Here is a 61,644-nt window from a genome sequence, read left to right on the forward strand (position 1 = left end):
CGACGGTTTGTCAAATTACATATTAAAAAAAATGCATGCAATAAATATTTTTTTTTGATGAAAAATTCAGTATTTATTATGATTTTTTTTGCATTTTTCTTTTTTTAATAAAAAGTTCCACTGAAAAGAATAAAAGAAATAAGAAACAGTAAACAAGATTCAGATAGTAAAAAAAAAACATAAACGTCATAACTGGTCACGCGACGAAGTTGAAAAAAGTGACGAGCTACAGCATTCTGTTGCCAATGGGTGACTTCCGTACAAATTTCACGACGCATTCTGTACAGCTGTTTACCACTAATCTACAAAAAGACAATACTTTTCGTGGACCCAATTAAATGACATAAGGTGCACCAACCAGCGCACCTTTTGGTCCACAATTCTACCTCACTCTATGCATAGGAAAAATAGATTGTACGCCTGAAATAGATCTTCTAATGCCATAGACAAATCACACAAAAGATGTTCTACTAAAATGTGTACCCACGCACCCTTTTATTTTTTAAGGAAAAAAAGAGATAAACTGCTTACATCAACTGGAAACCTGCGTACGTTTCACCCCCAAAACCCTATTGTTGACAGTGTTGTTATTGTAATTTTGACATGAAGTCCGTATGTGAATTGCGTTAAATAGTTAACCCCGTGTAAAATTTTTGACACTATTCAGGTGAATAAAAAATTTTCAGATGTTAAAAATTTAATGGGCTCTGGGACCTGGTTAAATTTAGGTTAATTTTTTTTTTTGCAGATGGTTTTGTTTTTTTCACCTCAATAGCGTCAAAAATTGAACACGGATTTAAAACTATTTAACGCAATTCACACACGGCCTAAGTGTGCAAAACAACAACAAATTTAACTGACAAATTTAGCCACCACTGCGGTGAATGACCCACGTTGTTAAATGACGTTAACACGCACACATTAATAGATTCACGACATTCACCACACATCCAACACGAACACAACGATAGATTGACGACATTCACTACACCTCGCAGCTTGTAGGCAAACGTCATTAGACTGCTCAGTTTCCAGTCTTGGTATTTTTTGTTTAAGACCACACCTCGTAGCTTGTGGGCAAAAGTGATTTGACTACTGTGGGCATCCACCCTTCAAGCAAACGAGTCCGACCTCGGTCCGAATCGGCTCCGAAGTGAGTCCGACCTCGACTACGAAACGGGTCCCACGGCGGCGGCTCAAATTAGTATGGAAATCATAATCACCGCGAAGTCGATTGCATATGTATTGGTATTTTCACCACGATTTCTCCTTCGACTTTGTGTTCATACACAAAAAGTTGCAAGTGTGTGAGTGCAACCTCATTTTTCGCGTTTTGAGGTCGGAGTGTCTTTTCTGAACTCAGTTTCCTTGCTTGAAGGGCACTAGAAATAAATTATTGCAATAAAAATGTCATGTAGCCAATATATTTCTTGTGGAGTCCCATTTTGTCTAGATTTTTTTTATTTTCAGACATAAATTTCTCTATTTATTTCTTCTCATCGATAGGCTCAGAATAAAATAACTGAGCAAGCACAAGCAGACCTCTCCGAGCTCTCTTCTAAGCTAAAAAAGAAATACTCATTTTATATGTATTTTTGATGTTTCCCTAAATTGATGTCAACTTTCTTTTAAAAAGCCTTTTTTTTTTAGTTGATAGAATTTGGCGAACTTATTCGAAGCGTCAAAATCAAAATTTTTGATACTTGAAATCTAATAGCCTGTTTTCACTAGAGCTCAGATGAGATAGTTTCGCAAATTAGGACAGTTCAAATTTCAAATTAAATAATTTCCTATACGATTTGACATTCGAAATGGGAATTTACGAAATTATCTAATTTGAGCTCATGTTAAAACCGACTAAAAGGCACATTTTATTCACATTCCACTAAATTTAAAGTCACCATTTACAAGGAAATTTTAAAATTTGTATGAAATTTGACAGTTTTCTTATTTTTAATGGAGACTTTAAACATAATGAAAAGTGAATAAATTGGTTTTATAAACTGACCATCTTAGTTAGTGTCTGACGTTCTATAACTCTTATTAAGGGTTCTTAAAATACGTCTTCAAATAAAAATTGAACTCATTTTCTTAAATAAATCCATAGATTTCTATTAATACTGATTATGTTTCTTTTTTATGACATTTGAATACAAAAAATACGGCTTACGATTAATTAAGTAGAGAGCGTTATACATAAAAGCAAATTTCAATTAAAGAAAATAACACAAATGTCCAATTTAACTCTTTGGCACAGTTGCTTATGTTTTTTTTTTTTATCTTCAATCAAAGGCAACTTTACGAGAAAATGATGTTAAAGATGATATTTCGCTTGGATTTGAATCCGATGGCAAATTATTGAACTCAATTTCTTCGCTTATTATATTTTCTGGAAGAAAAAAAAAAAGATAAGATTGTTAACCATTTCGTTAGCAGCTGGTAAAAATATAAATTTACCATTAGATGCACGATTTTCATTTGGCCATTGCTTATGACTTGGAGCATATAGAATCAATAAAGTGATTATATAAATATTCCACATTCCATAAACCCCAGTCAAGAATGCTGAAGTCATTTGAATTTCAATATTATCGTCCCATTTCCAATGACCTTCTGCCACTTGACCCATTATGAATCCAGCAACAGTTAAAGCTGCACATATTAATGTCGCTAACATAAGAAACTTAAATCGATAAATTAATCCTTCGTAATGAAGACGTCGTGCCGAGGACATTGATGGTAGAGATGTTTGTTTAATACTGATATTCACAAAAACCTTCCATACCATATAGCAGAGGAAAAAGAAATATATTCCCACAGATATTGCCGCTAAAATTATAAATCCAAACTGGAAATAGGAAACAAAAATTAATCACAAATAAGCATTACAATATCATAACAGATATATATCTCTTACAGCTAAATTAGCACCAATCGGTTTTGTCCAAATTGAATAAAATGGATTCCTTAGTTGAATGCCTCTTTCACAAATATCAAACACAAATAACGATATGCAACCAACAACAACAGCACTCAGATGCTTCCAATAAATTCGCAGTGAATTCTTTTCACCAGAGTCTTGAATCTAAAAAAAAGTGAAAAAAAATTGTTTGAACCGCCTTTTTAATATCAATTAAAAATTTTACTTGGAACTATGACTTTGATATCACAGGTTTCATAAATACATTTCAAGCTCTTTGGAGCAACCAAAAAAAAAGGTAATTTTTTTGAAATTTGTAATCAAAGTTGATATATAACCCAATCCTCAATTCGTATGTGATTAATACAGGGCCGTAGCCAAGTGTAGATGTACATTGAGGGGTAATGCTCTACCTTAACATCAAAGGTACTGGTTTGAAAAATGCCTTCACTTGAAAATGCCTATCCTATATTAAAAAGTGATTTATCTTCAAACATAACTTACCTTAACCCATAAATACATGATTTTTCAAATTTTTAAAAAAAGTTACTCAAATAATTAAACTTGACCCCAATAACACGGAAAAAATATTTAAAAAATTTTTTTCGCAAAATTTTTTTAAAAAATAAGAAAATAAGCATTTGTTTTCCTTTTTCTATGACCTTCAATAATTCTATTGCATATTTAAAATTTTTCGTTTCCGTATTTAATAGCTTATATATTTCCGATTCTTTTTCATATTTTTTAATTACAAAATTACGGCTTAAATTACTCTTTTTCTAATTAACAAAAAAAGGTTTGGTTCGCAAAATCAAAGCGGTTTTAACCAAAACATCGGTTTCGGTTTTAAATATTCTTAAAAATGAATACAATGTTTGAAAAAAAAATTAATAAATGTTTTTTATTAACAATATATACCCAAAAGAATAAGTTGATTCACAAATAAATGCTATATTTAATCAATTTCATTTTAAATTACATAAAATGATGTGCGTATCAAAAATGATACAATATGCATTTAAAGGTTAAAGCCATACTTAAATGGTCGGTAAGCAGGGAAACTCCTAACTGCACATTAAAATGATTTAAAAAATTGATAAAAAAAGAGCTCTCAAATTGTATAACATTTTTTTTTCTACAAGTAGTATGGAGTCTAAAGAATACTTTTATATTATTTTGGATTAATTCAAAAATATTTAATTTTTTGTCAGCTAGCACCCTAAGCCCACGAAATGTATGTTCTTCACATACGCCTTTGATTTAATCAATGGCTGATAGTATTTGATTTGTAGATATAACTATAAATTATTGATGAGACAGAAAGGCAAAGGCTTTTGTTTGTTAAAGAAAATTTAATAACTTACCAACATATGTTCTCCAGCAAAAACAAGCCAAAAGGATAAAAGCATAGCATAGAATATTCCTTGTCGAATATCACTCAAAAGTAGCATATATGGCATTTCAAAAATGAGAGTTAAATATTCAAGTGGCACTGTAAAAAAATTTATGTTATACTTTTTAATATTTATTAACAAATAAAAACTTACAATTCAAAAAGGTTAATGTTCCTCCCAAATATATAAGCATATATTCAAGCAGAGCTGGTGATCTTTGGAGTATATGCACTCGACGCCAAAACCATATCATGATTCCCATCACAACAGGAAAGAAAATTGTTTTCAATGAAACCCAAACTTTAGTGAAACCTCCATTTTGATAAATTGCAGTTAATTGAAGTTCATGCGAGTGTCCAATATTGAGATTAAGTTTCATATCAGTATCAACTGGTAGACGAATGTTGAGTAAATAGTAATCATGATGAAGGGCACCCAGTTCGAATAAGGGAATCATTTCGCATGAGAAGAGAGTTTCGTGAATTGAAACCTGTAGTTTATTGTAAAAAAAAAAAAAAAGAAAAAAAAAAACAATTACATGAGGGGAACTGTTTGTTTCATAATTTGTTTATGAATAGAGCTTTCGAATGTAAGGGAAAAAAATATTTCGATTGTAAATAATTCAGCAACCAGGAGTCCAAGAAACTTTTGGTTTTCGGTTATGAATAGAGCTTAAAGAGACCTTTCTTTTGATGTATCACTCGATGGATTTGGAGAACTTTTTTGAAAATACAAATTTTTTAGGCAAGGGGTTAACCTTGATTTTTTCTCGAAAATTCTAAAAAAATAAATTTGTAATTTGTATACAAAAATGGATAGGCCTATTCATTGTGAGCTTATATCTGCTAACCAAAACATTTTTGGAGACCTTGATCCGAAAATATCTGCTTCCAAATGTAAGAAAAAAAAAATATTTCGATTGCAAATAATTCAGCAACCAGACGTCCAAGAATCTTTTGGTTTTCGGTTATAAATGGAGTTTAAAGAGGCCTTTCTTTTGATGTATCACTCGATGGATTTGGAGAACTTTTTTGAAAATACAAATTTTTTAGGCAAGGGGTTAACCTTGATTTTTTCTCGAAAATCCTTAAAAAATAAATTTGTAATTTTTTTACATAAATGGATAGGCCTATTCATTGCGAGCTTATATCTGCTAACCAAAACATTTTTGGAGACCTTGATCCGAAAATATCTGCTCTCGAATGTAAGAAAAAATAATGTTTCGATTGCAAATAATTCAGCAACCAGACGTCGAAGAATTTTGAAAATACATTTTTGCCTAAAGCAACAAACCTTCAATTTTTCTCGAAAATCCTAAAAAACTAAATTTGTAATTTTTTTTACATAAATGGATTCGAATAAGAAAACTATCGTTTAAGAAAACTATTCGAATGAAAAAACCAGAACACATTTCTACTTTTTAGAGGAACGATTACACTGGTCAACAAGGTTTTTGCCACAACAACCAAAATATACTTTTCTAGTAGTTTTTGATGTGCTGAACTCGAATCTGAAGTCAGAAAATTGTTATTGGCCTCCGTTTTTTAAATATTATATAGCGGTCTTTGAATCAGAAACAACACTGGCCAACCAAATTAAACTTTTTTTGCCACAAGAACCAAAATATACTTTTCTGAAGGTTTTTGGGTTGCTGAGCTCGAATCCGCAATCAGAAAAATTTTATTAGCCTTAGTTCTTGAAATATTACCGTTATAAAATGCAAAATAAAGGTTTTTTTTATAACGGTTATATTTCAAGAACGGACGCTAATAGAATTTTTCTAATTGCGGATTCGAGCTCAGCAACCCAAAAACCTTCAGAAAAGTATATTTTGGTTCTTGTGGCAAAAATGCTGGGACCAGTGACTTAATCTTTAAATTAAGTTTAGTTTCTCTTTGGCTTATTAACTGAAACTTAAGATATCTCGAGCAATAAAGAGATATCGGGAAAATTTAAACAGTTTTTGAAAGTAGAATATCAGTTCTTATAATAACCGTTACAAATTTGTTTATAATGAACTACCCCACATAAAAACAGAACCTCGAAAACAGCCAAAATGACGTTTTTTAGCATTTTATAACGGTAATATTTCAAAAACGGAGGCCAATCAAATTTTTCTGACTTCAAATTCGGATTCAGCACCCTAAAAACTACTAAAAAAGTATATTTTGGTTCTTGTGGCAAAAAAAAAGTCAAATTTTGTTGACCAGTGTTATCAGCAAAAACTCGATTTTGAATACAATGTGACTTTAGTGGTTTTTGCAATGACCAATTCAATTCGATTAGATCTTTCGATTTATTTAATTTCTGAAAAAAATCTTTATTTTTGTTATATATTTATTTTAAAAATTTTAATTTTGAATCAGAAACCAGAATAGAGTTGATAGATTTGATGTTTTTAAAATAAAATTAAAACTTACTGGCAAAGGAGTACATTCAAGGAAACGTTTTTCCAATGAATGTGCATACAATTTCCATGCATTGTCTGCATCGCCTTTGTTTCTATAAGCTAAACGGGCATCTATTGTTAATTCGGTTCGAGGATCTTTAACAAAAAAAATTATATATAAAATAAAAAAAAATATTATTATTTTAATGAAATAACCTTTACCTATTAAAATATCTTTCTCATAGGCAATATCTACTTGAAGAACGCCAATAAGATTTTGTTGCCATCTGGAATAATCAAGTACTTGACCCTCTCGTGGTATCGGCATCTATTTGATATTACCATTAAATTAAATTTAAATTTTTATTTAAAAAAAAAAAAAAAAAATCATTCATACTTGGAAAACATAAACAATTTGATTGGCCATTTTTGTATAATGCCGGTCGATTTCTTCTTGAGGGATTTCATTACATTTATCAGCTCCTCGTGAATATATCCAAAAATTTGTATCATTTTGGCGAGAGGGATTATCTTTGCAAGTCATACCGAGAATATTCTGATGACTTGCCGGTACAGGAGCTTAAATAATGATTATTTATTTTTTAATTTAGTTTTTTTTTGTTTAAAATAAAACACAAACCTATGAATCCACCGATAAGGAAGCAAACAACTTGACATATCAACAAAATAGCAACTAAAACTGATAGTTTACTGCCACTTAAGTTTTCTAAAATAGTTCCAGGCATTTTTTTAGCTGGTTTTGCTTGTGGCGGATTTTTTTTTTTAAACTCCACACAATATTTGATTGTTTGTTTTATAGCAGAAGGAAGGACAAAGGAAATAAACTTAAAACAATTGTTTCAAAGCATATAAAGCATAGACATATCTATATATAATGCAATTTAACTCATGTGTTCTACTATAAAGTATAAACAAAACCCATAGCCATAGATAATTTAGTATATAGATACTCAAGAATCATATACGTATGCGATTTCTTTATACAGGGTGTCTCGTAAAGAGATACGATAAATCGTGAGCAACATCCGAGCTTTTTCATTCCAAAACATCATCAAAATTCCTAACCAAATTTTGATTTATGACATTTTTTTAAAATACTCCAGTTTTGTTATAATAAATTTTAGAGGACATATTTTTTCTTCGTTTTTCTTGACTTTATTTATCTCGTCCGCTAAATTTTGACGTATAAAAAACATACAGTTCGTAATTAATGTGCGATTTTCTTGCTGAATCTGCGCACAACACGGCTGAATTTTTTTAATTAATTTTAGCTCAGCTAAATTTTGGAGAGAATTTTGTATGGCAGATAAAATTATGTCAATCTGCGTACTAGGTTTTATCCTACAACCCATACGGCCATATTATTCACTAGTTTAAAAAATACATCTGGATGTAAAGAAATTGAAATGTCAAAAATAAATCCAAATCCATGATATTCACTATCACACAGAGAAAAAAATAGTCATTTTTAACTATTTTCATAGTTAAAATTGGGATAACTATTTTGGATTTGGATTTATTTTTAACATTTGACAATTTTACATCCAGATGTATTTTTTAAACTTGTGAATAATATGGCCGATAGAGATAACAAATGTGTCCTTAAACAATTATATGCTTAAGCCTGGTACGCATTTCGCGCTCAATTTTATCTCCCATACAAATTATCGAAAAATTTTGGTCGAGCTAAAATGCATACTATCGATAACTTGTATGGGAATTTTATCTCGGCTAAAATTTAGGTAAAAATATATTTTTTCTCCCTAGCGAATTTGTTTGTAATTTGTTTGTAAAAAGAAGTATTCAAATTGATTTTTAGACCAAAAAATAAGTTAATTGCATCTATTGATTAAATTTTTCAGCCTGAAAAACTATACAAAAATCCGTTTGATATTTTCACTTTTGTACTTTTTCACATTTTGAGCCAATGTAGTTCAGGCTGTAATACAATTATTTACAAAATTTTATCTGTGAATTTAACTAAACTTCTACAGTATAGATACGTAAAGTGGGACACCGACAAAAAAAATAACACCAACACAGTGACAAAAAAAATTCGTCATAGTGTCCAGATTGAACTTACAGCCCTATTCGAACAAACGTCACAAGTTACAAGACGCAAAGCGAGGAAGAAAGAACTTTCGATAAGATGAAAAGGAAGACAGTGGTGAAACCTTCTTTTTTATATAACAGTATAACAGTTTATAAATGGTTTTAGAGGTTCATACACTGATATCTTAAGGCGGTTCACATTAAGCAAAAAAATAAAGAATTAAAAATGCCGAGATAAATTAACTTTGAAAATTTACAATTCAACTCAAGTTTCTGTAAGAACTAGTTGTAGAAATAAGTGGAAACAGCGGTCACTAGAACATTTTTTGCATTGAAAACAAAAACAACAAGTGTTTGTTAAGCTTTTCTCCAAACTTGAACAACTGACATAAGGGCATACAGGCAATACTTATACTTTTGGTCGATATTTCTGCGAAAAATATAATTAAAAATTGTTTTTAGTTATAAAAACAACGAACACACGAGAAATATTCGCACAATTAAATCAAAACAAAAACAAAAAATGACAGCTTTGATTTTGACACTTCTCACGAATCTGTTCTAACCTGTTCTTACTCAAAAGCAAGAACAGAAAATTCTGTTCTAGAACAGTTCATAACAGAAAAACCTCAATGAACAGCAAAAAGCTGTACTTTTCTGCCTAGAACAGTCCAGCACAGCGTCAGTGAGCACAACTCATGTAAAGTATGTCAATGGCATGGTATAAAAAGAGAAGGTATGATCATTAGAAAAAACTCAGTATCGTGAACTGTCAAAACTTATGGCTACTTAAGGTTTTGACAGCCCAGCCCATTGAAATTGTTGTTGTAAGCAAATTTGTCTTGGAAGTTGTTGTTGCTTTTGACTTTGCCAAATGCCAAACGTCAAAACCTTATTACCCCATTTTGTAAGATGGCGGTTCTTATGATCATACCTTGTCTTTTTATACCATGTGTCAATGGTATAGGGAATCCACTATCCATTTGTGTTATAAAGATCAGTGTGTAAGCCATGACATATCTGTTATAATATTTCTCAAAGAGGCAAGTGGTACTACAAACACCTGTTTACAATGTCTTCTATCTCTGAATTGATACTCTGTGGCCTTAATCTAGCCTCCCCACAAATAAATGTATTTTTTTATCGTTCCGTTGGTAGAACGTAAAATTGTGTTTTTTTTTTTGTTTTAACGTAGGGACGTTGCGCGTCGCCGTCCAAATTGTGTTTTTTTTTCATAAATATTTTCTTTTATTTATTTTTAATTTTGTGACATTTCTATATAAAAATAAAAACGTCTATACATGTAAAATATTTTTTTTTTATATATTTTATATTGTATTTAATTCGCAAAAGTTTATATATATAAAAAAAAAAAGAAAAACAACTAAAATAAGTGCCCCTTTTGTGCCTGCCTCCGCGTCGCATTCGTGTTTTTGTCATCATCGTCATCAAAATCTCTTCAAATACACAAAAGTTATGCTAAACAATCTCCAAGTAAACGAAGCAAACGCCTTGTAAGAATTTTCTTTTTTCTTATAAAAAAAAAAAAATAATTCTTTTAATTGTTTTTTTCTTCTCTTTTTCAATGTAATTTTTAGATGATTTTGTGCTTGAGTTAAAAAACAAACAAAAAAAAAAGTGGAAAATAAACCTTTTGTGTTTTATATAATACAATTTTTTTAATTGACAAAAAAAAGGAGCTAAATAGAAAACATTTTTAAGACAACATATTTTTTTATATCTCTGTTCTGTTACAACTAACTACTACCAGTTTCCTGCTCGCCGCCTCCGCGCTCCACCCTTGTAGAAATCCAAATCATGATTTCCAAGAAAAATTACAGCAACAGTCGCTACCAAAAAGTGGTAAGACCGGATTTTTCCTTTTAACTTGAATCGAATCATTTGTGCCATTCATTTTGTCATTTTCTTTTCTCTTTATATTATATTCTTTTTATTTTATTTTGTGTATTTTTTTTTTTAATTGCAATCGATATACATAAATTTATATTATATTGATTTGTTGTATTTTGTTTTTTTCTTTTTATATAAAAAAAACAAAAATGAAATAGAAAAAGAAATAAGGAAGTTATAATTAGTAGCAGGTGTGTTGAGGTGTAACTTGTCTCTTTTTTTTTTGTTGTTGTTTCTCGTTCAAATATACTGGGAATAAATTTGACACGGACGGAAACAAGATGCATAATTAAGCAAAAGTTGGTTGACTCAATTAAAAAATTTAGCTGAAAAGAAGTAGTCATAAATTAGGGCGTTTATTATTATTATTATTTGTATGTGGGTCAGAAACCCATCGAGTGGGACGGAAAATGAAAAAATATTTTTAATTATATTTATAAAAGGTATTCCAACTAAAAGACAAAAATATTTTGGCAAGGCTTGGGTTTTTATCAAAATAATGCTTTTTTAATGCTCATAATGAATCTTTAATTGAATCGTCAGTTTTAATAAAGGAATAAGTCCTTTTTGACTTTTTGATAAGACTTTTTGATGCAAATGGCATCTTTAGGCGTAGACAAATCTTCTAAAATGAAAAAAAAAAACAAAAAAATATATTTTGGGTGTCGAAGTTACAGGGCTTGAAAAATTTTATAAGTTTGAAAAACAGAATGGGTCATATTCATATAATTATGTCTACTAAGCTCTTTCTTAGCTATTACTCTGGAAGGCCAGAGTTTAGCCTATTCATAAACAATTTTAGACCTATTTTTAGGACTAAACCTGTGGTCTTACTATGGTCTTAACGTCTATGAATAGCAGCTATTTAGCTTAAACTGTGGACTTAGAAGTTTTAACTTAGTAAATCTTTATAAATATGGCCCAATACATCCAGGATTTCAGACTACTGACTATGTCTTAACTCAGACGTTCACGGATTTTAATTGCATAAAACGTTGAATGGGTTATAAGTACGGTGACCATCCGTCCTGTTTTACCCGGGACAATCCTGTATTTCAATAGGCTTGTCCTGGGATATTATTTAAGAAACCCGACACGTATGCACTGCCGCACAGTGTGGCCAATGGTTTCAAAAGCTGGCAAAAATAGCTATTTTCAAATTGTACCGAACTGCCAAATACAAATTTACTTTAATAAAGGGATTAATAAGCTACACAAAACCGGTTTTTATTCCACGGTTTAAGTAACGCGACACTTTAAAATGTCGCCATTGACGAAATTATTCGTTATTTACCTTTTTCTAGCTCCCGTCTGTGTTTCAAGTTTTAAGTGCTATTTCGTTTAATCAAAAGATAAAAATTTGAAATAAATATGGAATTACAAGCAAAAGGGAAGCTTTCGATTCTCATTCCTCTTTTGAATTATGAGTGTCTAGTTTGTTTGAAAAAAATATTCGAATTCGGTGTCTTTAAAATCATTCGTTTTTTGTGTGCGTCATACAAACTCGTTAAGAAAAAGTTCACAAAGGTGTGAAGTGGCGCTTTGTTTTTGGTGTCCCTTTATTGTTGAGAGTGTCGTCTTTCGTGTCAATTAAAAAAGTGGTGCCCATGTTTGCCCCTTTTTGAGTAAACACTATGTGAAATTATCTAAAAATAACGATTTTTTTGTATATATTTCTCAGATTCCGGAAGTACTGACAATACAGTTTAACAGAATTTTACTTTTCTGAAGGTGTTAGAAATTCTGAACTCGTATCCATTGTCAGAATTATTCTATTAGCCAAAACTGAAAGTGTGTACGGTTAGCATTGTGGCTAAAAATTTAAGGAAATAGTGTTGATCTACACAATGGAGACGCAGGCGCAGCTTGAGATATCTCATACATGAAAAAAGATCGGAAAATTTGAAACGGTTCTCTGAAGAAGATGTCCGCGTCAAACTATGCTTAAAGAAATTACCACACTTTTTTACCCATAACCTCATAAACATTCAAAATAACGTGTTTTTTTTTGCATTTTATAACGGTAATATTTCAAAAAACGGAAGCTAATAGAATATTTCTTTCGTGGATTCGAGTTCAGCATCCCTAAATCTTTCAGAAACGTATGTTTTGGTTCTTCGGACAAAAAAAGTTGAATTTTGTTGACCAGTGTATTTTTTCATTAAGAAGATTTTGTTATGACTAAACCGTTGAGTCAGGTCTAAAATCTATTTTTAAGAATAATCTTATTTAAAAAAAAAAAAAAAACAGTAAAATCTAAGTATTGAACAAATAAATAACAATTTTCTTTCTCAAACAACTTCAAAGTTAAAGGTAACAGATACTTCTGTCCTTATAATGTGCGTTTTTGATAATTTTTCATAGAATCACAAACACAAAAGTTGTCGCAGTTTTGTGCTTTAATATAGTATTTTTACCCATAACAAACTTAGAAACGAAGAAAAATAATTTTTGCCAACTTTTCCTACCATCGGCCACACTGTGTGCCGGTCAATAGAATAGGTTCACCTTGTAAACGGCAAGGAAGAGCTTTTTTCGCTTAAAAAAACCTTTTCGAGAAAGCAGTTTCAAAGCATGTCTTATTTCCTAACTTTAAATCAGAAAAAATAGTTGAAAAACTATTTTAACGGTTAATGTATGTGTATCCTGTTTAGGAATGTTACTAAAAAAAGGCTTATTTTAATTGGTCAATAGAATAGGTTCACCCACTTTAAAGTAAGTTTGGGTTCAAAATAACTTTATTTATTTAAATACCTATGTTTTAATTAAAATCAAGTTGTAGACCGAATAAAGAAAATTACAAAAAAACTATAAAGAAAAGAGCCTAAAAATGAAAAGAAATACGCACTATCCTTTGGTTGGTATTCGACTTTTCCGTATTTCACTGCAAATTTATGCAAGCTAACTCCCAAAATGACTTTTTCAAAGTTTAGTAATTTATTCGGACCCTTTTCCGCAGTATAAAGAGGTATTCACACCGTCAGAACAGTTTTACTGTAGAAAAACGAGTAAAATCTAGCACTTTTGTAATAGTCTTTCTACTCTTCAGACCTTTAACTTGTTGGAAAAGGTCGGAAATGTTTTGTTCGTGAATTCTATGAGTGTAGAAAATAATTTTCAAATAAAATATAATCAAAAAAAGAAATTACATAAAAAAAAGTTATACTTTCCGAAACCTAATGGAGTTTTTGAGATAGTTGTTAATTAAAAGGGTTTTTTTTTATTATAAATTCAGTAAAATTAAATCAATATTATCGATAAAAACTATTTTACATTAACAGTTTAGTCGTTTTCGTCTAATTTTCCCAAATAAGACAAGTGAACCTATTCTATTGACCGATGAAAAAACGTCTTTTTTTGGAGCTTTGCAATAAATTGTATTAATTTTTTGTTTTGATAGTTTTGAGTTAGTTTTTTTTTTATAAATAAGTTGGAAAAAGGGATATCTTTGAATATGAATCCTTCGGTTTTTGTAGGCGCAAAATTCAAATCTTTATCGTTTATAGGGTGAACCTATTCTATTGACCGGCAGTGTAAGTGTACCGTATTTTGTAATTTGTCCCATGACTGTCCATTATGTAGTTCCAGCTTGTGTTTGTCAGTTTTTTTTTCAAATAAGGAACAACAACATACAAAGGAACAACTTTTGAAATTAAGCTGGATTCTTTCTTCTTTCATATTTAAGGAAATATTAAATGTTGAATTAAATATTACAACATTTCAAAATCATTTAAAATAAAATTAAAATGTTAAAAAATAGCTCTCACTATTTTGATTTCAAAATATTTTTTTTTAGAAGTTATTAACAGATATTATAAGAGAAGATAAAATCGCGGAGTGCTATTAAATAAGAGGTCGAAATTGAAGATAGAGGTGCAAAATCCCCCTTTTTTGTTTTCTTCCAATACTCATTCGACTCAAATCCACATAATCTTTATTTTATCTGAAGGTCAAACATTTGAAAACAGTAAAATATAGAAGCTATTCAGTTCTTTGCGTTTTCTCAATAATTTAGCAACATCAATTAATGATGTTCATGATGAATCTTTAATTGACATTTATACACTCTCTGGAAGTTAGTAGATTTTCAGCCCTATTTTGAATGAAAACTCACGAGGAATTGTTTTCGGGAGAAAGTCTCCGAATTGAAAAGCTTAGAAAAAATTTGCTCCATTTTTATTTTGTCATCATAAGTACCGAAAAGAGAAGGACAAGATTAGATATAAATCGAAAAAGGAACGATATTCTAACACAATTAGCCGGAAGGAGTTTTCATTCAAAATAGGGCTGTTTAGTGTTTATGTCAAACTCCATTGCAAATGATTGACAATCAAATAATGTTCATATAGATGTTTTATCAATTCCATAATATCTTCAAGTATAAGACATGCATGGTCAAAGGGATAATTAATATGCTTTGGTAAACAGAGCCTCATATTACCTATCTTGTATAAAATTATAAACCGCCAAACGGCAATTATATTTTTGTGTTTAAATAGGTACCTACCTAATCGAAAGGGGTGAATTGAGATAGCTAATAATTAAAAAAAAAGAAAATTGTCTATAGTTTGTATAGTGCGACTAGTCATACTTTACAAGCCAATCCCCCGCTTTCCCCATACAAATACTATACACAATTTCAACCCCAAACAGCAATTATAAAATTAAGACATTTTCAATTACTGCATTGCATGCTCAAATACTCATGTATAAATGAGAATATGCTAAAATGCTGTTTAAACAGTTTTATATTTACAAGTGTATTTAACTGTCTTGTTATAATAAACATGCATAATTAATGATTGTTTACAGTAGTTTTTTTTTTTTTTTTTTGCAAAATAGAATAGAAAGAATTAAACTTTGAGGAGAACAAGAACATTTTGTCATTTATATTTTATTTAGCCTTCAAAACTCATAAAAAAGAAACCTAGTAAGTTAAGACTACTAAGCAAGATAACACTAATCGTTTTTTGTTGCAAGTTATAAAAATGAGTCACCACACAGTTGTTCGTGTTTCAATTCATTTAAGGGAAGAAGAGAAGTGCAAAAAAGGCAAAAATGCATAAATGCAAATGTTAATTAGACCGAAACTTGATAAATTTTTTTTTTGTAATAGCTTCAACATCAGTAGCGTAGCTAGGCCTTTGAGGGCCCGGTATCCAAATTGTTTGAGGGCCAATCCCCCCTTCTAGACTGGGTAATGTTTAGTTAAGTTTATTGGTTTAGCATTTCGACTTTTATTTACATGGTTCATTTAGACTTTCTTGTTATTTTTTTCTGACGTGTTTAGAGTACAAAGCAATTAATAAATAATAATAATTTAACAATTAAAATATATTGAATAATTTAATTGTAATAATGGCCTTTTAAGCTAAAATTGATACATTTGCAGGGTTTTTATTTAATAATTTATTTACTTAAAAACACACACATTGCATCGTGTGCTAAAAAAAAATAGCTTCCGCTATAGACATTCCAAACTCAAAAACACAACCTTTCCCATGTAAATCATATGGGAAATAGAAATTTGCGATGCGGCAATACTCTTAATATTAATATTAAGGGCTGTAACTTTTACAGTATTTTTTTTCGTCATTTCCAACAATATTTTCGATGTAACTATAAAAGAAAAAAAATATTTTTTTTTTGAATCAGTCTATTATATATGTATGTATATCTCGGGAGCCCTGTTACATGATACAACTGATAGAGCATAGATACGCCCCTGATCAACACTCAGTCGAAAAAAAAAAACGAAAAAAGTTCTCAAGCATCCGCTTCACTGCGATATACAAATACATACTAAATAATTATAAAGTACAATTTTTTCTTTACTGAAATTCATTTAATTTGTACTAGGTATTTTTTGTTTAGAAAATTAAATTTTTTTGGTTTAGTTAACATCTGTGAACGTCCAAATAAAGTGTGCTACTACAAATTTTTTATTAAGGTAGAAATTTAAAAATATTTAAAAATAATCTTTCAAAACTAGGAACTTCAGTAGCACTAATAATAATAATAATAATAATAATAATAATGTTAACTATATGCCTGTAAGACCTAAGGTCTTTTTAATGCATACTGCACGGCACTAGTTAGAAGGGATAGAAAGATAAAAAAGAGTTTTTGTTGGCACAGTGAATTGAGAATTGAAATGATTATTATCTCATAATTATCCCACGGGTGGCGTCCAAGCTGAGGGATAAATAATAAAAGAATACTGCCTACGGTAGGGCTCGAACCCACACCTCCAGGCTAGCAGTCAAGCACTACATCCACTGCACCAATGCCACCCACCATTGCAAACTTATACTTTGGTCTGCTAACACTGGACAACATAAATTAACCCACAGCACGAAACAAAGTATTTTAAGGAAAAATTTTATACGTAGTGCTGTATTTTGGACCTGGCCAAAATTTGATCACGTCAAATAAGTTCCAAATAACTTAGGATACATTTTCATTTTATTGGTTCAGGGTATTTCTATTGAAACGGTAGCGACACAGTTACATCATTTTTTGTTCCTGGGTTGTGTACTATTCAGCAAAAAAAAAAAATGGAACTTGAAACAAAACCACGCTTTCAGAAGCAAATATATCGAAAAAAGCATTTTTTTGTGGTGCCTAATACTTTTTTTCAAGACTGTATATCAAGTTATGCATTCGTACAGAAAAAAAGTAAGGATAACAATTTTCCATGATATTCCGATGATAGAGAATACAAAAAAAAGGGCCCGGAAGTCCGTCTTTCTCTATAAGGAGCTACAACCTAAACGGATGAACCGATTGACTTCAAACTTGGTATGTAGCAGTTTTTGGAGACTCTACAGAGAGGTTTTTGGAGTTAATTTTGTTGGACCAAAAATAACGGTACCTGTCATATACTTATTTCGGAATAGTTAAAACAAAAAATGGCTCCAACGATTTTGTTAAAAATATTCAAATGTTAGTTTTTAAAGAAGGGTTATCTTTTGATGAAAAATTTTTTTTTTTTTTAATCATTATTAACGGTACACGTGAAATGTTATTTATAATGTATTCTTTTATTGTGCCCCTTTTTTAACAATTACAGTTCGTAACTACGCGCTCTTTGAAGGATATGAAAAATAGAGCCTTTTTTTTTCGTTCGAAAAGTTATGTTGGCCAGTGTTATATTTCTGGTAATTCGTTCAATCGTAGCAAACAAATATGAATTTTTTTCTCCAAAAACCATCCTCGGAACTTGCTATGATGATGCTTAGTTTCAAATTAGAAAAGTGTTTTTTTTTTTTCATGCAAAATAAAGTATTACATTACATTTTCAGTCAGATTGTCTTGGTTTTAGTTCCAAGAGATGAAGCTTCGAAAAATAAAGTAAAAAAATTAATTTCAAAAACCCTTTCAGTAGAGTTTCCAGAAAATGTTATACACGAAGTTTGAAGCTAATCGACCCATCCTTTTAAGTTGCAGTTATTTATACAAACAAACAAACAGACAGACGGACTTGCAGGGCCAACTTTTTCGCATTCTGTATCACAATAATGTCATGTTTGATTGTTATATCAACTCTTTTTCATGAATTCATAATTTGTATACACATAGTACCTATATCACATTCAAAGCTCTTAATGGTTATACCTGTAGAAAGATTCTATATATTCTTGTGGTATCACATTGGCCCATTCTCTGGACTAAGTGTGACCACCTTACAGTCGGCAGCCATTTATACTTAATCTGACTTTGGTTATTAGAAACAAATTTAATTAAAATGCAAACATACATTCTTTCTAGTCATTAAAACATACATACCTACATGCATATACACACATACATATATTCATTGACATAAACATAAATACAAAACATAAAATGAAATAAAATCTCAACACAAAACTATCAATCTTTGTGCATAGTCTAACCAGTCAGACTATACAAACCATTCATGCATATGCATGTATATGTATATAAAAAAAAAATAAATAGATATACGAGTACATAGCACATCTTGTATTTTAAGCTAAAATGATTCAAACAAAAAAAAAAAACTTGTTTTGTCCACTTTACGCCTAGGCTTGACTCCGAGATAAAAAAAAATTATATAGGTAGGTATATTATTATGAAAATGTTTCCATAACTGGCTATTTTCGATGTAATCAACCATAAGAAAAAAAAAGAAAAAAAAATACGTAGGTTGTAGACTGTTATACCAGTGAAACTTGCCCATACAACTAACAGAATCAAGTAATAGGTAAAAAATAGAGATAAAATAATAGGTACAACAACAAAAAACAATGGGAAAAATAAACAAAGAATGAACGCAATATAAAAGAAAAAGAAATCTTACCTAACGAAAGATGCATGTGCGTTTTTTTTTTTAAATTTTTTCTTACAGTAAACTATTAAATTGTAACGTTCTAACTATGCGAAAATGAATAAAAATGTTACATATAAACTAATTAATATACATGTGTAGGATTGCATATAGTACATTTAAAATATAAAAAAAAAATATTGTGAAAACTTGGTAACAATAACAAGAAAACTAGAAACAGGGTGTTCCAAAAATCAACATCCAAACGAAAACGGGTTATCAGAACGGGTTATCAGAATAATTAATAATGAAATGCACGGCTAGATTTTATTCCAGAAAATTCATTGATCCTTTTTATAAAGAAATTTGGTAAATGAATATGCCCTGACTATACCCCTGGTCATAGAAAAATGATTTATACCTTTTTGAAAACGTTGTTTAATGTAGACAAGAACCTCATCAAAAAATTTGATTTAAGTCTGATTATGATTATTTAGAAACAGTTTTTCCACTAAGGAACTTGATTCTCGAAAAAAAAACCTAAATAACGAACGCTCTGATGTACATACCTATGAGTTTCTTTCATTATACAGGGTGGTTCAGGAGTAATGTGTCAAAAATCTAGAGTGTGTAGGTTGGGTCGAGACAAGAAAAAAATCGTATAGGGGTCTATTCCCCCTCGTTTAGCGAACAAAATTGACTTAATTTGGAAAAAAAAATTAATAAAAATCACCGGTTGCACATGCTATACCCTTTTTTAAAGCTGAAGAAAATTAAATAAAGCCATTTTATGGCATAGTTTTTGAAAAATCAAAATTTTGAAAAAAAAAATTGGAAAAATAAATTTCGAACTAATTTTTTTTCAAAATTTTATGTAATTAAGTACTGATTTAATTTTTAAAATTCGATGCTTTTATTTGTTTTTAAAGAAAAACAGAAAACCGGTTCCAAAAATATCTTGTCATTTTCGAGAAATGACCAACTTTTTTCTAAGAAACCTCTTTTTTTTATTAATTTTAACGTTGCTGGACTTGTTGATAAATTAACTTATGAAACATTAACCATATTTCTTCTACTTGGATGCATTAACTAATATAATATATGTATATACATACTTTTTTATTTCGAAAACAAAATTCAATTTGAAAAAAAAATTTCAATAAATATACTAAAAATGTATTTTCTTTTTTGTTTAAGAAAATGTAAGCGATGACGTTCCTATAATCTCTAATCCGTCGGATAATGAATATTGATTTCTTCTCACAAACAAAAAAGGAAAAATGTGTCAGCCTGACATCTAAAACGCATTAAACTACCTGTCTGAAACAGATAGAGCAAGCAGAATATTTTATTCTACGAAAAACAACAAAACGCGGGACTACACTACACCATCGCATATATATATAACCAATTAAAAGCGAAAATGAATTTTTTAGAAAGAATAACCTGCACAAAATGTGACGTACTAAGCATGTTGTTAAGATATTCGTTCTTAGTTATAATACTTTCTACAAGTCTGTCAGCATGGGCACCAGATTTACGTCCAAAATTAACACCAAGTAAGTTGATTATATTAACTATCACATTTAATCAGATACTATTTCATCTTTTTTTTTTTTAATTATATTGTTGCCATTTGAAGAACAAGATGTTGTTTTTCGATATTTTGGAAATCATACAGATTTTTTTAAAATTCTTGACTATGATCAGACAACCCTTTTACTTGGGGCACGAAATGCCATTTTCAACATCACCTTTGATGGTCTGCGTGAAAATTACAAACTCGAATGGGAATCATCGGCTGCCGATCGAGAGTTGTGTGCTCTTAAAGGCAAACGCGAACAAGATTGTCAAAATTATATTCGAGTTTTTGCTCGAACAAACGATGGTCAAATAATGATTTGTGGTACAAATTCGTATAAACCACGATGTCGTCATTATGCAATAACTGGTGACCAGACATTCGATTTGGTGAAGGATGTGGAAGCTCAAGGTCTATGTCCATACAGTCCCACACACAATAGCACATATGTTTATACAGGAAGTCAACTTTACTCAGCAACTGTTGCCGATTTTTCTGGCAGTGATCCCTTGATATATCGAGAAAATCTTCGAACGGAGCAATATGATTTAAAGCAATTAAATCAACCGGATTTTGTTGGAGCTGTCGAAAGGAATGGCTATGTATTTTTCTTTTTTAGAGAAATCTCAATGGAATATATGAATTGTGGAAAGGTTCGTTATTTTAATTTGTTTAAATTTAAACAGGGCAACACTTATTTTATATATTTTTGTTTTCAACAGGCAATTTACTCAAGGGTTGGAAGAGTTTGTAAGAATGACCGAGGTGGACCTTACACACTATCGAAAAGTTGGACATCGTTTTTAAAAACAAGACTAAATTGCTCTGTTCCAGGGGAGTATCCATTTTATTTTGATGAAATACGTGAGTTAACTATTGAAAATATGTAATTTTATTTATTTAACCGAACTGACGATTACATTGTCCTGCGTGCACCACCGATCATCATCCAAAACCAAGTAAATTCCTTCTTTGATTTCAATAGGATCTTTAAGTGATAAACTTACTAGATCGACACCGTTTGCTTACTGCCATTCTGATTCTTGAACTCTGTATTGTATCTTTAGTTGATTTACCCGAAACAAGCCGGCATTGGTTATCAGATAGCCGTGTTATTTTTCGCTCAACTATCATCAAAGTTTAATGTGAAGAAGAAGGTACTTTCCACCCACTGATAATGCATTTGGATACGGGCCATTTTACACATAGCCGGAAACCGGGTAAACGGCCCGGATAAGAAGAATAGTGGCACAACTAAAATATCTTCTTCATTCCATATATTTTACATATCGACGGTTAAACTTCATAACGTCGTAAGTCGTTTTTGCAAGTTTTTCAGAAATCAAAAAACAATATGTTATGTTTCTTGTTTTTGTATGGGATGTATCAATACGAGCTTTTGAATTTCGTCATTCCTGAAAAATGTTCAAAAGAACATTATTGAACTGAATATACCAAAAGATAGCTCTGAATTTTCTGAATTGTTTGCATTAATAATTTTTTTTTCGAATTTTTTGACTTACGAGGTTATGAAGTTTAACCGTCGATATGTTGTGCCACTTCTTCGTTATAAAAAAAGTTATTTTTCTTCATAACAAAGCAATAATCTCAACAATAATAAAATGGGGTTTACTCCACTCCTGCTTCATATCATCTTTAGTACATGTAGAAGCAGGTTTTTCAGAACATAACCATATGTGTGAGTTTAATATGCTCACAACTAACTAAAGTCTGATCTGTTATCAACTCCCTAATTTATTCTAAATTTTCTTCTAGTAATACAAACCAATAATTTTTTTTTTTAGAAGCAACAAGTAACATCATAGAAGCACAGGAAGGTACCGAAAATGGTAGCGATCTGATCTATGCAGTATTTACAACATCAATAAATGCAATTCCTGGTTCAGCAATTTGTGCGTTTTCACTCGATGACATATTGGCAGCTTTTGAAGGACGTTTTAAATCACAAAAAGATAGTAATTCAAATTGGCTACCCATACAATTGGAAGATGTACCAGATCCACGACCTGGTTTGTGTGTGGATGATTCAAGAACTTTATCAACTCAGTCGGTGAATTTTGTCAAAAATCATCCTCTAATGGAGACAGCTGTACCAGCGCTACATGGACGCCCATTATTAACTAAAGTTACAATGGATCATCGTTTGACTTCGATAGTTATCGATGCAAATGTATCAGCTTTAGATAAAACTGTTTATAACATTATATACGCCGGAACAGGTAATATCAATTAAATTATTCCAACAAATCAAGTGCTTTTTATCAATATATAAGCAATTCATTATTTTTTACATCAGATAATGGCAGAATTATAAAATTCATCAATATTTCACCATCTGTTGACAATCATGGACGTTTGCAAACTGTTATTATTTTCGAAACTCAAGCCCTACCCCTGGGTACACCAGTTCGAGAACTAATTATAGCTCATAAAACTGAAACACTCATTGTCGTTTCTGATGGTGATGTTACATCGGTTCGATTGCATCATTGTGCAAATGTGCAACGTTGTGAGGACTGCATTAGTTTACAAGATCCGAGTTGTGTATGGGATGTTCATAATCACGAATGCAAAGCCCTTACAAACAGTCGTAACTTAACTCCAATGATGATGGATAGTTATATTCAAAGCCTGAATACAACTGCCAAAAATACATTGAGATTATGTTCGAAATATGGTGATGTTGGGAATCGTGTTGATCAAAAAAATGGTCCATTTGTTTCACAATCGACAAGAGGAACAGTTTCAGGTGTTGGTAAGTCACTTCCGACGTTTGAAGATGATGGTTACGATGTTAATAAAGGCGTAAAACCGGAGATAGGTGGAAGTGATGATGGTTTTATCATTGGAACGTTTAACAATGAAAATAAAATCACTCTTACCTCAGTTGACTCTAAGGATTTGCTAAATTCTGTTCCAGGTTGGGAATGATGATATTTAATTGCATTCAAAAATATTTATGTTTATGGTTTCCTATTTTATTTTTTTTTTTAGATTCTCTGAATATGGATGAGAGTTTGAGTGATGAGAAACGTTTGCAGTTAGCTGGAAAAAGTTTTTATTGGATTCTTATCCTCATAGCACTAACATCAGTTTTTGTATTTGGGATTGTGGTCGGTTTTGCATCACGTCGAATTTGCAAAGCATCTGCATTTCACGCTGAACACAGAAATCAATTAAATCCGTAAGTATAAAATTATTTAAAATAAAAATCATAAAAAATTTTTTTAAATAATAAGTTCACTTTCAAGTTAGTTTTTATGTTACAAAGAGTCGTAATGCCTAATGTATTGTAATTAAAATAAACATTGGACTACTCAAGGAGTAATCTTATTCTGTTAATCGCCAATATGGTCTAGAATTTTACAGACTATTTTGAACTGCACAATTATCAATGTTTTTTATTGGAAAATATGATTTTTTTCTTATTTTCTTGATGACTTGGATCAGGAAATATTTTTACAAATAATAGTTTTTCAATTGGGCCCTCTTTCGTTTTTGGGCCCTTTTTCAAGATTGCTCAACAGTGATGAATGAAAGCTTTGGAAGATTACTTTATTTTATTATATTCATTTTGTAAAAAAGTATTCAAAATAAAAAAAAGGGTGGTAACACTCACAAAAATGTGCAAAGGGTGATGTCGAATGTTGAGAAAACAGAAAATTATCTAAAGCAAACTAAAAAAATAGATTATCGTTGATTGTTTACCCTTATTTTAGTTAATGTAACTGTTGCTTTAACAAATACTATAAATGTAAAAAATATACATATTTTTAAAACTCATTTTCTTTTCTTTTTTTTTATTTCAGAAAACCTCGATCATTTACCAATCGAAATAGTGGAAAAGATGTAAACCTTTTAGTAAATTCAAATGCATTTTCCACAGTGCCTTGTAATAACAAAAAGGATAATATTGACCAGGACTTTGTTGGTGAGAAGGATCGCAGTCATGAATGTAAAAATTCAACAGAAAATCTAGAAAAGGAAATTCCATGTAAGACCTCAACGTTAACTAAAGTTAAACGAACATATATTTAGTTAAAATTGTGTGATATTCTTTATTGTTAATTTTGTTTGGGATTTATACTAATATCTAATTTGATTTATAAAACAAAACAAAAAAAATTATCGAAATATTCGAGGCATTAATTAGTTAGATTTTCTGAAAATCTATTGATAATAATATAAAATTTGGAGAAGAAGTAAAAAAAAAAAAAAATGTGATAGGAATTAACAAGATTTTTGTTCAAAATATTTAAATTATATGTATAGTCTTTTTTTAAGAAAGCAAAGCTAGCAAATATGTCTGAGGTACGATTTCTCTGTAAAATATTTTCACAAAAGAGCTGATGTTAGTATGATATTAATGTTTTTTAATAAGACTGGACGAAAGAAAAAAAAAATTCCGATCAAATCATTCATTTAAAGTTTTTTTTTTTTTTTTTTGATGCCGGTTTGAAATGGTGGCTAACTGTTTAGGTTAACATCAAGAATTTTGATATTATATATAATAGACTGATTCAAAAAAAAATTTTTTTTTTTGTTCAAAGCATTGTTGAAAATATTATTGGAAATGACGAAAAAAAAAATACTGTAAAAGTTTCAGCCCTTAATGTTAACATTTAGTACCGCCGCATCGCAAATTTCTATTTCACATACGATTTGTATGGGAAAGATTGTGTATTTATGTAGAATTTTTTTATCTTTTTAATGGTTCATCAAAAAGGCTAGATTTAATCATTTTCTTGCATAAAATTGAACGCTGTACAAAATTGTATTAATAAAATATAAAAAAAATGGACGCGAAAAATTAATTAAAATAATTTTTAGTTGAAAAAATTAATAATTCGAATTTATTGAAGAAATCTAATATGATAGTATTAGGGGTTTGAGAGTTATATAAAAGGATCTGTGAAACCAAAACACAACATAGAATACAAATATTCGAAAAGTTTGCCAATTTTTTTGAAAAAACCTAAAAATTTCGTCAAAAAATGAGAAAAAATTACTTTTTATATTTTAAAGCTGAATAACTTCGAAACGCGGGAGTAAATCAAAAAAATTAATAAGAGCTTTTTTGTAGAGCGGACAATTTTATAAAAGAAAATGATCTTGTCAAGCCTTTTGAATAAATCATTCAAAAGATAAAAAATTCTAAACACAAATACACAATCTTTCCCATACAAATCGTATGGGAAATAGAAATCTGCGATGCGGCCGTAATAAATGTTAACATTAAGGGCTGAAACTTTTACAGTATTTTTTTTTCGTCATTTCCAACAATATTTTCAACAATGCTTTGAACAAAAAAAAAAATTTTTTTGAATCAGTCTAATATATAACCTCATATAATTTAATTTGTTTTCTGCGCTGATTTAAGTGCCATTCATATGGGCTGCGACCTCGTCTACGAATAATTCTTTTAAAGCTTTTTCTAAAGCAAATATCAACTTGTTCTAAAATATTTAAATAAAGTGAACATATTTGCATATTTGCGTAAAACTAATAAAAATTACAAAAAAAACGCACTTTAATATTTTCTATGCGACCAACAACTGCGATTCCCAATCCACAAATACGAAACGCATTCCACAAAGCTACGAACAAATAATTCGCTCGAATTTAACCTCAAAAATAAAATATCATTTCTGTTTTTCTGCTTTTGTGGTGTCTTGTCTAGAAAAAAGGAAAAAATTATTTGCAAATAATACTGGCAACTTTTGAGATAGGGATATTGCGGATGTAGATATTTTCAAATCCAGGGATGTGAAAAAACTCATCACTTGAAAAATCTAACAAATCTTTAAGAAGGTCCTTCAGATGTAGGTAGCATCTTCATATGAATGGCATATTACAACTGCTTTCTTTGCAAAAATACTTTATTGGAAAAAATCTCGTCCTTGAAAAAAAAAATAAATAAATATGAAAAAAAGTAAGAATATAAAGAAAAGTAAAGATAAATTAAGTATTGAAAATGAGTAGATAAATGCTGCCTAACGAGTCCACAATCATTTTTATGTGATTAAAGTTACAAAAATATCATTTGTATTATTGTCTGACTGATAAAAAAAAACAAAAAAAAAAAATAGAAACGAATTTAAAATAAAATAAAAAAAGTAACGAATTAACAAATAAACGTATTACACGTAATAAAAAAATATATATTCGATTTTCATCATAGACGTTTGACCTTATTAGTGGCGCAAGTGCGCATGATATTCTCTTCATTGATACAGAATAATTTCTCAAAAAGTAGAGATAGAGATATATACGACGGAGGAAAAAAATATACATATTTCTTATTGCGTGTCTTATCAAACATTTAGAAATTGTTATTTATGTTTTCTTATTTTATTTATATTATTACTGACGGGTATAAGCAAGAAAAAAAAACTTTGTTTCTGTAGAAAATATTAAAAATTTTATGCATGAGATGTGAAATTCTTGCTGGCATTGATTGGGAGAGCTTTTAGTGAGAGTGCAAAATAAATGTCTCTCTTCACCAATACCAAAACTTTAAATTTCACTCAATTCTCTAGTTTCCTTCTGACTCAAAATGCACTCAAAAGCGTACAGATTGAGTGCATAATTTGGAGAGATATCCTTGAAATTGTCGAGAGAAATTCGCGAGATACACCATAGATACGATTGTACTGACCATGCGCGTTAAAAGTCAAATTATAACAGTTTTACGAGCAAAAGCTTTCATTACCCCTATTATGTAAGTCGTTTGTACTAAAACGACTTTCTGGGAACGCCTAAATTAGATAAAATGAATATACCTATCTGTCTATAGCCATGTTTGCCAGTTCAAAAGCTAAAAGCTTAAAACTGTACATGATGAATATTAAAACAGAACAAAAATTAAGTGAAGTATTTTATGGTGGTGTTTTTGAAACGGTTTTTCAAGATTGACAATCTTCTTAGATGCTGATAGATTTTGATAAGTTACTTTTAGGACTTGAATTTATAATGGACTTAGTCGAAATTGGTGCTAAAAATAGAAAACAAAATCAAGTTTTGTTTCAACACCATCATCATAAAAAAAAACACCACCTCGTTATAACATCTGCCTAACTTAGACGTGTTCATAAAGTCAGATCTGCAGATAGCTTCTTATATTTTGTTCTGCCACTTCCATTGATTGATTTCATTTACACAATATTTTTAATATACCAGCATCGCTTCAATGATAATGATAAAGTCTTCCTTTCAGATAATGTATTCGTTCTTTTCTAAATGATTACTTGTTCTCATACACCTTATTAACGCAATTTGTTAAGTTCTTGATTTTCTTGTTATCTTGTGACTTTCCTTGCCGGCAATACCCATGAAAGTATTAACATTCATCGAACTGTGTGACTGTTAAAGTCTACTCTATATAATAATGTCTTAAGTATTCTCATTACCACTTACCACTCTTTTCCTGAATTTATCAATCCTAGAACTTTTTTTTTTTTCAAATTGAACATTCTCAAATGCAGAAAAGTATTAAGTGAAAAGTGTATTAATCAAAATGTATAGAAGATGCACTAATATTTTTGATCGACTCTCGAATTTATATTTAAATAAACATGAAAATAAGCGAATTCGTATTACTATATTATATAGAATTCAAAGTTAAGACTAACAAATTGTGTATTGTACAAATTTACATTGTAAGAATAAATTAAAAATAGAAAAAAAAAAATAAATAACTTCAACAAATTTTAAAATTAAGCTCGAAATGACTCTTAGTCTGTTAAATATGCCTTAAGTTTTAAACAAAAAAAAAAAAATAAAAATTAATTACACATAAATGTATTTACAAAATGAAAAACAAAACTAAATTTTATATTTTTATAAATTAGATGTATGAAATAGTGTTAGTGTAGTTTTATATACATACATAAGTAAGCAAGTTTAAGCTTCCTCGAAGTAATTTAAATGTACGTACATGTATTTAGTATAAAAGAATAAATATAAATTAAAATTATAGTTAATTCATAATCAACTTTAAGAATGAATTGTATATATTTTTCTACTCGAAATACGATAGGCTTTTTTAGGTTTTTTTTTTTTTTAACTAATTATTATTTTTTCATATATTATATATCGAATTTGCAAAACAAAAATATACATTATAAAACAATTTTTTCGATTAATAAAATTAATTTTTTAAAATGTGATAACATAATATTACAAATGAAAAAATAAATATTAAAACAATAAGAAAAAATAGCTTAATTATTTTGATATGAATATGCGTCGTAATGGATTTTTATTGGTAAAGGAAGAGTAATGCAGCGAAAGAAAGGTTTGTATTTGTATATCTCAAAAGAAGAATGCTTTAATAAAATATACCAAGGAGTCTATAATAACACTGGTCGGCAAAAACAAAAAACTCGGGGGTAAGAACTTTGTTTGTAATTTTTATTGATTTTAAAGTGCTGAATTCACAACTATTTACAGATTTATTCTATCACGTCTAGTTTTTTTAGCTATACTAATCACTATTTTCGCTATTTAGTCTCAAAAACTAATTTTTAATGAAATTCTTTTTGACGTTAAATGCTGTTTTTTTTTTTAAATCCAAATCAGAAGTCCAAATACGGTGATGTAATTCGACGTCAAGAGTACCAAAGGGACGTGTTTTTGACCTCTTAAGTATCTAATCCTTCACCAAAATATGGTGTGGTTCAACCTCTATTTTCTTTGCCGACCAGTGTAATTTATCGTTAATTGAATAAAATCGATGAAATCGGCTTGCTATCGTTTTAGAGTTGCTTCGTAAAACGAAAATCGTTTAATTAGACGATTGATATTTTGCTGTCGTTTAATTTTGGTTTTTTGTTTGGTTTAAACAATATTTTGTGTTTGATATTCGTCTTTGAAGCTGAAAAAAATCAAAGTAATTCTATTGTTGCAATTTTGTATTGCCTCCAAAACTTTTTTGTTTTTTTTGCGATTAATATATTTCGGCAACAATTATCTATCTATTAAAACAATAAAGTTAACATAATCATTACAATAAATATTAAAAATATAAAATTATAAATAAAAGAATATCACAAATTTACTTTTTTTACAATTTATTTTGATTTGCAATACAAAATTGCAACAATAACATTAACTCATTTTCCGGCAAAACAAAAAATCCAAAATTAAAGCAATTCTGTTCGTGTGGGTTGGTGGTTTTAAAACAGAAATTATGAAATATATAATTTTTTTTATCTGGTATAGGGATTTTTTGTTTTTTAAGTATATGTACTAAAAGGGGCATTTTTGCAGCGAGGAAAACGAAATAAGAGAACAGTTGATGTATAAGAGCATACTGTTCATTCCTCACGCCTCACCTCTCTGACAGGGACAGCATCAATACAAACAAAACAAAAAAGAGAGTAGTTTTTAAGTCAGTTAACTCTCTGAAAATCCACCAACACCAAGAACAAATTCGTCGAAGGGATGGGTAAACATGGAATGCAGGAAAAGTTGAAAAAGCACAAATCTAATGTAAGCAACAGGACTGCACAAAAGAAAGCTTTTTTTCTCCATTGTATCTAAAAGAATGATGCAACAGATTTCGAAAATGTGAAATTAAAAAACACTGAACAACACTACTCAAAAACATTGTTGCTTGAAATGTTGCATTTATACAACAAGGATTATGTAAATAGAAAATCTGACTGCAAATCTCAGCAACAACTATTGACAGCTAATAAAGAAGCACAGAATGAAATATAAATAATTGTGTTGCAAGAAGTAATTTTGTAATACATTTTTAAAAAATTTTAAAATTAAATTGTTTAATAATTTTTGTATAGATTTATTATTATTTTTTTTTTTAAATATTTTACAGTGTTTTTAATTTTTGTTTTATTTTTTATAAAAGCTTAAAAAATTATTAATTCGGCGTATTTCTTTTACTTTTTCTGTAAGTCTTAGTGACGTCTTTCTTAGTATTTTTTCCTTATTTATGTTGGTTTATTTTTCCTAATAATGGCCTGAAAATGATCATGCTCGAAATATCGCAAAGCGAATAAAAACATTAAATCTGACCTAAAGCCCACTGAATATCTAACTGTTTTAATTAAAATCTTAAGGTCACTTAACATACTACATGGATAATCTCGAAGACGTGAATTTTGGTATGAAAAGGGTGTCAGCACTTTTGACTAGACACAGCATAATATATATAAAAGGTAATCACCCGAATCACAGATTCATAGAGGTAGTGTATTCTTTCCATATAAAAAGTTGTAATGCAAAATCAAAGATGCGTTTATGAATTCAGCCTTTTTATTTATGTGGATCTGGACTAATTTTACAGGTAAAACAAAAACACATTGTAATCCTGCTTTCTATTGGAATTATTATTTTTAATTGAACAAATATGAGCGCAAAAGGAGATGCGAATAAGAACCTGTTTCTATTTTGATCAAAATCCTCATCTATATGGATCATTTATCATTATAAAATTATTTATAATTAAGGCAGATGAAGAACTAGATGATGTACAAACAAAACAACATTACCGACATTTTTGAAATTGTGGTTTGTGGATGAACTAAGTACTTTAGATGACACAGGTCGACAAGAATAAAAATATTTTTTGTGCTTGGGTTTAATTTGCACTTTTTGGGTTCATAGTTAACCAAAACAATAGATAATCACACTTTCCCCTCCTAAGATTTGCTTTTGTAGTGTTGGGAGCAAAAATACAATTTTCATACCCTGTGAGCCTAACTCGAGACTTATGAGCTATAGTGCAAAACCGTGCATTGTACAAAAAAAATTTGAGGTATAAAATAAAGCTCTACATTTTTGCCAAAGCTCTTTATTCGACTTAAATTATAAGAGAAAAGTTATGATGAATACAAGTGTTTTTTGCTCCGAAAACCCCTGTTTTGTTGAGTTCAAACTGGAATATTTTTTTTGTCTAACTTCAACTTTGGAAACTTTTATACTTTTTTGAAAACTGCAATACCGGGACAAGTTTTAAAAATAATAAACCTAAGTCACACAATATAACAAAAATCAGTTAAGACAAAACCAAATTAGTTTCATTGTAATATGCCCTTAGTTTTATAACTTGCATCAGTAACAACTCAATTGTTTTTTCATGGTAAACAAAAGTTGCAGATGTAGACTGAAGTGGTTATTAATATGTGGCTGATTTTAACTTATTTTTACTGGAATTACTGACGTTATTTGCAGCAGGTAAGTATTTTGTTGTTTGACTCGGTGTTAGGTTTTGACTGACTTCGAAGTCTCACGTAAAAACGGCCATTATAAAACGTCGCACATAGGGGTTCTAAAAACCTAAAGCTAAATCCTTTTAGACTTTAAAATTTGCTTAGAGTCTGAGTCTGAATAAGAACACCTTTTTCTCAAATTTCATTCGAACATCAATTTAACATTTTTACAAGAAAACGCAGCAATTTATTAGGTACCATTTATTTTTAGATTTCAGAAAGTCACTACGATTTTTAAGCCTGAGACTTAACTATGCTTTTCGATATAGTCGACAGCTCTTTTCTTTTTTTTAATTTTGGTGGTGAATAGAAAACTAGTTTAAATTTCTTTCGGGCGAAACTCACAATAAAATTCCAGGTGAACAAAAATATTTCGGGTGGAAAAATTTTTATGTGAAAGTGAAGATTAATTTTTTTTTTTAACCAGATACAATTATTTTAAAGTTAAAGATAGATGGAGTTGTTTTATCGTAATAAAAAGAACTAACTTTCCGTTTTTAGTATATACTTATTTGGACACAAACCTATATAAAGACAAAAAACTATAAAGGCTAAGAATTAAGTTGTTTAAAAATAAAATCTGCTAGAATACAGGGCAACTAGAGCGACTCCGGTGGTTAAGACTGAAAACACAAAATCATGAGTGGTAATAGTACTATGGAATTGATATACAATGGAAAATGTTTAAAAAAAAGGAAATAAAGGCAACGTTTATCTAATTTCCACCTTTTCTTTCCGTTCAACTTAACACACATTGTTTCAACTCAATTTACTTTAATTTTAACTCAAATAAACATACTTAATTTTTATTCACTACTCACAATATGCAACAATCAACCTTACAACGAACTGCATTCTTATTTTAATTAATTTCAAACCTTATGTTTCGGAAAGAAATACATATATGCCCCCGAAAAATATTGTATGTTCCACTAAAAAGATGTAATTATGGTTTAAATTAAGCATTCCCCAAATCCCTAAATGTTTTCAACTATTTAATACTGTTAACTTTAAGGAAAATTCGACGATTTTTGCAATGATTTTTTAAAATTTTTACCGTTACGCTCTGTTTTGTCCTCACATAATAACAGGAGGTACAACGTGTCGTATACCGGTATATACAAAGGTGTTGTCATGGACACAGTTACCATAGCAAAAATCTATCAAACAAAAGATCTGAGACCCAAACCTTTAAACTATTTGTAAAGAAAAAAGCAACAAATTTACATCCAAAATCCAGTTAGCGAAAGTTTGAACCTTAATCGGAACCGGAAACCGGCGGCGCTGCGCGCTGTGGTGAAATTTGGATTTATTTTCAATTTCAGTTTTTTATTAGTTTAGCTATTAAAGTAATTAACTAATATTTTTAATTGTTTTTAAATTTTATTTAACTTATTTTACTATTTTACTACTACTTAACTTGCTCAAGTGGGCCAATAGACCATTATGGACTTTCGGCCCGTGGACTTTGATGATGACCCTGCACATGGGAAAACCGTAAACCAGGTCAACTCTTCTACAAATGTGTTTTTTTTTTTTTTTTTGCTTAAGCTTTTAAAGGCTAAGAATACACAATTTATTCTTGTTTTTTAAAAAAATTTGTATTTAAAGTTTAGTTATAAGAAATATGGAATATTTAAAATATTGTTTGCATTATAGTACAATACATACCTATGTATATTGTTAAGCAAAAATTACAAAGTTATTATTTTTGATAAAAAAGATTCTGTGTCAATCTCATGAAAAGCATGTTCAAATTGACCCCAAAAACATGTTCCACACAAAATTAAATTTTAAGCCATCATAATGAGATTGACACAATCCTTGGCAAACATTTTTTTTTTCCTTAAGGAATTAATTACTCTTTGGTCTCATCTCCCTTATGAACAACACCATTAATATTAATAAAAAAGCCAAAAGACCATAATATTGCCACTGAAATACTTTACATTCACAATAATTGATATTTTGACTTGAGCCTGGCGTTGGACGATGTCGAAGTGGAACTTCCTCTTCGATTCTTGGTAGATTTTTTTTTACTTCACCAATTCTCGGCATCTTTTTCTTTTGTTGATGTACTCTTACTATTTCAATTGATTCATCATAACTTGAAGTCGATTTGTCATTGTGGTCAATTAAAATCTGGCAACTGCTATTGGAACCTGAAGAAGTGCGCTCATTGACAAATGTTATACAAGTTGTTGAACGATTCGTAGCTTTTCCAGTTGGAAAAGTTTGTTTTGTATCCCAAAATGGCATCATTATAATAGGTTTTTTTCTGGTACGAAAAAAATTAGTAGATGAAATAAAATATGTGCATTTAACTTAAAACTATACCTTTATTGAAGTCAGGCAAATTATTATAAGACAGCAACCAGGTACAAATATCCTTGATTCAAAATATCTAAGTCCTCCTTGATCTCGGCTTCTGTAAGAATATTATATGTAAGTATGTACTCTTTGATAATGGTTTCGAAATTAGAGACCACACCCTGAAAAAATACTTTTTTTTCAAGAATTTATTGCTAACCGATAGAAACGAGGGTTATTAATTTTAAGATAGAGTTAAGAGTATTTTCTGTTGAAACGATGAAATATAATACAAGAACATGAAATCACATTTTTGTTTAAATTTCAAAATATGAATTTTTTGGGACACACTTTTTTACCAGAAGAGGCCCAAAAATTACATATATATGTACCGATATGTAAATGTAGAATCCCTATATTTTTTTTTAGATCAGATGTGAATTTAAGCAAATAATATAAATATAATAATTTATTTTATATGAAAATTCAAGTAAATAAGTGACTATTTACCAAATAAAAGTCTTGAAACTATATTTAAACACCAGATATACTCGTACGCCCTTTTGCTACTAATTTTTTAAAAATTCAATAGCCAATAATTCGAATGACCATTTTATCTCTTAATTCTCACAAAAAAAATATTTGCCATAAACAATCTTCTCTTAATTACCTATATCCGGAATATAAATCTGATCGATACTTAACAAAAGGAGATCTTTTTTTTTCGATGTATGTGTTTAGAAAGAACCAATTTTTTAGTTTGGTTTGGAATACGTGAGTATTCGTGGCTTATTTTTTTATACAGAAGATCGATTTTAAGAGATATAATTACAGTGGCGTAGATTGTAGATAGGATGGGTTACACCAAAGGGGTTAATTGAATTCATAAAAAAAATATTTAATATACATATATAAAAAATTAGGTACTTTTTTGTATTCAAAGAATTTATGATAATGTTTAAAATTATGTCATTTATGTAATTGCACAAAGCTTCAGGTTTATTTTTGATGGCAGGTTATTGGCTATGTGAAGTTGGCAGTGGTAAATTTTTTTTTTCAAACCTGCCTGGTTCGATTGCCAAGATTTCTAAAATTATAAACGATTTATTTTTTTCACTTCAAAAATCACAAAAAATATTTTTTTTATTCAGTTTAAAAATTGTTGGTTTTGCCCTGTGGTTTGTTTGTCCAACGTTAGCCCAGGAGCGATGATAGCCCAACTTTTATTTTCTCTACCCTACTCTTAATTAAAAAAATGATAGAAGCATTAATTCACCTCAAAAAAACAAAAAAAAAGTACGCATTCGTCACAGTGACCTTTTTAATTAAAAATCTAGAAAAAGTAAATCCACTGGTGTGGGCATTGCGCCTCAAATGTTATTTATTGGAGTTGAGTAGATTATTGTTCGTTGTTCCTTTCCATATTAACTAAAACGTCGAGTTTTTTTTTACCATTAAAATTAAACCAATTATTTTCGTAATGGGAAAATACATAGATAAAGCCAAACGAAGTTTTTGATCCTACATAGGATCATATGGCATCAGACCTTGATTTGATCAAAAAGAGAACGAAAAACTGACTCACGAAGAACCACAATTTTTGAAAATACTGATGCATGTCATTTTATAAAAAAAAAACCAAAAATTCACTCCGTATCAATCAGGAAAATATTTTATCGATTGATATTTTGTAATTCAGACAATAAGCTGTGAGATGTGCAGCAGAATTTTTAGATACCTTTGTATTTACAGAAATTCTAACTCATAGCAAGCTTCATAGAAAACATTTCATAAGTTTGTAAGTACAAACATTCTGCTTACATTTCATTCAGATACACGTACACATATGTCAACGTATTTTGTTGTTGTTAGATAAATGAGATAGCCCTATATAGGATCAATGGACGATGTGTTGAAAATTGAAATTGTATGGCATGTTATGGCACGAAGAAAATAGTCTTGACACTTCTTGTAAAGGGTGTTTTCTGTTCTGCTTTCTTATTGAAACCAATTTATAATAATTTAATGAAGTCAACGTTTATACAAATTACTCTATACTTAACGTTGCACAGAGATTGAAAAAGCTTTGAAGGTTGTTTTTAAGCATCTTGTCCCTTAAAAAATGATATGAGAATGGTATTTGTTTTTCTTTTCGCAAATTCAAGTTAGAAAAATAGAACACCCTTCACTTCTAGATATAGGTATTCTTCTAAGATATCTTGTTTTTGCAAGGGAAACACGCATTTTTTCTGGCGTCAACAATACCATCTCTCACAAAAGACCCAACAACTATTATGTTGATGGACCTAATGGATCCATGAATCAGTTTGAGTCGAAGTTTTCGTTTGACCAGATCGTTTGAAATATCGTGTCAGTTCAAAAAACTGTTAGATTTCAAAGTAATTTCCTTCTTAAGTGTTATTTATATAAAGAATTTGTTTGTCTAAATTTACTAAACTCAAAAATGGTATTTAACTGGGACTGGCTTTATGGAATGAGAAGAAATGAAGAGGTGCCCCCGGTCTATGATGAATGTGTTTTTTTTAATCGGCATGTTCTCGCCCTCTCTAATGACGGTAATGACAACGCTGCCATTGAAATAGAGGAAATTGGAATAGCGAACCCAATTCCACCGTCCCCGCGGTCGATAACACCACCAGCATCAAATGAATCGTCAACAGCTATGCAAACAATTCCCTCGGATGGAGGCAGTCCAAGCGATCAGGATCAACCAAGAATTGCTGAAGTAGCACTACCAGTTGCTGCGCCACAACCATCAATGAGACCACGAGCTCCATTACCACTACCTAGAACACCAATTCTAATTCCGTGTTCTGGATTGGAATGCATCGCTTATATTATGGGTGTCGTTATGCTGTTGATATTGATTCTTTTGGATTGGCCAGCAATGGTCCGATCCATGAAGGATTTTTGAATCCATTTTTTTTTTACTTTGATTCTATGGAATACAAGTTTGAAATTTAAATAAATTATGAATACAAATATCCTGAGTAATTTGAGTTTGAGTGCATTTTTTGTTTGTTTGTTATTCTTCTTCAAAAATATGAGAACATTCTATGATAAAGGTAGGTATGGATGGACAGAGGAGTGGCAGAAACCAAGCGAAAAACTAAAATTAGTTACCTATAATGGAACACACATTCTTTAAAGATACTTTTATAACAAAAATGACACAGCCAACATGCGATCTTTTCAAGTCCTTACTTCCACTCCGAGACTTTAAAATAGCTATAGAAAAAGTTCAACCACAATTTGATAGATAGTAGGTTTTTTAAAATTATTTTTCGTGGTACTCTGAATCTGTAATAGAAAAAAAAAACACACTTCGATACATTCGAGACATGGAAAATCCATGACATAACTTCAATCAAGTCAATTATATACAAATTAACAAAGTTTTGAAGAAGTCCCAACATCAAAAATATCTGCTTTCGAACTTAAGAAAAAAATAAATTGCACGACTGGGGTCGCACGTACTTGCTCTTATGCTTAAAGTAACTATAATGTTAAAGCTTTTTATTCAAGAAATTTAAAATTTGATATTTTGAACAAATTTCATAAGTAGTATAAAAAAATTAAATCTGTTTTTATAATTAATTAAACTCCGTTTTAAATTATCTTAAAATAAAAAACAAATATGCCATTTTATTTCTCGTATAAAAAGGTATTTTTAGAAAAAAATTTTCGAAAATTGTAGGAGCGGTTTTTTAAAAAAATAATTTTTTGTATATAAAATTTTTTTAACATTTTTCAAAAAAAAAAGTTGGTATGCCATTGTGAAGAAATAATTAATTAACACATAAAAATTAAATTTCAAAATTTTTCATTGATCCGTTTTCAAAAAATTGATTTTTCAAAAAAAAATTTTGAAATATTTTTTAAAAAACCAAAAATGCGTTTTTTGAAAATTTTCTAAAATTTTAATATTATCTTTACTTACACACTTTTGTATAAAAATTTTCATTTAAATCGGGTTAATGTTGTACGAGATATTCAGAAACGAAAAAAACCGTTCTATGACAGGTACCGTTAATAACGGTACAAAATATATTTTTTTTATTTAAAAAGTTGGCCCTTATGTGTAGTACTACACACAAAAATTTTAATCAAAATCGTTAGAGCCGTTTTTGAAAAAAATTAACTTTTCAATTTCCGTTATATGGCAGGTACCGTTAGTTTTGGTCATAAAAAAAAATTTTCAATTTCCCCTCTAGGGAATCACCAAAAACTGCTAACTACTAAGTTTGAAGAAAATCACTTCACTCGTTTAGGCTGCAGCTCCAGATAGAGACAGACACACAGACAGACAGACAGACAGACAGACAGACAGACAGACAGACAGAATTGCCGGACCCACTTTTTTGGCATTCTCCATCATCGTAATGTCATGTAAAATTGTTATCTCGAGTTTGATTTTTTTTACGAATCCTAAACTTGCCTTATAGGTAGTACCTATATCGCAAGTAAAAATGAAAATTTATATGAAGAAAAATAAAAAAAAAATATTTCCATCGCATTTCCCTTCTTTTAACTCAATGGATTTGGAGAACTTTTTTGAAAATCGTTTTTTTTAAGCTTCTATAATTTTTAAACTAATGATAGGAAAGAGAAAATAAATCGAACCAAGATAACTTCACATAGCTGGGAATAGACCCCCCTCTCACACAATTTTTTTCTTGTCTTGTCGCAACTTGCACACTCTAGCTTTTTTGCATATTCCTCTTGAATCACCTTGTAGAGAGACCCGTGCAAATTCGATGAAATTCCTCAGTTGAGGAGCAAAACTGAAAGTGTTTTTTTTTTATATACCCAATGAAAATAATAAAAAAACAACTTCTAAGGATCAAAAGTTATATTATATTTTTCTCATGGATGCCATTGTCACATATGTGACCACACTGAAAGCACCAGCTCTCAAATACAAATAAAAATTATATTCAAAATCGGTTTAACAAGTTCAAAAAGCAAAATAGGAAGACGGGTAAAAGCTTCCTCCAAAAATCCGGACGTTTTATTGAGGCTAGGATAATAGAATACATATATTCTATAATCTTAAGAACTTCAATAATTCCTGGCAGCTTTTTCTTTTGTTGATGTACTCTTACTATTTCAATTGATTCGTCATTGTGGTCAATTACAATCTTGCAACTGCCATTGGGAATTGAAGAATTATTGCGCTCATTGACAAATGTTATACGAGTTGTTGTACGATTCCCTTTTAAAGGTGGAGAAGTTTGTTTTGTCTTCCAAAATGGCATCGTTATAGAAACCTTTTAGGTTTTTTTGCTGTAAAGAAAAATTTTGTAGGTGTAATTTAAAATTTTAATGATCTTTGTGTTTAATAACATACCTTAATTGAATTCAGGAAAACTTAGATAGCAACCAAATGTATAAATATCCTCTTGATTCGAAGTACTTCTTTTATATTGTTTCTGTAAGAAAAAGAATATTCGCTTTGATAATGGACACTTGGATACATGGTAACATGAGCGACCACACCCGCAGATTTGTTTATTTGTTTTTTTTTTTTTTGAAGAATTTGCTGCTAACCAGAAAAAAAGCTAATTTTTAGATTGAGTTTTCATATGTATATTATATGAAATTTCGGGTAAAGTGTCTTTTTACGTAATAAAAGACTTAAAAGGAATCAAGAATTAACAAAATCTAATTGTACACTTCAGATATTATGGAACATTGAACACTTTTGGACAGAGTGTAACACAGTTTTTGTTGTAATATAAGAATGATCAATTGTTTTCCAAAGTTTCACAAAACAGTCTTAGAATATTTATTGAATCAAATAAATTCAAAAATCATACAGGAACTACCTATTTTTTTTTTTTTTTTGTACCTACTTCTTAAATTTTCAGTTTCCTTATGCACCGCCCGCTTGTTACTAAGATTCTAGAATACACTTAATTTTTCAATTCAATTCAATAGTCGTAATTCGACCATAAATTAATGACCAGAATGGCATGGGCTATCTCTTAATTCTCACAAATAACAATCTGGAATAAACAAAATTCTCTTAATTTTATTTGAAACAGAAATCTGATGGATGCGTTACTTGTAGATAGATATCGAACATAGGAGTTTTTCGATCAAAAACCTGGACAAAATTATTTTTTGAAGTCAAACAATTTATTTTTTCTAGATTTTTTTTTAAACGTATTTTTAGAAAAAAGAAAAATTGAACACCCTAACATTTTATTTTTTAAGTCATATGATCTCGCCCCACACGGATGAAAACGGTTTCAATGCTAGATAAGGGTCCCATCTGTCCTGTATTTTACAAAATACTCCTATTGTATTTTTAAGGTGTATCCTGTTATTTAGTTTTAAAATCTGAATTATTCTGCATTTATCCTGTAATTTTGGGCAGCCAAAGTGCGTGAAAAAAAGTGTGAGTTGAAACATTTTCCAAACCCTTTTTTAATTTTTTTTGCAGAATTTTGTAAAACAGAATTTAGTAAAGCAAAATTTTAAAAGCAGAATTTTGACTCCGGCAGAATTTTAACCCCAACCCCTTTTTATTAAGTAGGTACTACATATATAAACACTGTGATTTCAAGTAACAAAACATTTTATGTGTATGAAAGTGTTTTATAAATAACAGCATACTTAGCTCAGTAGGTAATCATTTTACTCAGTAGGTAATAATTTTACACTATAAACAACAACAACAAAGAATTGCTTTTATTTAATACTGTCAAAATTATAGAAGTAAAATTTAATGTGTGAACCACAACAAACGAATACTTTTGCTTATCCTAAGCAATCAAAATTTACTGAGCTGCGTACACAGTTACCCATAAAACATTTTTTATTTATGTTAAATTCGAAAACAAAAGATACTCTTAGCTATTAAAGCACAAACCAATATAATCTCATTTCAAATATTTATTAATCATTGATGTATATTGTAATATCTATGGGTGGGAGAATCTCTTTCATTGCTAATAATATCATTATTGTGAAACTTCAGGAACCAATCATAATTTGATTGGATATGAATCGATCTTTTAAGCTAAATTATTTAAGTATTGGTTGGTTTTTGTGTGGGGGTTAGAAGATGTGATTGAGAGTAAGCTATTTAAGAGAATTTTTTAATCCACGAGCCGATATCGTGTCGATCTAGAAATCAGTTTTAATTCAAACATTCAATAGTGAAGATTCCTGTGCCGCAATAAGCATTTCTGTTAATAGCACTTTATTCGAAATAACTAACATATTCAATAATGAAGTGATTTGCTGTTTTAACAAAGCAAGTGTTTGTTTGTTCAAGTCCTAGTTTTAATGAAAGTGTTTGCTCGTTTAAATAAAATATTTAATGCATTCGGGAAAATTTTGGAGCGCAGAAATCCTTCACATACAATTTTTTTTTTTTCTTCAGAAATTTAGAATTCCGGGAAAACTGAAATTAATTTCGGGTGTGTCGGTGCACGTCGAGAGTTTAAACATTTTTTTTTAAATAACATTTCCAACAATATATAAAAAATCCAAAATTTCTCTGTACCTATAAAAAAGAAAATTAATTACATGCTTCGTTCTAATGTCAAAATCATATTCGTAATTCTAAAAGTAAGTTTTTAACTCTTCTTACATTACTTATTTTATTATTAAATTTATCTTACAAATTCTTCGGATTTATTAAGTAGTTTTGAAATACTTTTGTCCGAAGTATTTGTAAGATAATTTAAACTTGTATTCAACAATTTTTGGTTATTTTGTAAAGTGGTTTGAATGGCAATGGCAAGATAGTGGTTATTTTGCGAAATCAACGATAATCAATGAAGCTTTGAAAACATCATTATCGCTGCATTCGCAAGATAATTTTGCTATAATTTCATCAGCATTAAAAATTGAGAATATTAAAAATTGAAAGCAAGTGTTTGCTGTCTAATAAAAGAAATATCGAATTAAGTAAACGATTAACGAAATATGTAGTTTTAGAAGCAAATCTTTCAAGGGGTCGTATTCGATTCGTGTTGATATTTGAAAAACACAATCGATAACGACCTTTTGAGAGGTTTGTTGTTTAAACAACGCAAGTGTTTGCTCGTTTTTGTGAAATATTTCGTGCCTTCGGGAACACTATGAAACCGCAGGATATCGTTTTAAATTGTGGTTATGGTAGCTTATCTTGTGGTAAATTCATTCGAATTCATATTCGGGCATCTAATAGTAGAAATAGATGCCCGACTATGAATTTAATGATATGTACTTACTTAGCGTCAACATTTTGAATATTGAATGAGCACTAAATCCTAGATTTCTTAAGTGTTGAACTTTACATTATAATTACAAAATCCCTAAGATATAAAATATTTTTAAAAATGTCTTTTTCAAAGTGCATGTTTGATTAGTGTGTTGGTATTTGAAAATCTCAAATTAATATGGACTTTAAAGGAGTTTTTTGTTTTCTTTTTTGTTTCAAGAATTTAAGTGTTTTCTTCGTTTAGGTGAAATAATTCGTGCACTTCGGAAGATTCTCAGTTTATGCATCATTTGAATTCATAAACGGGCATTTTTATAACTATAATTTGAACTCGTTTTCAACATTTTGAATATTGAATGAAAACAAAATCCTAGTTCTTTAAGCAGTATGAAGTATATTTTTTTTTTTCAAGCTGACGATCAACGATACAATTTAAGAAGCATTTCTTTCAATAGCTCTTTATTCGACTAGTGTTGATATTTAACTAACATTGTCTATAAGGAGCTATTGAAAGATTTGCTGTTTTAACAATGCAAGTGTTTGCTCGTTTAAGTGCTCGTTTTAAGGAAAGTTTTTGCTCGTTTAAATGAAATATTTCGTGCATTCGGGAAGATTTACCAAATTCGCAGAATAGTCAAATTGTGGTAATAGAAGATTCTCTGTTTATGCATCATTTGAATTCATAAACGGGTATTTTCTATAACTATAATTTGAACTCGTTTTCAACATTTTGAATATTGAATGAAAACAAAGTCCATGTTTTTTAAGCAGTTAGTTCTATAAAGCATATTTTTTTTTTCAAGCAGACGATCAACGATACAATTTAAAAAGCATTTCTTTCAATAGCTCTTTATTCGACTAGTGTTGATATTTAACTAACATTGTCTATAAGGAGCTATTGAAAGATTTGCTGTTTTAACAATGCAAGTGTTTGCTCGTTTAAGTGCTAGTTTTAAGGAAAGTTTTTGCTCGTTTAAATGAAATATTTCGTGCATTCGGGAAGATTTACCAAATTCGCAGAATAGTCAAATTGTGGTAATAGAAGATTCTCATTTTATGCATCATTTGAAGTCATACTCGAGACTCTTTTATTACTATAAGTTGTACTTGTTTTCAGCACTTTGAATATTGTATGAAAACCAAATCCTAGTTTTTGTAAGTGTTGAATACATTATATCTATTGTATTTTAAAATGTTTAAGTTATGAAATTAAAAAAAAGTGACAGATTACGAAGCAAGTCTTTTTTCGGATTCTTGTTTGATTAGTGTTGGTATTTGAAAACATAATCGATAAGGATCGGTAAAAAGACTTGTTGTGTTAACAACGCAAGTGTTTGTTCGTTTAAGTGAAAAATTTTGTGAATTCCGGAAAATTTTAAAATTACAGAATAGTCAAACTGTAGTCATAGAAGATTCTCTGTTTATGCATCATTCGAATTCATAAATGGGTATTTTCTATAACTATAATTCGAACTCGTTTTCAACATTTTGAATATTGACTGAAAACAAAGTAATATTTTTTTAAGCAGTTAGTTCTATGAAGTATATTTTTTTTTTTCAAGCAGACGATCAACGATACAATTTAAGAAGCATTTCTTTCAATAGCTCTTTATTCGACTAGTGTTGATATTTGACTAACATTGTCGATAAGGAGCTATTGAGGGATTTGCTGTTTTAACAATGCAAGTGTTTGATCGTTTAAGTACTAGTTTAAATGAAATACTTCGTGCATTCGGGAAGATTTACAAAATTCACAGAATAGTCAAATTGTGGTAATAGAAGATTCTCTGTGTATGCATCATTTGAATTCATAAACGGGTATTTTCTATAACTATAATTCGAACTCCTTTTCAACATTTTGAATATTGACTGAAAACAAAGTAATATTTTTTTAAGCAGTTAGTTCTATGAAGTATATTTTTTTTTTTCAAGCAGACGATCAACGATACAATTTAAGAAGCATTTCTTTCAATAGCTCTTTATTCGACTAGTGTTGATATTTGACTAACATTGTCGATAAGGAGCTATTGAGGGATTTGCTGTTTTAACAATGCAAGTGTTTGATCGTTTAAGTACTAGTTTAAATGAAATACTTCGTGCATTCGGGAAGATTTACAAAATTCACAGAATAGTCAAATTGTGGTAATAGAAGATTCTCTGTGTATGCATCATTTGAATTCATAAACGGGTATTTTCTATAACTATAATTCGAACTCCTTTTCAACATTTTGAATATTGACTGAAAACAAAGTAATATTTTTTTAAGCAGTTAGTTCTATGAAGTATATTTTTTTTTTTCAAGCAGACGATCAACGATACAATTTAAGAAGCATTTCTTTCAATAGCTCTTTATTCGACTAGTGTTGATATTTGACTAACATTGTCGATAAGGAGCTATTGAGGGATTTGCTGTTTTAACAATGCAAGTGTTTGATCGTTTAAGTACTAGTTATAATGAAATACTTCGTGCATTCGGGAAGATTTACAAAATTCACAGAATAGTCAAATTGTGGTAATAGAAGATTCTCTATTTATGCATCATTTGAATTCATAAAAGGGTATTTTCTATAACTATAATTTGAACTCGTTTTCAACATTTTGAATATTGAATGAAAACAAAGTCCATGTTTTTTAAGCAGTTAGTTCTATGAAGCATATTTTTTTTTCAAGGAGACGATCAACGATACAATTTAAAAAGCATTTCTTTCAATAGCTCTTTATTCGACTAGTGTTGATATTTAACTAACATTGTCTATAAGGAGCTATTGAAAGATTTGCTGTTTTAACAATGCAAGTGTTTGCTCGTTTAAGTGCTAGTTTTAAGGAAAGTTTTTGCTCGTTTAAATGAAATATTTCGTGCATTCGGGAAGATTTACCAAATTCGCAGAATAGTCAAATTGTGGTAATAGAAGATTCTCTGTTTATGCATCATTTGAATTCATAAACGGGTATTTTCTATAACTATAATTTGAACTCGTTTTCAACATTTTGAATATTGAATGAAAACAAAGTCCATGTTTTTTAAGCAGTTAGTTCTATAAAGCATATTTTTTTTTCAAGCAGACGATCAACGATACAATTTAAAAAGCATTTCTTTCAATAGCTCTTTATTCGACTAGTGTTGATATTTAACTAACATTGTCTATAAGGAGCTATTGAAAGATTTGCTGTTTTAACAATGCAAGTGTTTGCTCGTTTAAGTGCTCGTTTTAAGGAAAGTTTTTGCTCGTTTAAATGAAATATTTCGTGCATTCGGGAAGATTTACCAAATTCGCAGAATAGTCAAATTGTGGTAATAGAAGATTCTCTGTTTATGCATCATTTGAATTCATAAACGGGTATTTTCTATAACTATAATTTGAACTCGTTTTCAACATTTTGAATATTGAATGAAAACAAAGTCCATGTTTTTTAAGCAGTTAGTTCTATAAAGCATATTTTTTTTTTCAAGCAGACGATCAACGATACAATTTAAAAAGCATTTCTTTCAATAGCTCTTTATTCGACTAGTGTTGATATTTAACTAACATTGTCTATAAGGAGCTATTGAAAGATTTGCTGTTTTAACAATGCAAGTGTTTGCTCGTTTAAGTGCTAGTTTTAAGGAAAGTTTTTGCTCGTTTAAATGAAATATTTCGTGCATTCGGGAAGATTTACCAAATTCGCAGAATAGTCAAATTGTGGTAATAGAAGATTCTCATTTTATGCATCATTTGAAGTCATAAATGGGTATTTTCTATAACTATAATTTGAACTCGTTTTCAACATTTTGAATATTGAATGAAAACAAAGTCCATGTTTTTTAAGCAGTTAGTTCTATGAAGCATATTTCTTTTCCAAGGAGACGATCAACGATACAATTTAAGAAGCATTTCTTTCAATAGCTCTTTATTCGACTAGTGTTGATATTTAACTAACATTGTCTATAAGGAGCTATTGAAAGATTTGCTGTTTTAACAATGCAAGTGTTTGCTCGTTTAAGTGCTCGTTTTAAGGAAAGTTTTTGCTCGTTTAAATGAAATATTTCGTGCATTCGGGAAGATTTACCAAATTCGCAGAATAGTCAAATTGTGGTAATAGAAGATTCTCTGTTTATGCATCATTTGAATTCATAAACGGGTATTTTCTATAACTATAATTTGAACTCGTTTTCAACATTTTGAATATTGAATGAAAACAAAGTCCATGTTTTTTAAGCAGTTAGTTCTATGAAGCATATTTCTTTTCCAAGGAGACGATCAACGATACAATTTAAGAAGCATTTCTTTCAATAGCTCTTTATTCGACTAGTGTTGATATTTAACTAACATTGTCTATAAGGAGCTATTGAAAGATTTGCTGTTTTAACAATGCAAGTGTTTGCTCGTTTAAGTGCTCGTTTTAAGGAAAGTTTTTGCTCGTTTAAATGAAATATTTCGTGCATTCGGGAAGATTTACCAAATTCGCAGAATAGTCAAATTGTGGTAATAGAAGATTCTCTGTTTATGCATCATTTGAATTCATAAACGGGTATTTTCTATAACTATAATTTGAACTCGTTTTCAACATTTTGAATATTGAATGAAAACAAAGTCCATGTTTTTTAAGCAGTTAGTTCTATAAAGCATATTTTTTTTTTCAAGCAGACGATCAACGATACAATTTAAAAAGCATTTCTTTCAATAGCTCTTTATTCGACTAGTGTTGATATTTAACTAACATTGTCTATAAGGAGCTATTGAAAGATTTGCTGTTTTAACAATGCAAGTGTTTGCTCGTTTAAGTGCTAGTTTTAAGGAAAGTTTTTGCTCGTTTAAATGAAATATTTCGTGCATTCGGGAAGATTTACCAAATTCGCAGAATAGTCAAATTGTGGTAATAGAAGATTCTCATTTTATGCATCATTTGAAGTCATACTCGAGACTCTTTTATTACTATAAGTTGTACTTGCTTTCAGCACTTTGAATATTATATAAAAACCAAATCCTAGTTTTTGTAAGTGTTGAATACATTATTTTTATTATATTTTAAAATTTTAAGTGACAGTTTACGAAGCAAGTCTTTTTTCGGATTCTTGTTTGATTAGTGTTGGTATTTGAAAACATAATCGATAAGGATCAGTAAAAAGACTTGTTGTGCTAACAACGCAAGTGTTTGTTCGTATAAGTGAAAAATTTTGTGAATTCCGGAAGATTTTAAAATCGCAAAATAGTCAAACTGTGGTTATGGAAGATTCTCTGTGTATGCATCATTTGAATTCATAAATGGGTATTTTCTATAACTATAATTTGAACTCGTTTTCAACATTTTGAATATTGAATGAAAACAAAGTCCATGTTTTTGAAGCAGTTAGTTCTATAAAGCATATTTTTTTTTCAAGCAGACGATCAACGATACAATTTAAAAAGCATTTCTTTCAATAGCTCTTTATTCGACTAGTGTTGATATTTAACTAACATTGTCTATAAGGAGCTATTGAAAGATTTGCTGTTTTAACAATGCAAGTGTTTGCTCGTTTAAGTGCTAGTTTTAAGGAAAGTTTTTGCTCGTTTAAATGAAATATTTCGTGCATTCGGGAAGATTTACCAAATTCGCAGAATAGTCAAATTGTGGTAATAGAAGATTCTCATTTTATGCATCATTTGAAGTCATACTCGAGACTCTTTTATTACTATAAGTTGTACTTGCTTTCAGCACTTTGAATATTATATAAAAACCAAATCCTAGTTTTTGTAAGTGTTGAATACATTATTTTTATTATATTTTAAAATTTTAAGTGACAGTTTACGAAGCAAGTCTTTTTTCGGATTCTTGTTTGATTAGTGTTGGTATTTGAAAACATAATCGATAAGGATCAGTAAAAAGACTTGTTGTGCTAACAACGCAAGTGTTTGTTCGTATAAGTGAAAAATTTTGTGAATTCCGGAAGATTTTAAAATCGCAAAATAGTCAAACTGTGGTTATGGAAGATTCTCTGTGTATGCATCATTTGAATTCATAAATGGGTATTTTCTATAACTATAATTTGAACTCGTTTTCAACATTTTGAATATTGAATGAAAACAAAGTCCATGTTTTTGAAGCAGTTAGTTCTATAAAGCATATTTTTTTTTCAAGCAGACGATCAACGATACAATTTAAAAAGCATTTCTTTCAATAGCTCTTTATTCGACTAGTGTTGATATTTAACTAACATTGTCTATAAGGAGCTATTGAAAGATTTGCTGTTTTAACAATGCAAGTGTTTGCTCGTTTAAGTGCTCGTTTAAGTGAAATATTTCGTGCATTCGGGAAGATTTACCAAATTCGCAGAATAGTCAAATTGTGGTAATAGAAGATTCTCATTTTATGCATCATTTGAAGTCATACTCGAGACTCTTTTATTACTATAAGTTGTACTTGCTTTCAGCACTTTGAACATTGTATGAAAACCAAATCCTAGTTTTTGTAAGTGTTGAATACATTATATCTATTGTATTTTAAAATGTTTAAGTTATGAAATTAAAAAAAAGTGACAGTTTACGAAGCAAGTCTTTTTTCGGATTCTTGTTTGATTAGTGTTGGTATTTGAAAACATAATCGATAAGGATCAGTGAAAAGACTTGTTGTGTTAACAACGCAAGTGCTTGTTCGTATAAGTTAAACATTTTGTGCGTTCGAGAAAATTTTAAAATCGCAGAATGAATAGTCAAACTGTAGTCATAGAAGATTCTCTGTTTATGCATCATTTGAATTCATAAACGGGTATTTTCTATAACTATAATTTGAACTCGTTTTCAACATTTTGAATATTGAATGAAAACAAAGTCCATGTTTTTTAAGCAGTTAGTTCTATGAAGCATATTTTTTTTTCAAGCAGACGATCAACGATACAATTTAAAAAGCATTTCTTTCAATAGCTCTTTATTCGACTAGTGTTGATATTTAACTAACATTGTCTATAAGGAGCTATTGAAAGATTTGCTGTTTTAACAATGCAAGTGTTTGCTCGTTTAAGTGCTCGTTTAAATGAAATATTTCGTGCATTCGGGAAGATTTACAAAATTCGCAGAATAGTCAAATTGTGGTAATAGAAGATTCTCATTTTATGCATCATTTGAAGTCATACTCGAGACTCTTTTATTACTATAAGTTGTACTTGTTTTCAGCACTTTGAATATTGTATGAAAACCAAATCCTAGTTTTTGTAAGTGTTGAATACATTATATCTATTGTATTTTAAAATGTTTAAGTTATGAAATTAAAAAAAAGTGACAGATTACGAAGCAAGTCTTTTTTCGGATTCTTGTTTGATTAGTGTTGGTATTTGAAAACATAATCGATAAGGATCGGTAAAAAGACTTGTTGTGTTAACAACGCAAGTGTTTGTTCGTTTAAGTGAAAAATTTTGTGAATTCCGGAAAATTTTAAAATTACAGAATAGTCAAACTGTAGTCATAGAAGATTCTCTGTTTATGCATCATTCGAATTCATAAATGGGTATTTTCTATAACTATAATTCGAACTCGTTTTCAACATTTTGAATATTGAATGAAAACAAAGTCCTTGTTTTTTAAGCAGTTAGTTCTATGAAGCATATTTTTTTTTCAAGCTGACGATCAACGATACAATTTAAGAAGCATTTCTTTCAATAGCTCTTTATTCGACTAGTGTTGATATTTAACTAACATTGTCTATAAGGAGCTATTGAAAGATTTGCTGTTTTAACAATGCAAGTGTTTGATCGTTTAAGTGCTCGTTTAAGTGAAATATTTCGTGCATTCGGGAAGATTTACCAAATTCGCAGAATAGTCAAATTGTGGTAATAGAAGATTCTCATTTTATGCATCATTTGAAGTCATACTCGAGACTCTTTTATTACTATAAGTTGTACTTGTTTTCAGCACTTTGAATATTGTATGAAAACCAAATCCTAGTTTTTGTAAGTGTTGAATACATTATATCTATTGTATTTTAAAATGTTTAAGTTATGAAATTAAAAAAAAGTGACAGATTACGAAGCAAGTCTTTTTTCGGATTCTTGTTTGATTAGTGTTGGTATTTGAAAACATAATCGATAAGGATCGGTAAAAAGACTTGTTGTGTTAACAACGCAAGTGCTTGTTCGTATAAGTTAAACATTTTGTGCGTTCGAGAAAATTTTAAAATCGCAGAATGAATAGTCAAACTGTAGTCATAGAAGATTCTCTGTTTATGCATCATTTGAATTCATAAACGGGTATTTTCTATAACTATAATTTGAACTCGTTTTCAACATTTTGAATATTGAATGAAAACAAAGTCCTTTCTTTAAGCAGTTAGTTCTATGAAACATATTTTTTTTCAAGGAGACGATCAACGATACAATTTAAGAAGCATTTCTTTCAATAGCTCTTTATTCGACTAGTGTTGATATTTAACTAACATTGTCGGTAAGGAGCTATTGAGGGATTTGCTGTTTTAACAATGCAAGTGTTTGCTCGTTTAAGTACTAGTTTAAATGAAATATTTCGTGCATTCGGGAAGATTTACAAAATTCGCAGAATAGTCAAATTGTGGTAATAGAAGATTCTCATTTTATGCATCATTTGAAGTCATACTCGAGACTCTTTTATTACTATAAGTTGTACTTGTTTTCAGCACTTTGAATATTGTATGAAAACCAAATCCTAGTTTTTGTAAGTGTTGAATACATTATATCTATTGTATTTTAAAATGTTTAAGTTATGAAATTAAAAAAAAGTGACAGATTACGAAGCAAGTCTTTTTTCGGATTCTTGTTTGATTAGTGTTGGTATTTGAAAACATAATCGATAAGGATCGGTAAAAAGACTTGTTGTGTTAACAACGCAAGTGTTTGTTCGTTTAAGTGAAAAATTTTGTGAATTCCGGAAAATTTTAAAATTACAGAATAGTCAAACTGTAGTCATAGAAGATTCTCTGTTTATGCATCATTCGAATTCATAAATGGGTATTTTCTATAACTATAATTCGAACTCGTTTTCAACATTTTGAATATTGAATGAAAACAAAGTCCTTGTTTTTTAAGCAGTTAGTTCTATGAAGCATATTTTTTTTTCAAGCTGACGATCAACGATACAATTTAAGAAGCATTTCTTTCAATAGCTCTTTATTCGACTAGTGTTGATATTTAACTAACATTGTCGGTAAGGAGCTATTGAGGGATTTGCTGTTTTAATAATGCAAGAGCAGGTGGCCATGGCACAGAGGAATGAGTAGATGACTTCAGAGCCAGACATCGTGGGTTCGAACCCAACGGTCGGCTCAGAAGTTTTTTCTAAATCGCCAGCTTAACTGAAGCCACCTGTGCGATAACATGAGACAATTGTCAACGATGTCTCCCCCTCTGTGCCACGTAGTTATGTGTTATATGTGTTTCTGTTGTTCTTTCTTTCTTTGTCTTTCTCTCTGTTGTATTAATGTCTTGTGCTGTATCAGCAAAATGGACTAAGTTTCCGAAGCTGTAGTGTGTGTCTAGTCCGTAGATTTATCTTCGGATTAGATTAATATGTAATGTAATGTAATGTAATAATGCAAGTGTTTGCTCGTTTATGTGCTCGTTTAAATGAAATATTTCGTGCATTCGGGAAGATTTACCAAATTCGCAGAATAGTCAAATTGTGGTAATAGAAGATTCTCTGTTTATGCATCATTTGAAGTCATACACGAGACTCTTTTATTACTATAAGTTGTACTTGTTTTCAGCACTTTGAATATTGTATGAAAACCAAATCCTAGTTTTTGTAAGTGTTGAATACATTATTTTTATAATATTTTAAAATTTTAAGTGACAATTTACGAAGCAAGTCTTTTTTCGGATTCTTGTTTGATTAGTGTTGGTATTTGAAAACATAATCGATAAGGATCGGTAAAAAGACTTGTTGTGTTAACAACGCAAGTGTTTGTTCGTATAAGTGAAAAATTTTGTGAATTCCGGAAGATTTTAAAATCGCAAAATAATCAAACTGTGGTAATAGAAGATTCTCTGTTTATGCATCATTTGAAGTCATACACGAGACTCTTTTATTACTATAAGTTGTACTTGTTTTCAGCACTTTGAATATTATATAAAAACCAAATCATAGTTTTTGTAAGTGTTGAATACATTATTTTTATAATATTTTAAAATTTTAAGTGACAATTTACGAAGCAAGTCTTTTTTCGGATTCTTGTTTGATTAGTGTTGGTATTTGAAAACATAATCGATAAGGATCGGTAAAAAGACTTGTTGTGTTAACAACGCAAGTGTTTGTTCGTATAAGTGAAAAATTTTGTGAATTCCGGAAGATTTTAAGATCGCAAAATAGTCAAACTGTGGTTATGGAAGATTCTCTGTGTATGCATCATTTGAATTCATAAATGGGTATTTTCTATAACTATAATTTGAACTAGAAAACAAAATCCTAGTTCTTTAAGCAGTATGAAGTATATTTTTTTTTTTTTCAAGGAGACGATCAACGATACAATTTAAGAAGCATTTCTTTCAATAGCTCTTTATTCGAATAGTGTGGATATTTAACTAACATATTCAATAAGGAGCTATTGAGGGATTTGCTGTTTTAACAATGCAAGTGTTTGCTCGTTTAAGTGCTAGTTTTAAGGAAAGTTTTTGCTCGTTTAAATGAAATATTTCGTGCATTCGGGAAGATTTACCAAATTCGCAGAATAGTCAAATTGTGGTAATAGAAGATTCTCTGTTTATGCATCATTTGAAGTCATACACGAGACTCTTTTATTACTATAAGTTGTACTTGTTTTCAGCACTTTGAATATTGTATGAAAACCAAATCCTAGTTTTTGTAAGTGTTGAATACATTATTTTTATAATATTTTAAAATTTTAAGTGACAATTTACGAAGCAAGTCTTTTTTCGGATTCTTGTTTGATTAGTGTTGGTATTTGAAAACATAATCGATAAGGATCGGTAAAAAGACTTGTTGTGTTAACAACGCAAGTGTTTGTTCGTATAAGTGAAAAATTTTGTGAATTCCGGAAGATTTTAAGATCGCAAAATAGTCAAACTGTGGTTATGGAAGATTCTCTGTGTATGCATCATTTGAATTCATAAATGGGTATTTTCTATAACTATAATTTGAACTAGAAAACAAAATCCTAGTTCTTTAAGCAGTATGAAGTATATTTTTTTTTTTTTCAAGGAGACGATCAACGATACAATTTAAGAAGCATTTCTTTCAATAGCTCTTTATTCGAATAGTGTGGATATTTAACTAACATATTCAATAAGGAGCTATTGAGGGATTTGCTGTTTTAACAATGCAAGTGTTTGCTCGTTTAAGTGCTAGTTTTAAGGAAAGTGTTTGCTCGTTTAAATTTAATATTTCTTATTGAAGATTTTGAAACCGCAGAATGGTTAAATTGTGGTTTTAGTGGATGCGCGGTCTGTGCATCATTTGAATTAATAGTCGCGTATCTACTAAAACTATAATTTGAACTTATTTTCAGCATTTTGTATATTAAATCCTTGTTTTCTAAAGTGGTAAAATAAGCTACGAGACATTTTTGAAAAGAAAACGATTAAAAATTAGTATAATTTAATAAGCATTTCTTTTATCAGCTCTTTTTTCGAATAGTGTTGATATTTAACTAACATTGTCGATAAGGAGCTATTGAGGGATTTGCTGTTTTAAAAATGCAAGTGTTTGCTCGTTTAAGTGCTAGTTTTAAGGAAAGTTTTTGCTCGTTTAAATGAAATATTTCGTGCATTCGGGAAGATTTTGAAACCGCAGAATAATCAAATTGTTGTTATGGTGGATTCTCGGTCTATGCATCATTTAAAAACATAACTGAGGATCTACCATAACAATAATTTGAATTAATTTTCATCATCTTGAATATTTATTCCCAGTTTTCTTAAGTGCTGAAAAAAGCTATGAAGCATTTTTTTAAAAAGCAGACGATTATATTTAAAGAAGCACGTCTTTTTACAGTGCATATTTGATTAGTGTTGGTATTTGAAAAACATAATCGATAAGCACTTTTAAAGAGATTTGTTGTAACAACACAAGTGGTTGATCGTTTAAGTGAAATATTTCGTGCATTCGGGAAGATTTACAAAATTCACAGAATAGTCAAATTGTGGGAATAGAAGATTCTCAGTTTGTGCATCATTTGAAGTCATACGCGAGACTCTTTTATTACTATAAGTTGTACTTGTTTTCAACACCTTAAATATTGCATATAAACCAAATCCTAGTTTTTGTAAGTGTTGAATACATTATACTATATTTTAAAATTTTTAAGTTATGAAATTTAAAAAAAAGTGACAGTTTACGATATAGCTTAGAGGGCAAGTCTTTTTTCGGATTCTTCTTTGATTAGTGTTGGTATTTGAAAACATAATCGATAAGGATCGGTAAAAAGACTTGTTGTGTTAACAACGCAAGTGTTTGTTCGTATAAGTGAAAAATTTTGTAAATTCCGGAAGATTTTAAGATCGCAGAATAGTCAAATCGGGTTAATAACATACTTCGTTTTAATGTCAAAATCATATTCGTAATTCTAAAAGTAAATTTTTAACTCTTCTTAAATTACTTATTTTTATTAAATTATCTTACAAATTCTTCAGGTTTATTATGTAGTTTAGAAATATTTTGATCCGGATTATTTGTGAGATAATTAAACTTGTATTCAACAATTTTTGGTTATTTTGAAAAGTGGTTTGACTGGCAACATAGTGGTTAAAATATTTTGCGAATCCAACGATAGTCAATGAAGCTTTGAAAACATGATTATCGCTGCATTCGCAAGACAATTTTACTTTAAATTCATCAGCAGTCTCAGCATTCTTTTGTAAATGAAAAAATTAAGAACTATTCCTGAAATGGGTACAGGAAAGCAAGTGTGTGCTATCTAATAAAAGAAATATTAAATTAAACAGACGATTACCGATATGTGTAATTTTAGAAGAAAATCTTTCAAGGGGAAGTATTCGATTAGTGTATTGTTGATATTTGAAAAACGCAATCGATAACGACCTTTTAAGAGTGTATGTTCAATAAAACAAAAATTAAAAAAAAAAATCTTTTAAGAAGTTTGTTGTTTAAACAACGCAAGTGTTTGTTCGTTAAAAATTTTGTGCGTTTGGGAAAAAAATTAATATTTTGGTGTAAACCATAATTAAGATCTATTTCTGTTTTTTTTTTTCATATTTTTGATGGTATTTTGTGGTATTTTTTTTTTTTCCTTGCAGATATCTTACATCGACATTTGTTGGAACGTGACAAGATCACAGTCCCAACAAGGGACGTAAAAAATTAAAGTAAGTCATTTTCTTTTATTATAATTTTTCGGTAAGCGAAATTGAAACATTCGCAATATCAAAATTCACACATTTAAAACAATAAGTGATTAGTAGAGAATGCAAAAAAGTGGTTTTCGCTAATTTTTCTGTTTATTTGTCTGTCTCTCTGTATATGTTGCTGTTTCAGTTTATCTATCTATATCTCAAGCTACAGCCCAGCCAGACCACAAAAATAATTTACTTTAAACTTGGTATAATTATGTAAGGATCTGAGGTGAATCCCAAGAAAGGAAAATACAATACAGAACCGTTTTCTTAATATCTCACTTTCTAGTAAACGACTTAACTGATTTCAATGAAAATTTTTCATATAAATATTTTGTTTTATTTTTCCATTAAAAAAAATTAAAACCTTTTTTGGAAAAATCAATTTATTGAAAACGAGTCGATGAATTTTTTTAAAAATTTATTTGTAATGTGTCAATTATTATTTGTTTCATTTCAATGGCATATCAATTTTTTTAATTCAAAACATTTGTATTTATAAAAAAATTTAAAAATTTAAATAAATAAAGAACTGTGTCACATGATCATGATCGTGAGAATCAATCCTATTAAACTATCCCACCAAAGATAGTCCATGCTGACATGCAAGTTATTTTTATTGTATTTCCCCGAATCATATAAACATTTTTATTAAACAGAAATTTGTATCTCAAGTTCCAAAACTGAATACAACAATAGATATGTCCAGTTTGTTTATACAAACAGCAATGGCAATGGCGGAAATACAATAATTCCATAAAAGTGTAGGCGTTTCGGGAATAAAAAAGAAATACATACAAATACAAGCCTAATACATATAGTCATCTTGATATCGTTGTGTTGTTTTGAGAAGGTTTCCGGCTAAATCGTGAATATGAGCTAGATATAAACACTTTATGTTTATAAATTGGAATGTCTTTTAACAACAGAGAGTTTATTTATCTAAACTTAAATTCTAAAATGAGAAATTGATCTTGAGAGTTTCCGTTTCTTGATCAAATTATTAATTCTTAAAATAATGACATTCGATATAATTTCGATTTAAGAAATTTAAGTATTTGGGTTAAGTTTACACCACGAGAGATTCTGAACTCAAGTATAAAGTCATTGGAACTATGTAGGTACAAAAAATAATACTAAAATGGGATTCAATATTGAAATTTTTTTTTTTCATAGAACGGTAGACCCTCTCTGAGAGCTTTAAATCAGTCTGGGAACTTAGTACCAGTGCAAAAGAAAAAGATTTCAAGAAGAAGTTGAACAAAAATGTACCTGGAAACGAATAGAAAGTTCCAGGATAATTTAATTTAATGTATTGAATTAACGATAGGTAATATATGTATCTATTAAATTTAACAAGAAAATTTTTAAAGGGTCCTTATTCGATAAGTGTTGATATTTGAAAAATACAATCGCTTACTTGAGAGATTTGTTGTTTAAACAATGCAAAGTTAGCTCGTTTTAGTGAAATATTTTTTGAATTTGAACCCGCAGGATAGCCAAATTGTATTTATAGTGGATTCTTGGCTTATGCATCCCTTTAAAACATAACCGAGCAACTAATATAACTACAATTTATACTTGTTTTTACCATTTTGAAAATTTAATGACAACCAAATCCTAGTTTTTTTTTTTAATTCTTTAATAATCTACAATAATTGAAGCAAGTCATTTAATAGAGTTCTTTTTGATTAGTGTTGGTTTTTGAAAACATAATCGCAGTTAGAATGAAGTTATGTTTAACTGCGGCCCCCTTTAGGATGGTTACAATCTTCTTATTCTTCAAGAATTTCTTTGGATGTAAAATAAAGTAATGTCTTACATTCTTTTCCATTAAAATTAAGTCAATACGGTTGGGAGATTTTGCAGGCCATTGAACTGATCCATTACTTCTTGTCGAGAGTTTACCCTCGTACCTTAGCGATCAGCCAATTTTTAAATTCATGATATCAAAAAAAAAAAAACACAGCTATTAAAAATTGTAATCCCCAGAAGAAAAATGTACCAGAGTGTCCTGTAAGAAATGCAATACAGCCTCCACCAGAAAGCCTTTCACCAGAATTAAACGATCAAACAGCATTTTTTCAAATTCTTAATATAGAACCTGAAACATTTTCTCCCTAAAAACTCTCCATCTATTAATCATATTACATTGAAAGGTAATATACTGCGCAGGTTGTCAAAACAAAACAAAATGGATCTCGGTTTCAGAGTCTCACAATGCATAGTACTGTCACTTTCAGCCTAACAGTATACATGTTAGGTATCTGTCCCTGTCAGGCGGGCACCCGAACTCCATGTTTTTTTCTTGATCTGAGCGAACTTGATCAAAAATGAAACAATTTTGTTTAGAAATTTCTAGTATACTAACGCAAACATAATTAACTAGCGGTTTCAAATGCTGCGCTGTTCTCATTTGGCAGTTGTTTTAAAAAAAAAATTTCAGTGAAGGCAATGATGGAAAAACTCAATTTCAAAAAGTAGGGGAACAAGATGGAGATTGATCGTTTGCGTGGGTGTGTCTTGTATATTTTTGGATGGAAAATTAATTAAAAAACAAAAAGGTACGAGTGGGCCCTATGGTTAAATCAGCTTATAAATGAATTGTATCATCAATTTTATAAGAAATGAAAAAAAATACTAGATTTTTTTTTAAATAACGAAAGTACCTAGTCTTTAATAGCCTTAATTTCCAAACTAAGTGTGTCACTTGATTTCTTGTATAACAAATGAAAATATTAAAAGCCATTTTTTTTAAATAATATTGCTTTAATTTTCAAAACTAAAAAAATAATATACGCCATTCTAAAGAAACTGTTAATTCACACATAAAACAAAATTTTAACAAAATTCGTTGATCCGTTTTGAAAAAAATGATTGAAACAATTTTTTTTTAATTCATATATATTTGAAAAGTTTTCTTTACTACCTACATCGTTAGTAAAAATGGTCCAATGCACAAAATATATTTATTAAAAGAAAACCATCGTTTGCAAAATCGTTACTGATAATTTTATATTTTTTTATGTTTAGGTATAGTAAGTATGCAGATCAAACTAAATTTTGGCGCCCATACAAAATTCTCTCCAAAACCTTAGATGAACTATATTTTGGAATAATTTTTGTGATGGAGCTCAGATTTTAGCTTAATCTGCATACTTAGCTTAAATTTATACAGGGTGTTCCAAAAGTAATGGTCAAATTCAAATATGCAGAAAGAACAACTTTAGGGCTATCAGAATTTATTAGATCTTGTCAAATTTCCAAAAACCCCTTCCCTTGTCCATAATTTTAAAATGAGAGACCACCCTATGATATTTTAAACGACTTAAAGTATACGTTACGACAGGAATCACCCTTTAGTGGAGTACATTAGAAATACAAAATTATCAATTTATCAATTACCTATCAATTAAATTAATTTTTTTAATGAATTATTTTTAAATGAAACGAAAAATCTTAAAAATTCATTTAAAATCTGTGGATTCATTTTGACTCCAAATTCTGAACATCGTTGATAATTGCGCATGCTCATTTACCTCCTCTAAAAGCATATTGAAAAAGATAACAGAAGCAAAATACATACACATTTTGCCCTCCTAGTTTAATCAAGTCCAGCATTTATAGCTTACTTCTTTACTCTTCTCATTGTTGTCAAACTAATTTTTATAAACCTCTCTTTCTCTCAATCCTCCCTCTTTTAAGTCCCAACTGTCCCACTGATCTTTATAAAAGTGTATTCCCATTACATCAGTTTGTTTGGCTGTGTTCACATTGGCCTCACTGCGCCAACTCATTTTGACATTTCTGTGAACCCAAAGATTTTAATTGAGTTAAAAATTTCCCGCCTCTTTTTGCTATCTCTTTCTCACCATGATCCATGAAGCACCAGTGAATAAGCAACACAGAAATGTTAAAATGAGCGGAGTGCGTGAGTCAGCGCCATTGAATACAATTCAAGATGACAGGTGTCATCTTTTTTCTCTCTTTCTCGTATATACTCGAGGATCACACTATGAATTATAGTTCGCAATCAAACCTTCAACATATCACACAGCAATAAAAACCTCTTTTTTAGTTTTAAGGGCAATGTTCACAACTTATCATTCCGACTCATCCCCATTCCGATACCTTTGCTGGGTCCCAAGTCCCCGTAATATACATGGGAACGAAGAAGCAAACGAACTGACTACTGACAATTATTGTATCTTGGGTACTCTACTTATGACACTGGATGCAATTGTTGCTTCTGTAAAGCATTATAGAAGCAAAATTGTTAGTAGGGAAAGTATCTTGAAGTCTGCAAATAAACTTTGGTCAGCAAATGAAATCTGTCCTGTTTCAAGAAATCTTTGGTCGACCCTTTATAAGAACAAAACTGATATCATGCTTAAGCTAAGTAGACTCCAATTGTCCAATTTTAGTTGGAATCCTTAAATTGATCGTCTCATCTGACTTTTGTTGATGGTGTCTAGGCGAAGAGGTCTAGAACCAGATAAAAAGTTCTCGGAAAATACTTTTCGACCAGCTATAGATGACGTCTCATCCTTGCCATCCCCATACCAATACCTAAAGTTCCACTAAACGACTAAACCCTTTCCTTATTCATCCAAATTCTTTATAACCTTACGCCTGAGGAGGAGCGCAATGGATCAAAATCATGAAATGAATACGTTTATCATTACAAAAGTATTAATCCTAAGGCATACCTCCATCATACCCCACAAACAAGACCTGGAGCTACTGTAGATAGAAAAATATACCAAATTGGCGGGTGTTATTCAAACCATAAGTTTAAATACTTTTGCCCTGAATATACCTTCGATAGCCTCAGGCATTCCATTATAGGTATGATAACAAGTCTTAACTCTGTGGGTGCAGTAAAAATTGTCAATAGGCATTGTGCAAAGTTGGAGTTGCGTCCCATACAATTTTTCCATTTAAAAATTTAATAATCATATAGTTCCGTACTAAGAACTAAGGCCACTTACAGAGCGTGATCAAAATATTTTGAAATATTTATGACAATCCAACTCAACTCGATACAAAAAAGGTCTCTTTTTAATGCGAAACATATTCCGTCATTAATACCTTTTTCACTTGAGTTTTACTTGGTGCACAATTTATTTTTTTTCTATGGTGTGTCGCTATTTTTCATAAACTATTTTATGAACTGGTTTTTTTTTTTTCAAATTTACTATTGTATTTCATAAAAACCATAAGACCCAAAAAGTGTTCGAATGAATAATTTATGCATTAAGGATCATTCAAGGATCACTTTCACTTTTCAAGTAGTTGTTTGTTTACTTTTTACTTAAATCTGTGACATGGATGTTTTTGAACAAAGTGGTGCCGCTATTGTTTCACATCTTGTGTAAAGTATCTTTCTTTTTTAACATATACATTTTTGGGCGCTCGGTACGTTACGGGCCTTGTGGTGTGAATTACTATATCGCTTCATTTTTCTTTCTTCTCATTAGTCAAGGTTTTAATGCATTATCATAACCTGCTTCACCTAAGAAATGAAAAAAAAAAAAATAGAAAAATAGAGCTTTTGAAAAAATTATTTACGACCCACACAACCATTCCATTCTGGTAGTCCTCTTAAAAATGTTGAATGAGTGAACTCATAACCAATGAGTTAGAATCGATAACATCTTCGTTCGTTTTGTCCTCGCAAATCTATAAAAAACAACAAAAAAATTACAAAAAATTTTAATTATTAAGCCGGAATAAAAAAAAATATTGTTTTTTTTTGGTTTTCTCAAAAAAATTATGCATTTGACTATCATATTCTGACCAAATAAAGAACCTCGGCAATTTTTGAGTTCATGGCATTAATAAGGCAATTATGCGGCAATTTTTGAGCAGTCAAAAAATATCAAAATTTGTCATGCTAAGCTTATACGGATCCATTTCCTCCGAACTTTGCACTGCTTTGTTGAAAATCATGCTCTACACTATATGAGGATATGATATCATGAAGGTGATGTGAA

General features: G+C 29.8%; 2 protein-coding genes and 2 long non-coding RNA genes across 4 annotated transcripts; 1 reads left to right on the plus strand and 3 right to left on the minus strand.

Annotated features, from left to right (window-relative positions):
- Positions 1 to 2,261: 2,261 nt before the first annotated feature.
- LOC129920662 (protein wntless) lies at positions 2,262 to 7,615 on the minus strand. The gene is made up of 9 exons (XM_056002105.1): positions 7,344 to 7,615; positions 7,101 to 7,282; positions 6,926 to 7,031; positions 6,735 to 6,859; positions 4,468 to 4,804; positions 4,285 to 4,412; positions 2,918 to 3,085; positions 2,458 to 2,848; positions 2,262 to 2,389 (listed from the first exon to the last, which is right to left on the minus strand). The coding sequence occupies exons 1-9, from the start codon at positions 7,447 to 7,449 to the stop codon at positions 2,283 to 2,285; spliced, it is 1,650 nt and encodes a 549-aa protein (XP_055858080.1). The 5' UTR covers positions 7,450 to 7,615; the 3' UTR covers positions 2,262 to 2,282.
- Positions 7,616 to 10,374: 2,759 nt separating this feature from the next.
- Positions 10,375 to 24,962, plus strand: LOC129920517 (semaphorin-1A). The gene is made up of 8 exons (XM_056001807.1): positions 10,375 to 10,639; positions 20,175 to 20,536; positions 20,620 to 21,212; positions 21,282 to 21,423; positions 22,365 to 22,799; positions 22,877 to 23,500; positions 23,575 to 23,764; positions 24,390 to 24,962. Exons 2-8 carry the CDS (start codon positions 20,401 to 20,403, stop codon positions 24,616 to 24,618), a joined length of 2,349 nt encoding a protein of 782 aa, XP_055857782.1. The 5' UTR covers positions 10,375 to 10,639; positions 20,175 to 20,400; the 3' UTR covers positions 24,619 to 24,962.
- Positions 24,963 to 34,151: 9,189 nt separating this feature from the next.
- Positions 34,152 to 34,692, minus strand: LOC129920627 (uncharacterized). Its single transcript, XR_008773280.1, has 2 exons — positions 34,635 to 34,692; positions 34,152 to 34,242 (listed from the first exon to the last, which is right to left on the minus strand). It is a non-coding gene; the product is annotated as an uncharacterized LOC129920627 (long non-coding RNA).
- A 4,287-nt stretch (positions 34,693 to 38,979) lies between these two features.
- LOC129920482 (uncharacterized) lies at positions 38,980 to 39,577 on the minus strand. Its single transcript, XR_008773255.1, has 2 exons — positions 39,496 to 39,577; positions 38,980 to 39,431 (listed from the first exon to the last, which is right to left on the minus strand). It is a non-coding gene; the product is annotated as an uncharacterized LOC129920482 (long non-coding RNA).
- Between the last annotated feature and the right edge of the window lie 22,067 nt (positions 39,578 to 61,644).

This window comes from Episyrphus balteatus, chromosome X (assembly GCF_945859705.1).
Source record: "Episyrphus balteatus chromosome X, idEpiBalt1.1, whole genome shotgun sequence".
NCBI classification, from domain to species: Eukaryota; Metazoa; Arthropoda; class Insecta; order Diptera; family Syrphidae; genus Episyrphus; species Episyrphus balteatus.

Excerpts from the sequence above, each read along its gene's own strand:
- LOC129920662 (XM_056002105.1), bottom strand. The coding sequence starts at position 7,449 with ATGCCTGGAACTATTTTAGAAAACTTAAGTGGCAGTAAACTATCAGTT. Across the intron at positions 6,860-6,925 it reads TGAGAAAGATATTTTAATAG|ATCCTCGAACCGAATTAACA; the intron begins GTAAAGGTTATT and ends TTTTTGTTAAAG. Across the intron at positions 2,390-2,457 it reads TGAAAATCGTGCATCTAATG|AAAATATAATAAGCGAAGAA; the intron begins GTAAATTTATAT and ends TTTTTCTTCCAG.
- LOC129920517 (XM_056001807.1), top strand. The coding sequence starts at position 20,401 with ATGAATTTTTTAGAAAGAATAACCTGCACAAAATGTGACGTACTAAGC. Across the intron at positions 21,424-22,364 it reads ATTTTATTTTGATGAAATAC|AAGCAACAAGTAACATCATA; the intron begins GTGAGTTAACTA and ends TTTTTTTTTTAG. Across the intron at positions 23,765-24,389 it reads CACAGAAATCAATTAAATCC|AAAACCTCGATCATTTACCA; the intron begins GTAAGTATAAAA and ends TTTTTATTTCAG.